This window comes from Onychostoma macrolepis, chromosome 04 (genome assembly GCF_012432095.1).
Source record: "Onychostoma macrolepis isolate SWU-2019 chromosome 04, ASM1243209v1, whole genome shotgun sequence".
Classification (NCBI taxonomy): domain Eukaryota; kingdom Metazoa; phylum Chordata; class Actinopteri; order Cypriniformes; family Cyprinidae; genus Onychostoma; species Onychostoma macrolepis.
In genome coordinates, this window is record NC_081158.1 from 3949157 (window position 1) to 4008948 (window position 59792).

Here is a 59792-nt window from a genome sequence, read left to right on the forward strand (position 1 = left end):
TCAAACGGCTACAATATATTCTGAACTCAGCAGCACGTGTTCTCACTCACACAGCCTCACGACAGCACATCAGCGGTGACCTCTGTAATTTGCACTGGCTTCCAGTTCAATCGCGTATTGAGTTTAAAACGCTTGTTCTAACTTGTAAAGCTGTGCATGAATTGGCTCCTTCTTATTTTTGTGATTTAGTTACCCCTTACATGCCTTCTTGTCCTCTCCGCTCTGCTGATTTTCTTCTTCTTTATCAGCCCCACTCCAGATTAAAAACTATGGGACTGAGAGTCTTCTCTCGTGCCGCTCCGAGGTTATGGAATGCGCTTCCTTTGAATGTTCGAAGTGCTCCTACACTAAGTACTTTTAAGAAACTGTTGAAAACCCACCTCTTTAAAATTGCTTATCATGATTAAGCTGTTGATTAGGGTTTTAATTTGATTCATTTTGCTGTTTTATATTGTATCATTGTATTTTGTATTTTAATAGTTTTTTTTACATTGTTGTAGCGCTTTGGGTGTGACAAAAGAGCATTATAAATAAAATGTATTATTATTATTATTATTATTATTATTATAAATAGATTTATTAAGTTTGATTTATTTATTAATGATTTAAAAAAAAAAGGTTATTATGCATTCAACATTTATTTAAAGAATTAATTTTGAGTAATTTGGCCTTCTATAATGCAGGGGCATCCCATACACTAAAGTAATGTAGCTATAATTTATAGAGCCCCGCATGAAAAAAAAAAAAAAAGTATTACCACAAAATAAATAAAAAAATTAATTCAATTTAATTCAAGTTAATTAATTCCCTCTTTTTAGTAAATGGTGGCCACAGTGTAATTTGTTCCCTTGTTTTAGTTAAATTGTGGCCATGATATGGGTAAAATGAGGAAACAATTTAGTACAACAGGATTTAACTAAAATGAGGGAATGAATCAATAAAACGTGGCTACAGATTAATTAATTGTAAACTGTAATTCATGGCCACAATAGCTTTTTTTTTTCATGTCAAGTGCAGCACATAATCCAATAATCCAAAAAAAAAAAAAAATTCTTTATCTCAAAAATATTCAGGAACACTTAGAGAAATGTCCTTCACAACACCTTATCATTCAAAACACAGAACAAAGAACTGAATGAAGACAGGACTTACATACATGGAGGAGCAAAAGATTTAATGAGTTCATCAATAAGACAACAGGTGAACAGGATCATTAATCAAACACACTGAGAAACTATGTCAAACATGCAGCCAGGCACAGAGAAAACAGAACCAAAGGGGATATCAGATGCTAAATTCACTTTTATATGGTGTTTGCATATAAACGCATATACATTTTTAGCAGTGTGTGGACACAATTACCCTACAATGATAACAATCCATTCACTACTTTGTTTTAATCCCCAAAAAACCTAAACCGTCTCAATTATCAAGCTGTTTTGATTTTCTTAGCAGTATGACATCATACTGCTCAAGCTCCGCCCACGACCATTGACGGACTGTCCCATATTAGCATATTTCCACCCTCAACCAGTTGTACGCTGTCCGCCATTTTCTCTGCACTTGAGCAGCTGTAGTGAGGCAATGCAAAGCAATGCAGGTGGTTTGCAGTTGGAAGTAAAAGTGAACATAAGAGTCTTAATTTTCTTAAGTTTTGTTTTTGATGGTAATGCGCCACCGAATACACCTAAATTTGTTTGTCTGCACAAATAATATTACTCCAGACTGCTTTCTGAACGAGGGACAATTGCCCATATGCACCGAGCATTCTTTAGAACTTCCGCATAAAGATTAGCAGCTCGTAAACTTCCCGTGAAGCTCATTTGATGCCGTGTTATATAGTTAGAGACTCTCGAGACCCTCACAGAAACCTCTCCTGCCTCGTTCTTGTCAGAAACCGAGAAACAAAATAATTGCAAGACCGTAAATAATGATAGTGGCGTTAACATACAGTTTCATGTTATTTAACAACATTTAACAACATATAATTTACTAATATGCAGAGCCTGGTAACCCCAGGAGAGGACCTAGACACGTAATTGTGCATTTAAATGCTGACAACTAAACACTATCATATCTGGGCCCGGATTAAAGACAGTGACAGACAGCACTCAGTCAGTGTACTCATTTTAATTGCATATCAGAGTGATTGACAGAGATTGAAACATTGTGTGTGTGTGTTTTGTATTAATTAAAAAAAATAATTTTTATTGTTTGAATTGAATTTATGTAGAACGTTTCTACAATTTTTTGTACAAATTTTCAATCAATTTTTTTGTAAATATTTATTTATTTTTTATTATTATACCCTCATTGGGGGCTGAGCCCCCCTAACATGACAATCCTAGAATCGTCCCTGATAGAAACCCAAAATTACTATACCTGAGACCCAAACTACATAAATGCATTAAAAGTGCATTTTTACATTACTAAACAACTCGTCACATAACAATGATGTAAGTGAGATGAATAGGATTTTACAATATATAACAGTAATTACAGTAAAATGCTGAATTTCAGTAATGAATTCAATTCATTTTATTATATAAGCACTTTTAAAATCAACCTTAGTTGGCTGAAGTGCTGGTCATAAAATTAAGAGAAGAAAAATTAATGAGGGCTTGTTCTGCTCCTTTTGACTGTGAAGCCATGTCACAGAATACAGCTGTCATTTAAACTTGATAAACAGTACAACTGCTGTAAAAAATACTGTGAAATTTCTAGTGGCCCAGGAATATGCTGTTAGTTCATGCCAAATTATTTCTCCATGTAAAACTAAATGAGCTGTTAGACAGAAGAAAAGAAAGAACAGAAGAAAATCAGTCATACGGCCTTGAGTCGAGGATGAGTGATTGATGACTTAATTGTAATATTTGGATTGAGCTATGGAATGGAGAATATCTACACAGAAAATTAAACAGCAGTAAAACTATATTAATTTTTTTATTTTGATATTCATATTTTATTTTTCATATTTTATTATTTTTTTACAATGCAAAAAGTGGTGTCAATTAAAACGATTGTTCCTATAAAACAGTGTATAACTAGTATCTGTGATGGTTTTGACCTGCTCTCCTGATTGCTGTCGGCACTGCTGCTATCAGTGCTGTTAACACTATTATTCCCCCGAGCAGAGATAAATCCAGAGCAGGAACCGCAGCGCCCACCACTGCTGCTCCCAACACTTTTACCACACCTAATGCAGCTTTCTTCATCTTATTAGATCTCTCAATCCTCTGAAACTCCTCCAGAGTGGGGTGATGTCTTCCGTTGTTCTGGACCATTTGCTCTATCTTCACGATCAGCTCTGTGACCTGATCTCTGTTTCGACTGTCCTCGTTGTTGAATGAGTGATATCTGCCACCACAGCTGTGAATCAGGGTCTGGAGTTCAAGGCTTCCTCGGATGTGGTCTTCCAAAGGTTCGCCGTTCAGGTGGTCAGCATGAGTGAAGAGGATGAAGGTGTAGGGCACAGCATCTTCCCCAAAGTGGTTCTGGATCCACGTCACAATCTTCCTCTCCTCGTCTGTGAGTCTCACATCCAGCCTGATCACCAGCAGAAAGACATGAAGGCCAGGAAACGACAGACGAGCACAGTTCCTCATTTCAGCCCTCAGCTCTGATGTATTGCTGAACAGTCCTGGAGTGTCAATCACGGAGATGTTCCATCCTTCCATCACTACTGTTTTCCTCTTGCATGGCCGAGGGCTGGCGTGAGGGAAGGAGTTGACTCCGAATGATTCTCTGCCCAGGATAGTGTTCCCTGATGCACTCTTTCCTGATCCAGTGCTTCCCAAAAGGGCAATGCTGAGATCTGCAAGAGCACATTTTTGGGGATCGTTATTAATCATTGCTGCTGCCAACAGACACGTCTGCTCTCATGTTTATATTTTTTTCTGCAAAGGTTTTCTTTTCTTTTTGTTGATTTGGATTAAATTGAATACTAAGCGGTCCATTTTTAAAAGAGTATTAATCTACAAATAAGGAATCAAAATGTTTCAGTGTATTTTCAGCACTTAGATTTTAAACTGCATTTTGGATTTCATGGCAGCTTGATTAAGTAATGTGATGTAAAATACTGTAACATTTTGGAAACTCTTTAGTATGGGGAACACATATTCACTGTTAACTACAACTTTTGCCTCAATAAAGTCCTGATTTACTGCTTATTGGTAGTTAGTAAGGTAGCTGTTGTAGTTAAGTTTAGGTGTGGTGTGGGATTAAGAGATGTAGAATATGGTCCTGCAGCATAAGGCTTTAAAATGTGCTTTATAAGAAACAGCCAATGTGAGAACTGATCTCCATACTAAAGTGTCGCCAACATTTTTAATCATTTATCATCTAATTCATATAAAGATTTTAACTCACCTTGATGTGCTCTTGCCATTTTTATGAACTTAGTCACTTTGAGTTTCTTTGTCTTCTGCGATGAGATTCTCTCTCTCTCTCTCTATCGTCTCTGTCTGAATGGAGTGAAAATGAAAGTGCTTTAAGTAGGAATAAACTTGAATGGGAAGTGACTGAAGGTTTTGGATTTTTCACTGCACCAAATTCTTTTTTTTTTGTACATTGGGTCCAAAGTGCAGTTTAATTAATTATTTAATTTCATCACTAATTTATGGGCATTAAACCGCTTTATGAGAATTATTAAGCTCATTTACAAGACAGTTGCAGAAGACAAGAAATGCCAGGATTCATATAGTACAAACATCAAATCTGTGCTAAAGAGGTTCCATGCACTCAAAAACACTGAATATTCTTCACTATGTAAATTACATACTGTATATTACAAAGGTGATTTAATCAAGAGCAGTGAGAGATTTTCTCTCTTTTGTTGTTTGATTAACATGAATGACCGCTGTCACTTTAAGAGCTGCCCTGATCCAATATACTGTTACACGTGTGTTTTCTTTCTCAGCTGTTTGCTTTCACTTAAGACCTAAATTACTGTGTTTATGAGGATACTTGCAAAGACGGGCATTTCGACACATACAAGTGTGTGTAATTAACTGTTCAAGGCCTAAGAAGTGGCAAAATAACTCTATGAGCACAGTCCAAAATCTCTACCGGTTGACAAATTTCTACCAGTTAATCGTGTCTACCGGTATACTGCCCACCCTACCAGAGGGTAAACAAAACAGAGGAAGAGCCAAGAACACTTGGCGTCGAACAGCGGAAGCAGAGCTACCCTCAACCACACTTGTGTTACCATCCAAAACAGACAAAAGTCACAAATCTTCATTGCTGCCATACATGCCAGTGGGCATAAAAGGGAATGAAGAAGAAGAAGAAGTTGTTCCTTTCAGAGACAGCACAGTATTTGGTACTAAAATATTGTATATGGTTCTGCACTGTAAATTTGTTAATAGGTATCGATACATAAATACTGATTAAGCACAACCTGATTCCACACATGTGGGTGACAGACTTGTTAGGTGATATCTATGTGGGATATTACATGTGTTTGTAAATGCTGTTTGAAAGTTAAAGATGTTCCAGCACTACACATTTACTATTACTCCAAGACCTGAATGCAGATCGGTAGCCTTCCAGGTAAATGGTGAGGAAACACTAAAAACATTGTAGAGTGCCCTCTACTGCTAGAAAATAGCAATGAAATAATTTCTCAGATTTGTGTAACTAACTGGTCACAGTTTGCGTGAATTAAATTTAACTAATTGAATTTAAATTATGGAAACACTTACAGCTTTTTACAATCGCTAGGACACATTTCTCGATACTTGGGTCACTTTTTCAAAACTCTTAGGAAGAAATTTACAAAATACCTTCATAGAACATGATCTTAAACATGATTTAATATCCTAACGATTTTTGGCATAAAAGAAAAATGTATAATTTTGACCCATACAATGTATTGTTGGCTATTGCTACAAATATAGCTGTGCTGCTTATGACTGCTTCTGTGCTGCAGGGTCACAAATTACATGAATTCTTTTATCACTTCAACACAAACACCACCAAAACTTTATGTACTATACAAGCCAATTTGCACGTTTACATACTTTTTTCAAAACTGTTAAACTTAAATTTAACCTAGCACGGTACAAAAATGAATAAGAAATTTGCAACATTTCTACAGCAGTGTCATATAGAAAAATATTCTGAATGTAAAAAATAAAATCCTATCAAAACAGTTGCATGTAGATGAACATCTTCAAGTGTTAGTCTTTCACACTTTCATTACCATCCATACAAAAGAGGAAAACTTAGGAATAATTTTCTACTGTAATGTAAACATGGAGCATGTAACATATACTGCAGTGAATTATAAACAGTAGAGAGTATCTTTCTTGTTTTGTAAAGAAATTTTACAAAAGAAAACATTGCATAATGCTACCCGTTGTCAGTTGTTGTGCAATGAGTGATGAAGTGTGTTTGTTTGGTGAACACCTTTGCTAGTGTTTTGGAAGAATGACTTGATTTGAGGCATTAATGAAGTGTTTTGGTAGTTTTAGTGCATTTTGAATGTGAAATGAACTGCTGTGTCAAGTTGAAAGATGGTTAGGAGAACTGTGTGAAGAGTTTTGAAAAAGTGACTTTAGGTGCTCTTTAGGTTGTCAAAAAAGTACTTACAGAGAACGTTCCTAGAATGTTGTTATTTGGTTCCCAAAAAATAACCAAATAGGAACCATATGGGAACATTAGGGGAACTAAATGTTGTCTAGTCACATTTTGCGCTTTATGCAATACATGTCATGTCAAATCTGCTTGAATGATAGACAGGCAAAATAGTAGAGTCTAGAGAGAGTTTAATTAATGTAAAACAAGTTCAATACAACATTAAGCAGATCCACAAAGACAGCAATGCCGTCTAGTCAGTTGATCCAGTTCAGATCAATATGAATGTCAATGTTGAAGGAGCTATTCAATTGTAAGACAGCTGTACCATTGTATTGTTGTATTGAACTTGTAGTTTCATTGATGAAACTACACTGTTACTACTAATTGAATAGAGGGAACCATCAGGGCCCTCTAGGTCCTCACAGAGAGTCTAAACCAGCGGTCTCAAACTCAATTCCTGGAGGGTCACAGCCCTGCAGAGTTTAGTTCCAACCCTGCTCCAATACACATACCATGTAGTTTATATCATCTTTGTGCTCATCAAAACAAGCTCAAGTTTCACATTGACAACACATGTGAGTACTTTCAATATAATATACTGTTTTATCAAGCCATTTGAAGCATTTCAATGCATCTTTGTGCAATTTGTGATAGTGGTGTGCCGAGGAATTTTTTTACTCATCAAAACTGTGCCGTAACAGAAAAAAGGTTGGGAAACACTGGATTAGGGCATAGGGATGAGCCCTTCTGAATGGAACGCAGGGCCAGTCAAAGCAGCCAGTCAGTCACACCTGCTTCAAATACCCTCAGATAGATAGATAGGTGTGTAGGTGTGTGTAGATATGTGTATCCAAGCCAATAGAGAGTGCTGTTGTGGGTATTTGAGGCAGGCGTGACTGACTGGCTGCTTTGATATATGTATATTTATAATTTCTTTTTGTAACTAGTGTTTCAAAGAGTGAACATATACAGAATAAATGAATAGCTGTTGGCTTTGAGCTCAAACTTTCCTCTTTGCTGATGTACAGTATTTGTGTGGTTTGTAACAGAGTGAAATATCTGTCACAGTTTTTCCATATCCTTGCAATTAAGAATTCGGTAACACTTTACAATAACAGTACATGAATTATCATGAACTAATACCTTAATTAATAATTACTTGACTATGAACTAATGAAGAGTTAAGACATGTATTAATCAAGAACTAATGAAGAACTAACTTAACTACTACATGAGTCATATGAATTACCGCATGAATAACACCACCTTAATTACATGTTAGTTCCTGCATGTTAGTTAATGTATTAATGAACACTTTGGGGTAAACTAAATCAAACATGCTCTAGAAGAAAGATTCATGAAAATGGCACACTGCAAAATTGTTTATAAATTCTCCACCTGCAGCTATGTCACAAACATCAGTGAATGACAGTGGATTTCTTGCAATATTTACGTTTAACCTAACTCATCCAACGCACAATGATGCATTCATAATTAAAAACAACTTCATCTCATCCTGTTTGGAGTGATTCCACTGCTGCCCTTCTACAATAATGTATTCATTAAGCAGATGCAATTTTCCAAATTAAAATCAGTGTTAGCATAGAGATGATGGTTATGTTATGGATTGGTTTACTGTCTTTATATCGTAATAATGCACTGAAATCAGACGTTTGTCTTGTGTTCTTGCTCTTCTTTTGGGCCACTATTGCCCCTTCAAAATGTTAACCTTCCTCCTACCGTTCAGTTCCTTCTCCATCCAAATGCAGCCACAGGACCTCTGCTCTTCCACTTTTTTACAAACCACCAAAAAACACCAAATATCTGATTTAGATGAGCTGAATATGTATAAAACATGTGTAATTGATAACTTTTTAAAGATGTGCCCCTCCAAGACAAGTCATGACATGATACATTGACAACTCATGAATTCATGTTAAGTTATAAGTAATTAATGATGAGTTAATAATATTGTGCCCCCCCCCCAAGTAAAGTCATGACATTATGATACATTAGCAAGTCATGAATTAATGTTAAGTTAATGATGAGTTAATAATATTGTGCCCCCCCAAGTAAAGTCATGACATAATGATACATTAACAAGGCATGAGTTCATGTTAGTTAGTCTATGAGTTGTTAATGATTTATTAATAATGTTTACAGTCAAGTAAAGTCCAGCGTGATCTCATGATAATTCATATGTATTTTACGTAAAATGTGGTTCTATAAAACGTACATTTATTTACGTTTTTACAGGCACTACAACGTACAATACTAACTTATATTCAGCATCTAAATGTACAAATACTTACGTATTGACAAAAATGAATCCTTATGAATATTGAAATCGTGGAATTAATTTTATTATTAGTTGTCATATCAATTACCTTGTTTTCAATTGCATCATTAAATTGTTTACTCATTTACTTAATATGAAATGATAACATTTCGTTTTATTGTGTGATTTCTGCTGCCAGCTCGTTTCCAATAATAGGACTACAAGTTAAACAAGACTTAACTTTAAACCTTAAAATAAATAACATTTGAAATCATTTAATCTTTACTTGTCATGAAATGTTTACTTTGTTTGCCATGGGCCACAAAAGGCGTTTTCTCCAACATGCTGTGACTGACAATAGAACTATAAAAAAAAAACACCAAAAAAAACACCAAAACCACAACATAATTACGAAATGAAACAATTTTATTCGTGCGCTGTAATCCAGATTTTCAGAATCCATACGACTGCAAGGAACAGACCCAAATCCAAGCCTTTATTCAACGATCTTCATCTCCATCCCGAGCAGCGAGTCCAGCGACTCTAAACAGCAAAGCGCGCGCTGACTGACGCGTTCGTTACAAATTCAAATGTTGCCGCTTCAAACGACAGGTTTTACGGCAGGATAATCGAAAGCTCATTGGCTCTCGCCTGCTTTCGTCACAGATTGCGACATGCCGTGTTTCTGGTGAGGTGTGTATTTGAATGATGCTAGCACGCGCGCGCCTTCACGAGTTCACTGAGAGGGAGAGGATCAGGAAAATAATCTGGATAATATTTTCAGCGATTAACAACATAAATTCTGCTCAAATGAAGATATCAATCGTTCATTTGAAAGCCATGTTTCTAGCATCTGTAAAACTGCGTTTTTCCATCTCAAAAACATATCTAAATTGCGACCTATGCTCTCAACGTCAAATGCAGAAATACTAATTCATGCGTTTATGACCTCAAGGTTAGTGTCACGAATCTGGTCTGCACTTCCATTCATTCACCACCAGAGGTCACTCGCTCACCACATGGACTTTCACACCACACATCACAATGGACTCCATTTCCCATCATTCACTGCACTGATTGCACACACAGCTGTAGGCACTGATCACACATCATCACTAATCACACACACTATTTAAACCCTGGATTTTGTTTCCCTCCTGGCCGATTATTGTTTGCATTTACCGCTCCCCTAGCCGTAGCAACTTACAGAGCCCCAGTTAGTTTTCCTAGTTTTCCCCTGCCTGTTTTGGATTGTGTTTTCCCGTGTATGTTCTAGCCTGTGTTCCCTGGATTAACCCTTGTCTTGCCATTTGGACACTGTTTGCACCCCTATTGGATTCTAGCCCGTGTTCCCTGGATTATCTCTCTGCCTTGCCCACTGGATACTGTTCGCCGATCGTCGACCTTTGCTTGCCATAGGATTTCTCTTTGTCTTGTCCCTGCCATACCTGTTTGCCATTGCTCGACCCTGCCTGTATTTATGACCATGCCTATAAATAAAAGCTTGCATTTGGATCTGCACGTCTCACGTCTTGTCAGCCCCATTACAGTTAGACTATTGTAAATAAATGATTGTAATTGCATTTATCTGTCTGTCATGTTTTTCTTCTACTGTACAGAAATAGCTATGTTTAGGTGTAGATGTAGGAGTGGGATTAGCGATTATAAAAACTTTTAATACTATATTGTTACTAAAATGGTTATTTTCTTGCATGTTTATAAAATGGGTAGGTTTAGGTTTGGAGGTAGGTTAAGAGGTCTAAAAGTCTAAATCACTTATTGATAAAATGATAAAAATGCATTGATAAGAATATCTTAATGATATAAAAGATACGTAAATATTTTAAGTTTTGTCATGACTTTACTTGGGGGGCACAATATTATTAACTCATCATTAACTTAACATTAATTCATGACTTGCTAATGTATCATAATGTCATGACTTTACTTGGGGGGCACAATATTATTAACTCATCATTAATTACTTATAACTTAACATTAATTCATGACTTGTTAATGTATCATAATGTCATGACTTTACTTGGGGGGGGGCACAATATTATTAACTCATCATTAATTACTTATAACTTAACATGAATTCATGAGTTGTCAATGTATCATGTCATGACTTGTCTTGGAGGGGCACATCTTTAAAAAGTTATCAATTACACATGTTTTATACATATTCAGCTCATCTAAATCAGATATTTGGTGTTTTTCGGTGGTTTGTAAAGAAGTGGAAGAGCTGCATTTGGATGGAGAAGGAACTGAACGGTAGGAGGAAGGTTAACATTTTGAAGGAGCAATAGTGGCCCAAAAGAAGAGCAAGAACACAAGACAAACGTCTGATTTCAGTGCATTATTATGATATAAAGACAGTAAACCAATCCATAACATAACCATCATCTCTATGCTAACACTGATTTTAATTTGGAAAATTGCATCTGCATAATGAATACATTATTGTAGGAGGGCAGCAGTGGAATCACTCAAAACAGGATGAGATGAAGTTGTTTTTAATTATGAATGCATCATTGTGCGTTGGATGAGCTGGTTAAACGTAAATATTGCAAGAAATCCACTGTCATTCACTGATGTTTGTGACATAGCTGCAAGTGGAAAATTTATAAACAATCTTTCTTCTAGAGCATGTTTGATTTAGTTTACCCCAAAGTGTTAATTAATACATTAACTAACATGCAGGAACTAACATGTAATTAAGGTGGTGTTATTCATGCGGTAATTCATATGACTCATGTCGTAGTTAAGTTAGTTCTTCATTAGTTCTTGATTAATACATGTCTTAACTCTTCATTAGTTCATAGTCAAGTAAATATTAATTAAGGTATTAGTACATGATAATTCATGTACTGTTATTGTAAAGTGTTACCAAGAATTCTATGTGTGGTAATACTATGAGGCACTAGAGGGCGCTCGTTAAACTTACCTGGATTGTATATCAGGTGAGCAGTTGCCTGAAGTAGTAGTTCAGTTTGTGTAGAGGGAACACATGTTTCTTTGTGGCTACTTTGAACTTTGGGTCTACAAAGTCCTAGTTGGGAAACCTTTCTATTTTTTCAGAAGGACTTTTTTTCTTTCTCCTCTTTCATTTCCTGATGTGTTTTGGATACATGTCTGATTGGGACTGTGTTCAGTTGAGTACTGTTTGGAGTGGAAATGTTTTTGATTTGGATTCTTTTGGGGAGGCTCATTCATCTAACATTACCAGTCGGAGTTGTCAACTATGAGTGCGTTGAAATACGTTGCTCCGCTTTAATGTTTTTCTTCAGAATGAATAACTAATTTTTTGCCACATGATGGATCATCGTTTCTCAGATAAGAACTTTAAGACGATTTCTTTGGTGTAAAATCAAGGACTAGGTTTCGAGATTTGTTGTTTTTTCTCTATCCTGTATAATTAAGAACATATTTTCATTGGGTGAATAAACATGACAAAAGAAATACTGTTTGCTGAAGTTCATATATTGCTTTATTTGATCTTAGTGAAAAACCCTCATTTGTGGCTAATCTGAAAAAAAGAAAGAAAGAGAAGTTACAGGTTTAATGTTATTGTATTTTCATTCTGATCTGTTTTCTCTCTCACACAGCTCAGGCTAAGAGCCGTATTGAGGATCCTGCCCCTGCTGGAGCCGAATCAAAACCGATTGGGGGTAAATATTGATCACTGTCAGCTTGTGCATACATACCCCAAATCACATGTGGCAATACACCAATAACATAAAACCTCATTTGGTTTTATGTTTGGTTGTTGTGTCATGATCTATATCTTCAAATTATAAATTATTGTGTTCAACAATAGACAAGAAAACCATACAAGACTGGAACGACATGAGGGTGAGTAAATGACAGAATTTCAAACTTTTGAATGAACAATCCCTTTAAAACTACCCAGTGTTTAATTTGTAAATTTCGAGGTCCCGGGAACAAAGCAGAGTGACGGATCCGGCATGTGAGGTAACGGAGCATTTAGCCGATCACATTGTTGGGCCAGTTTAAGTGATTAACAGCGTGCATCAGTTGCTTTTATTAGGGTTCGTAAATAAAAAAAACTAAAAAAAAAAATAATAAAACTGAAAAAGCCATGAAATTTTGAAACAGCAATTTCCAGGCCTGGGGAAAAAATAAATAAATTAAATAAATAAATAAATAAATAATAATAATTATTAAAAACTGTAATAGAGTTATAATTAATCATGTCCAGAATTTCGTGGGGAATTGTGTGTATATCACATAGTTTTACTCATCCCCACAGCTTTTGAATAGCCAGTAGTATCATATTGAGTTATTTTTCGTAGTTTGTTGTTGAGCCTAAGTGGCCAAATACATACAAAATTACGCAAAAATGGCCGTTCTGGCGAATATCCAGGTTTTTTCTTAAGAAAATGTGAACAGTTGAGAAAGAAATCGCATATAGGCTATTGGATCCCTGCATGTCTTGTGAGAGCAGATCAGTTCACATGTCGCGCCTGTTGTGCGCTCAGGTTCTTTATTTCAAATGTAGATGTGCCGCAAGCGCGGTCATTATAGAGAATCATATATGCACACTATAGGCCAGCACAAATGTCTTTCATATTGGTGTGTGAGGAGGGGGATCTACAAAATGATGTGCCGGATCGGATTTCGGAGGTGCCGGATCCGGATCCGGCTTGTTCCGGCACAAATTAAGCCCTGAAACTACCCCTTGATGAAATAATGCTTACACTTTATGTTCTTTCATAATCTAATTTCAGGAAACTAATTTGTGGATTGAACCTATAACTTTGTAACATTTCGAGCCTGACAAAGAAGTCCAAAATGGTGCTAGTAACAAAAGGTATATATTTTAACAAAACAAAACAAACTCAGGTAATTCACAGATGAGAACGTGGGTTAAACACAACAACACTAGACAATGAATTGAAAACCAAGAAGAACACAGTGATGAACTAGATGGCAAAGAGGTGTTAGATAATTAATGAATTGTCATTGTAACTAAGGATCAAACAGGAAAAGAGAACAAATGACACAGGAAACAAAGATAAGCAAATTAACAGTCCTTGAAAACAAAACCAACTAAACATAACCATGACAGAAATCCACCGCCCTCGGGAAGGCACGGCCTTGCACCGTAAAATGACTTAGGATGTGGCTCTGGAGGTAGACTGGTGAAGATCTGAAAACAGGCACAAAAGCTAGCAGGAGAACCCAAGGTGGAGTAGATGGTGGAAGGACCCATGGAGGAAAGGATGGTGGAACAGAACCTAGAGTGAACCATGAAACGGCCAGGAGGAAGGTGACCCACAACAGAACTGAGGCAGGGAGAAGCCATGGTGAGAAGCCATGAGCCGTGAGAAGCCATGGTTAGCAGCGTTATCCGGACTCTTTCATTATCATTCTCGGTGATTTTAATAAAGCTAATCTCACCCGTGAACTGCCTAAATATAGACAGCACATCACATGCCCCACCAGAGACAGAAATATACTGGACCACTGCTACACTGTCTTAAAGGATGCATATCACTCTGTTCCCCGTGCAGCGCTGGGACTCTCTGATCACTGTTTGGTTCATCTCCTACCAGCCTACAGGCAGAAACTCAAATCTGCTAAGCCTGTAGTAAAAACTGTAAAGAGATGGACTTCTGAAGCAGAGCAGGTTTTACAGGCCTGCTTCGAACTTACTGATTGGAGTGTTTTTGAGGCTGCAGCTACTGATCTGGACGAGCTTACTGACACCGTGACGTCCTACATCAGTTTCTGTGAGGACATGTGTACCCACCAGGACTTATTTAACATTTAACAATGACAAACCTTGGTTCAGTGCAAAACTCAAACAGCTTCGCCAGGCCAAAGAGGACGCCTACAGGAGTGGGGACAAAGCCTTGTACAAACAGGCAAAATACACACTGAATAGGGAGATAAGAGTGGCAAAATTAAACTACTCTGGAAAGCTAAAAAAACAGCTTTCAAGCAATGACTCTACATCAGTGTGGAAAGGCCTGAAAGCCATCACCCGCTACAAGAGCCCATCCCCCAGCACTGAGGCCAATCAACAACTGGCTGAAGACCTGAACGAGTTTTACTGCAGGTTTGAAAAGACTGGTCTGACACCCCACACCCGCTCCGACCGTCTCACAGCACAGCCATTCACACCCTCACCCTCCCTCCCCCCTACTGTTTCTCAGCCTGTACTCAAGATCTGTGAAGATGATGTATGCAAAGTCTTCAGAAAGCAGAAGATAAGGAAAGCCAAAGGCCCAGACGGTGTCTCTCCAGCCTGCCTCAAAGCCTGTGCTGTCCAGCTATCATCCATCTTCACATTGATCTTCAACAGATCACTAGAGCTGTGTGAAGTCCCTCCTGCTTCAAATGTTCCACCATCATCCCTGTACCCAAGAAACCAAAAATCACAGGACTTAATGACTACAGACCTGTTGCCTTAACGTCTGTGGTCATGAAGTCATTTGAGAGACTGGTGTTGGCCCACCTGAAGGACATTACTGGACCCTTGCTGGACCCCTGCAGTTTGCTTACCGAGCCAACAGATCTGTGGATGATGCAGTTAATATGGGACTGCACTACATCCTGCAACATCTGGACAAACCAGGGACTTATGCAAGGATCTTGTTTGTGGACTTCAGCTCCGCTTTCAACACCATCATCCCAGACACCCTTCAGAACAAACTGACTCAGCTCTCTGTACCCACCTCCATCTGTCAGTGGATTACCAGCTTCCTGACAGACAGGCAGCAGCTAGTGAGGCTGGGAAAACACACATCCAGCACCCGCACCATCAGCACTGGAGCTCCTCAGGGCTGCGTTCTCTCCCACTACTCTTCTCCTCTACACAAATGACTGCACCTCTAAAGACCCCTCTGTCAAACTCCTGAAGTTTGCAGACGACACCACAGTCATCGGCCTCATCCACGACGGCGACGAGTCTGCTTACAGACAAGAGGTTGAGCAGCTGGCTGTCTGGTGCAGTCACAACAACCTGGAGCTGAACACGCTCAAAACTGTGGAGATGATAGTGGACTTCAGGAGAAACCCCCCTCCTCTCCCCCCACTCACCATCATGAACAGCACTGTGGCTGCAGTGGAGTCATTCAGGTTCCTGGGCACCACCATCTCTCAGGACCTGAAGTGGGACAATCACATTGACTCCATCGTGAAAAAGGCCCAGCAGAGGTTGTACTTCCTTCGTCAGCTGAAAAGTTCAACCTGCCACAGGAGCTGCTGAAACAGTTTTATTCAGCTGTTATTGAGTCGGTTCTGTGCTCCTCCATAACTGTCTGGTTTGGGTCAGCCAGCAAATCAGATTTAAGAAGACTTCAACGGACTGTTAGGACAGCAGAAAAGATCACTGGTGTCCACCTGCCCAGCCTTCAGGACTTGTACAACTCCAGAGTGAAGAAACGGGCAGGTAACATCATCAAAGACCCTCTCACCCCGGACACAACTTGTTTGCACTTCTCCCTTCAGGCAGACGCTACAGATCTCTGTGCACTAGAACATCTAGGCATAAAACAGTTTTTTCCCCATGCCATCTCCAGCTTAAATAGCTAACACGTGGATCATTACCTGTGTTCTGTAATTCATTCTGTAATTCATTCTCCATCTTTAATTATTGCCTCCTCTCAAGTATTATGTAAATACACATACATATGTTTATCTATACAGCTGTATATAGAGTAAATAATGCACAAATCTGTACATAAATCTACTGTTCCAGATTCATACTTATTATTATTAGGATTATTATCCATTGTTAAGTCTTACTATTTAAATGTTTTTTTCTGTTCTCATGTCACATGTGTATTTATGTATGTATGTATGTATGTATGTACCAGGAGCACCTTAAAACCACAACAAATTCCTTGTGTGTTTGCGCACACCTGGCGAATAAAGCTAATTCTGATTCTGATTCTGATTCTGAATATCAGGCAAAACCAGGGAGACGACTGACCGAGGTGGAGACCCAGGTGGAGCTGAAGAGCTGCAGAGACCAAGCAACACTGAAGGTCCTGGAGATTGAGGTGAAGTAGTGGCGATGGGAGGCCGAAGTGAAGCTAGGGTGCCATAGCCGGAGCCAGAGAGCGCTCAAGGACTTAGGTGAAGGCAGAAGGAAAGAGGAGCCCGCTGGAGCCAAAAGGGTGGAGGGACGAAGTGCAGCAGAAGGGCTGGCAGTCTGTGGTGCAGGCAGAGCAACGACTGACCAAGGAGGAGCTGGAAGGATGAAGCCTGCGTGAGCCAGAAGGACGATGCGGAACCAGCGACAACAATGAAGACTCTGACCTGGGCAGGCCCAGTGACAATGATGAACTAACATCTGACAACTGAGAGTTATACTACAACGCAAATGGATCCTCTCCATGCTGTCCAGTGGGTTGTGCAGCTGTGCCACACATATTTTAGTAGTAGCTAAATAAAACAGGCGATGTGCCAAAGAAGTAGGTTAAGGGGTAATTTAGGTGCAGATGCAAGGTATACTGATACTTATGAATTAAACAAATTTCTCTGGCATACCTAGGTGGCCAAACCTATGCTTACACAGAAGAAAGCCCTGTCTGCATGGCACTTTCCAGTATGGTTTTTGTCAAGGCATTCCTTGATATTCTGTCTAATTGTTGTATGAGCTGATATAGCCTATAGTTGCAAAAATTAAGAAGGATTGCGTGCACTTGGATGGGTTAAATGCAGAGCACAAATTTCGAGTATGGGTCACCATACTTGGCCACACGTCACGTCACGTCCTTTCCTTTTCCTTTTTCAGAGATGGAGCTCTTTCAGTCCAACTGAAGTTGTGTGATTGTGATTCGTGTCTAACAGCACTCTGCAAAGACAGCAGTGGAGGACAGTGAGAAGATGTTTACTGAGCTCATCTGCACCATTGAGAGAAGCCGCTCTGAAGTGACACAGCGGTTAAGAGATCAGGAAAAGGCTGCAGTGAGTCGAGCTGAAGAAGGACTGGAGCAACTGGAGCAGGAGATCAATGATCTGAGGAGGAGAGACGCTGAGCTGGAGGAGCTTTCACACACAGAGGGTCACATCCAGTTCCTGAAGGTAACAGAGATCTAGCGGACTTAAGCAAGATCCTGCTATGACAGGAGACTAAGAAGCACTTACAAATGGACTTCAGCTCTGGAAACCTCCATTAGACTGCACATTTTGTATGTCTCCTTTGTCTGAAACACCTATGTCTGGTCTTAGTGCCTCAGTTTATGAACTCCCCTAACCTGAATCAGGTGTGTTTAATTAAGGACACATGCAAAATATTCATTGTTGAGGGACTTCAGGAACAGGGTTGAAATCCCTTGTCTTAGGAAAGAGTCTTTCTTCTGGAAGATAAATTTAGCATCCCCAACAATTCAACTTAAGATAAAACAGTGTTATAAGCATGAGTGTGCAATTGGTTCAGCACTTGCCTGTGGTTGTCACAGTTATGTATATAACAGAAATAAAAATTCAAAACATAAAACATGTAACATCACACAAAAATAGCACAGTTGATCTTCAGCCCAGACGCTTTGCGCATCGTAGAGGGCCACCCTTGGGCAGAGGTTAGGCTAGCACTTACACCCAGGGTATGGTTCATCTTTATACTTCTTCTTCTTCCTCAGTTGAGGAACTAGAGTCTCCATCATTTGTCAATGTTTGTGACTTCCAGCTGGGTGCATAAGCCCAGTCCAGGTAATGTACATTTTGGTTACTCTTCAAATTCAATTTTTCATCATCTTGACATCTTAGCATTTCCATTTGCCTAGCTGTGGCTTTGATAACTAGTGACCTCAGTATAGGAAGCACACAGCAAAACAGTAATCCTCCTATTAAATGAGGGTTTAGGGAGACAGGATCTTTTACTCCTTCCTAGTCAAGTGTGGGGGAGAGGTTTGGTCCTGCTGCTCCGCCAGAGTGCTGTTGCATAATCTAGTCATTGGTGATAAAGCTGTGTGACTTAATTTGGTCACTAGGTAGTAAAAACTGATGAGACTGAATTATAAAACTGCACTCTGGGAAAGACAAGTAAAGGTGAGACTTAGTAAGTCTCAAAGGGGGGAATGTAGAAGAGTTTTATTAATCAAAATATAAATTAATCAAGTGTAACCAATGTAAATATAGCCATTTATGTATCAAGTTATTCTATTATTATAAAATTGTATCTGCCTGCGTGTGTAGAGGCCTGCAGAAGAATGGAATGTGCAGACGTATGGTTTAACCCTCTGGGGTCGACAAACGCGTATACGCGTTTTGAGGCAGATTTTCCTGATAAGGCCGAAATGAGCTTGAATTACTCTGCCATTTTTGATCGTACAGATAAAAGCAATACACCATTCGAATCTGTAAGGGGTCTACTTTTATTTTTATACACTCATAATAACAACTAAACTTTGTGCTTCTGAAAAATAAAGAAAACAAACAGGGTGTGCTCTCTGTCTTCTCCGTCTCCGCAAACTGTTTTTAGAAACGTGTCACTAAAATGAACTGTAACTCAGCAAATACTCAACACAGAGACATGAGAAATATATCTATAGAAAGCTTGAAGTGTCTACTTTGAAATGCAAGCAAGTCTTATCGAAAACAAACATTCTGTGATGAAGTAATCCGTATGAAACCAACACGATGTTCAGTCTGTCCCGTCTGACTCATTATCGCTAATGTGACCCCGCCCTCGCGTGTCTCGCACTGTTCATATGTAAATAGCCACGTGGTAAGTGCGCGCGTGCAAACGCCCAACACAAACAAAGAGGAGGTCCTTCATCGCGGCTACTGTTCGTTTCTGGAAGACGCACTGAGTAAAAGCAGGATTTCCCTCGAAAGAAGAACACGATTTCATCCAGCAGAGGAGATGAGTAAGTAATGTTTCTTTTTTACATTAGTTACCGTGTTATTGTGACATAAACCTGAACAGATTTACTAACAGTTAGCTGGGTTTTCCCCCAAACGACAACATGATTAATGCTAGGCGTCTAAGAATGTTTAGACCATGTTTATTATTAATACTCTGTTCACAAATAGATTTTAATAGCGTGCTAAACAATAATAATTAGTTTCTCAGATATAAAATATCATTTTTTTATAGTACAAAGTACATCCTTTTATTGTACAAAGCATGCTTGAGTCTGTGGCTACAGAATCATATCATAGGCTACTATAAAATCATACATACTAGACTATATGACTACAAAATCATAGTTGGGTTTTTCCCAAACTATAATTCCTGACTACAATGTTTGAAATCGTGTAAAACATTTTGAATATGATAGGCAGTTCATTGTATTTAAATTTCTTACAGCGCTATGATGTTTTCATGCTCTATATAAAACAATAAAAGTAATATGAGTGTACACTGTAACATGATGAATGCTACGAGTCTAAGTATGTTTAGTACATGTTTATTATTAATAGCCTACTCTGTTCAGAAATAGATTTTAATAACGTGCTAAACAATAATAATTAGTTTCTCAGATATAAGATTTCTTTCTCTTTTTTATGATAGTGATATATATGATATTTATGATATATATACAGATGTTCCTGATATTAACATGCTCACAAATGTTTTTTTTGTTTCAATTTTATTGAATCAGATACCAGCACCAGATGTATCCTGATGTCTCTTCAAACTGTTTTCCTCTGAGAGCGCTGCACCAACATCAGATGTTCAACTACACTGATATTCTATGTCAAAACAAGCTCCTTCTCTACTGATTATGTTTTTTTCTTCTTGAATCCATGGAAAGAAGTAGAAACACTTAAATAACACACGTAAATATCAGGTATGATTTACTTGTTTCACTTGTTGAACAGAATCTGTTGCAGGAATGACTCAAAGTCTGTTCACATCTCTGTGGTTAGATCAGTGTGCACAATAATGTGTCTTTGACCTTCATTATGTATGTTTTGATTATACTGTGTTGTAAATAAAATACAAATAATTTAAAAAAAACTTTTTTTTAATCTCCTCACATTCTCTCTTACCTGCCTCACAGTCACAGTCACACTGATGGGCCATTAGGGGCCATTAGGGGAGGGCCCTTTGTCTCTCAGGTGAAAATCACTTAATATTCATGGCCATTGCCACTCCCTCGCATATAGACCCTCGATCACAAAACATGTCTTGAAAATTTTAAATCAATATATTGTTTTCTGTGAATGAGTAAGCAGAATGATTTTCACATAATTTTGAAGTAAATATTCTAGCCTACAAGACTGATTACTCAAAAGTCTTGTTCAGGACTATTTAGTGTGGGTTTTATGGCCTTATTTCAGCTACATTTTTCCCCCCAAAACTTACTAACCACGCATAATATTTTTTTTCTAAAAAATGCAAACATGTACATCCATCTTGGTCACATATTATTGTAGCACAGTTTGTGCTGAATACAAAAAAAATTACATGTTGGTCAATAGTATGTTTTAAGTAGCTGAAATAAGCACAAATATCAGGGCATGTCAAAACATCTCAAGGGCCCCAAAATGACCTCAGACCCCAGAGGGTTAAGGTAAAGCTGCACATCCTGTTTTGACATGATCGGGTCTCTTCCTTTAACGTAACATAAATTGGGGCCTATTGTCTGCTCCAGGAAACAGATGGAGACATAGCCAAAAAAGGTAAACAATGATTCACAAAATTTTGAAGCAAAAACTCTAGGCTACAAGGTCCAGTTCTTAAAAGTCTTGTGAACAAATGTTCTGTATGTGTTTTATGGCCTTATTTCAGTGACTTCAAAATTTTACACATAAATGTTGCTTTCTCAAAAACACAATCATGTACATAAATGCTGCTAACATATTATTGTAGCCCAGTTTGTGCTGAAAAAAGCACAAATGTCAGGGCATGTCAAAACTTCTCCAGGCCCCCAAAACATCCTCAGACCCCAGAGGGTTATCTGTGGTTTCAGAATTTGTAGGGGGTGTATAGGCTATATACAGAAAAAAAGGGGCCAAAATTGGGGTACAACAGTTTGTCACTGGAGCAGTACCCTTAAAAAGGACGTCTTTTTGCCTCTTTTTTACCCATAGGTAAATATTAGTACCTTATGTGTACAAATTACTGTAAGGTACTAATATGTACTGTACCTATTAGGGGTAAAAAAGGTACAAGGATGTTTTTTAAGGGTACTGCTCCAGTGACAAGCTGTTGTACCCCAAAATGTACCATTTTGGCCTCTTTATTCTGTGTGGCCTGGATGAGTGTGAGATTTCCCGGCCTGAAATTGCGTCCCAGTCCAGCCCTGATTATCAGTATATGATTTTCTGATTTACATTAGATACTATATAGTGTGACGAGTTGGTTGCCTCCCCCTTATTATCATCACCACCCCGTCCCTTATTCGCCGCCCTTCACCAGGCTCCCGACGGAAGTGGGTGTGTGAAAGAGGAGGGGCGCTGAAACAGCGAGGGCTGGCGGCGTGTGATGAGGCGCACCTGAACGGAATGGAGCCTCATCACCACCGCTGTTTAAATGCCGAGCGCGCCTGTCCTCGAGAGACCGGTCTCTTCCCCGTGCATGCACGCTGGTGTCCTTGTGGGTCCAGGAAGGGAGCGTGGAGGGATTTCCGTGCCGCCAGAGATGTGAGCCGCCGGACCCGCGGTCCGGACGAGACCGCACCCGTGTTACGGCCGTAGGTCCAGGATGCCATGCCGACCAAGTCCCGGCGAACGCCGTGGATCAAGAGGAAGAGCCGCCGCTATGATGAAGCTGCCACCCCTCGCGCCCCGGACCCGAGTGGGAGTACGTGCGGCCGCCGGACTCCGCCCCTTACCTGGACCCTCCCTTCCAGAACACTGCCCTCCTTCACAAACCCCACAGCCTGACGAGGACACCAGACCCCCTGTTTATTTTGGACACTTTATCCCCTTTGGACACTTTACTCTATTGTTTTTTGTTTAATAAAAGCCTCTCCGAGGCCTGACGCCACACCCACTGTGTCTGTCGTTGGCTCCTCCCATCACAATAGCCAATTGCAGTTGATAACAAATAATCTTTCAGGTATTTGTTTGATGCATAATAAGGTTCTTCACCTTATTTCTTTCAGAGTAGTAACAGTTTATCTTTCCAGATAACGTAGCTTTGATATAGCAACACCCAATATAATCACTTGCATTTTATGCATCTTATGCACTTTATCCTTTTTTCATTCATGCTATTCATTTAGTAGTTGTTGATTACTCTTGTCTATCTTTTGGTAATAAAATCTATTTTATTACACTTGTGTCTTCCTTGTGTTGATGATACAGAAAGAGGTTCTACAAGTTAGAGATCCCACCAATCTTTCTTATGTGCTCATAACCACACCTTAAGTGACACGTGATCCAAGAATCATAACGTCACCTGTGACGTGAGTACCCATCACTACACTATTTCGCCTCCTTAGGTTGGTGAAAGAAAATTCACTACAACATTGTATTTTTAATCAGACACAATATTTCGGAAGTGACCTCTGGAAGGTGAATATGGATTATTGAATTTTTAATTGTGAAAATGTGTGTTAAATGTTCTGAATAGAAATATTCAAAGCTTAAATATACAACTATGCTGAATTTCAGCCCCTAAAAATGCAAGCCCTGAAAATACAAGGCATTAAAATGCAAACACTGTTAATACAATGCTTTGTTTTTTTCAAGTTTGCAATTCAACATGCTTTTTTTGTTTCAAAGACATTTGTCATCATTTTTCTTCCATAGATGTCCCCTTTAACATAAAAATAACTCATCGTTTCTAGGTTGTCACATACAGTTCAATGAGATTAACCTTATCAACAGTTGACTATAACATAAAACAAGACATAACACAAAACATGACTCTAGTCTTCAATCCTACATATGATTCATAAATCAGTACTCTCCGAGATTCAGTGAATGTTATAACAATTCTTCTGCACCTCCCTCTGATGCACATGATCCTTTTCAACTTTTTCAAACAACAACAACAACAATTTCACTAAGTTCATACAGCTTCAGATGAATTTCTTTATGGCTCATAATCTTCGTTTCACATCTCCCGCTGCACTCTCACACACATTCTGTGCATAGGAGGGGCCGAGCTTGAAATATTTAACCAATTGCAATTACTTGCTAGGCAGATTATCTAAATTCAGGTTTTATGCAGCATTTTGATTGGAGGAATAATATAAGCTGCAATAACATAATATCATACAATAATATAATATAATATAATATAATATAATAAATTATTAACATTAGAAATAAGAATTACATTCCTTTAAGAACTTCTTATGGGGGTCACACTATGAAGTGGTTATAATACAATCTTTGCTTCGTCTGCAGTAAATTACCATGTATTAAAAATGTTTTAGACTTAGGCTACTCTCCAATCCAATATTTTTTCATCCTCATTCATTCTTTTTTATTTTCAGGGGTCTGCTAAACATTATCTCTATGTGCTGTTTGAACTTGCACCGCTTCAGGCGGACTGGCTGCTTCTCAGTTCATCATAGGCATTGGAACTCCAGCAACATCCATCCTTGTTTATATAGTCCATTTACATTGACACCATGTCATGTTTGGGCTGTTATTACGTGGTGTATGAAGATTACCTGGATGCCAGTATACTTTATAGTTAAACATGTGAGATTATTAAACTTGTTAAACTACACATCTCTTCAGCAGCAGGCACATTACTGAACACCTGGATTATTTGCATAACACATATTGACAGTGTTATCGACCAATGAGAACAAAGCATATGCTGCCTCTGACGTCTGATTTAGCTTTTCCAGATGCAAGTACAGAACAAAAAACCTACAAACGTCGTAAATTTTCATGGTAAGTTAATAAATACACAATCGTAAGTTAGTAAATGTATCACAATAGTTTCCGTGCACATTAATAAAAGAAATATGATAACAAAGGTAATTGTTTAATCTTTTCAAAGTAATTATAGCTGTATAACAAAAATCAGATGACTTTCTGTATCCCCAACTGTTTTTCTGCTTGTCCTGCAGGAGTGAATCAGTGAAGGATGATGGCATTTGTTTCAGAACAGCTTCTAGCCGCTCTGGATGATCTAGTCACAGATGAACTGAAGAGGTTTAAATGGAGCTTAAAGAATTATTACAGTGTTTCAGCTGCTGCTCTGGAGAAGGCAGACGCTCCTGACACAGTGGATCTGATGAAGAAGCGTTTTGGACCAGAAGAAGCTGTGAAGATCACGGTGGACATCCTGAGGAAGATGAACCTAAACCATCTGGCTGAAGAGTTAGAGAAGAAACACAAGCAAGGTAACACGTTAAACTGAAAATGAAAGTGAAACTAAAGAGTCAATATTTTAAAAAATATATGTGAAATATGAAAAAGGTCCTATAATTCTATTTTTATATAACTGTGATGTTTCACAGAGTGAATGTTCACAGTGTGATGCTTGGCAGAATAAATGTACTGTTGGCTTTGAGCTGAAGTTTTGCTGATGTGATTGTGGTTTAATGTCACTGTATTTTCATTCTGATCTGTTTCTCTCGCAGATACAGCTCAGGCTGAGGGTAGCATTGAGGATCCTGCCCCTGTTGGAGCTGGATCAAAACAGATCAATGGTAAATACCAAACACTGTCTGTACAGAGAAGCTACAAAAAATTTGAGTTTATTCTCTGACATGTGGCCAGTAAAAGTACATATTTGTTTTTCACGTCGCATCATTTTAGAATTTAAGTAGGTTTGCTGTGCTTCACACAAAATCTACCAGGTGGTGCATGGCACAACATACTGTAATTCAACACACAGTAGTTATAAGTCAGATCAGAAGCTCTTCAACACTTCCAGGTGGCAATGATTAGTCTTGAATCAGTCTTTAAATGTGCTTATGGTATATAGATTATTAAATTATATAGACTAATTTAACATTGAATTAGCATTATCTGAATTACCGTTTTCTAATAGTGATGATTTAACTGTACATTAACATCATCAGAATATTTTGTGAAAACAAAATATATGAACAAGAAATAATCGACACCAGTGATAATATTAGTGTAGTAGTTGTAATACTAATAATTTAGTCAAAAGGACTTGAAAAATCAATTTCAATATTTGATGTGCTCTGTAAAATCATACTTCATTGTGCTTTCTGCAGATAAACACAAGGTAATGTATACATAAATATTGCTCACTTAAGCGCTGATTTTATATTACTCAGTTAAAATTTAACAACTTAAAAACAAAATTTAACAGCTTAAAAACTTATTATTATACAGTCTTGAATAGCAGACTACAGGTTTGTAATATTTTTAATTAAGGCATTTGAGAGATGCTTTTCTTCAGTACATAACTTACATTTTACCATACTATATTTTCTATAAATGTTATGAATTAAAAGTCAATATATCAAAAGAAAGAACAGAGCCTCTGTTTTTAAACAAAACAATACAGCGCTCTCTACCATAGCATTGAAAACATGATGGTGTGTGTTAATGATGACAGATTGCTTGTATTTGGGTGAGGCGTTCTTTTCAGACACAAACTTTGAACTATAAGAATTGTTTTTAAAATAACCATCTCTGCAGATGAATGGCTTGAACCAAGTGTAAACACGATTCCTGACTAGTCTTTATTATTTTCTATTTATTATTATTTATTATCTTTACTAGTCTCACTATATTCAAATGAAAATATTTAAGTAACAGGTTTCAGGATATTGGTTTACTTTAACATATGCCATGTCCTTGAATTTAACATAGTCAACAATAAAAAAATAAAAAATAATTGACAGGTATTTTTACAAAGTTTCTGCATCAAAAATCCAAAAAAACAACAACAAAAAAACCTCTGCTGCCTCTAGTTTTCAAAATTCAGTTTCAAACGCTTAAAAAAGTAGTTAATTTTTCAGCTTTTAAATATTTAAGTACAATTTAATGTGGATACTTTTTTGCTTTAACCCAAGTACTTTTTTGAGTCTGTACTTGGACTTTTGAGTACATGGTTTGACCCAGTATATTATTTTAACTTAAGTACAATTACTTTTGAAGCGATGCGATTTGTATAATAAACAGAGTAAAATTTAATTTGAAATTTGAGAATATTTCATATTCTCTCTAATACCAAATCAAATCTTTGATCAATTTATGCATACAGAAGCCAAAATCAAATATGGCGACATATAATGTCAAACCCTCAGTAATGGTTGTGTCATGATTTGGGCTATGTAAACAGCAGAGACATTTTTCAAAATATCCTTTATGTGTTGGAGAATTTTTGCAAAGGGGAGCTCAAAAAGATCTCTGCGATCATGTGCTTTCATAAACAAGTCCTCTATTATCACATATCATGTACAGCATCATATTAGAAATGTGTTAGGAATGGATGCAGGATCATGAGAATCACACTGTTCATGTCTGTTGATTTCCACAGAAACATTCATCAACATTGTTCCCAGGACCAGGAACCACTTCCTACAATGTAAGTCAGTAAGAAAACCAGCAGAAAAACTCACTGAGTGTGTTCATGTTCTTCTGTAGAAGCTGAAAGAATAGTTTTATAATTGATGATGTAAATGATGGTTAGCACAGGATATCTGGTCATCTGTACTGAGACACTGATGATACACTGAACATGAAGAGTTCAGATACATGAAAAGATCAAACAGATTCATAATTCCTGATTCTGATGTGTTTTATCTCCATCAGATTCCCATCAGTTCACTCTGGATCTGAACACAGCACATAAACTCCTCCGTCTGTCTGAGAGCAACAGAGTGGTTACTTACAGCAACACTGTCCAGCCGTATCCTGATCATCCAGACAGATTTGATGTTTGGGAGCAGGTGTTGTGTAGAGAGAGTGTGTGTGGACACTGTTACTGGGAGCTGGAGTGGAGTGGACGTGTGTATATATCAGTGTCATATAAGAGCATCAGCAGGAAGGAACAGGGTTATGAGTGTGTGTTTGGACGTAATGATCAGTCCTGGAGTTTGTTCTGCTCTCCCTCCAGTTACTCATTCAGACACAATAACATAGAGATTGAACTCCCTGTGGTGTCCAGATGCCATAGAATAGGAGTGTATGTGGATCACAGAGCAGGAACTCTGTCCTTCTACAGCGTCTCTCACACAATGAGCCTCATCCACACAGAACAGACCACATTCACTCAGCCGCTCTATCCTGGGTTCGCTGTTTATAAAGGATCAGTGAAACTGTGTTGATATATCACAGGGTTCCTCAAATCTTTCCCTGGAGGGCCAATCTGCTGCAGAGTTTAGCTCCGACCCTGATCAAACTCACTACCTGTGATTTTCTAATGGTCTTGAAGACACTGATTAGCATGCTCAGGTGTGTTTGATTAGGGTTAGAGCTAAACTCTGCAGGAAAGTGGATCTCGTGGGCCAGATTTGAGGATCCCTGATGTATCATAATGGATTATAGAGCCTCCTCTTTTCTCTTCATGATTTTAATACAAAAAATGAACTTCAGTCACTGAATTAACATGTCAGAATTAATGTGTGTAATAAATCCTCATATAAATAAACGTCCTTCTCATTATAAGAAGAGTATCTATTGAAACCAATCTGCAAGAAGCAAGAAATTGTACAAACACCTTCAGGAAGCCAATAATGAGCAGTTACTCAAATTTTTTAAACTTTTACATGCAAGGGGAAACACACTTAAACAAAATAAATAAATAAAATCAAAGACCCATTGTCTGAGTTATGTTTCTGGTAATTTTTCTATGTTCGTGGAGTTTCCTTTTGACCTTAATTACTCCCTGTTATTGCTTCCTTAGTTATTGATTATTGTCACCTGTGTCTCGTGTAGTTCAGCAAAGTAGGTGAGTCCTGGGGACCGGACAGAGCCAGTGGTGGAGGAGACAACAGAGTAAGTAGGTGACAGGGTGGGACTGAGTCATCTAAAGGATTCCTTAGGTTGGGTTAAGGGGTGGGAATGACGGTGGGAGCTGAGAGGCATCAGCACAGCCTTTGTTCCTGTTGATGCATTGCTGAGTTTGTGGATTACACCCTATGGTTGTCGGGATTTTCCCTTACCATGGTAGTTGTCAAGGACGACAACATTATCTCTGACTCCCCGGCACATTTTCCATTGCCAGCAGCCATCTCTTCCCACTCCAGACAGGGCTCATCATCCCGGCCCAGACTTTCCAAGATGGCAAGAGAGATATTCCAATTGTGAAACTGACTTCAACACCTGAGCCAGCGGCTGCCATGGATCACATGCAAGAGCCGCCTCTAACCATGAGGCCAGAGCCCACCACCAGGTCCATCCTGAAGTCTGCACCATGAGGGCAGTCCTCTTCTTAGCAGGTTGAGAAGCCCTGACTCATCCATCTCACTACGAAGTTAGCTCCTACCCTTGTTTCTACCTGTGAACTCACTGTAAGGCCTTTATCACCGCTGATTCCATCTAATCCCCTGTATTCACCAGCTCAGCTGATGCCTCACCACTGGCTCCATCCAGTCCCCAGGACTCACCTGCTTTGCTGGTGCATCACAGTTTCTAGGTTCTGCCCTCGCCGCTGACTCCCTCCAGCTCCTTTCTGGTGGTCTGGTGGAGGTCTCCTTTCCACAAGCTTAGCACGGCGAAATGGATCCCCTGGCTTCACCTCAGCCCTCCAGGACCATGACTCCTTCTCATCCTGACACTCCCCCATCCATCCAGCTCCACCTTCGTCTCCCATTATCCTGGTTCCGCAGTGGACTGTCAGGCCTCTGGTTGCACCTTAGCCCTCCACCCCTTCAGTTCCACTAGGTTCCTCCTTCCTCTGTTGCCCTCACTCTCACCAATGTTGCCTCGTTCTGCCAGGCCCCCATATTCGCCTCAGTCCCTTAAGCCGGTTACATCGCCTTGGACTTCCAGGCCTGCAATATCACCCCGGTCCGGCATCACTTCGGTTGCACTAGGCTCTCCACCTGATCAAGTTCCGCTTCCGTTGGTCAAACCCTAGACCCCTTCCACAAGATCCATCAGTCCTCCAACTTAGCTCCTCCATCTGTTAGCTCTGCCGTGGTGCTCCACTGGACAAAATTGCTAAATTGCACAGCACAGGCATTGTGGGAGGGGGAAGTTCTATCAGGGTTATGTTTAGTTTTGTTGTGTTTCTGTTCATATGTCTTGTTCCTTGAGTTTCCTTTTGACCTTAAACACTCCCTGATTCTTTCCTTAGTGCTCTTGATGGTCGTACACTTAAACATTTACTTTACACAGAATTGTAAAATGATCACTTCCTAGATTTTCTGTACTTACTTTCCATTGAGTTAAACTCGCAAGGTATGATGAAACCAATGTAAGTGTCAGGTAGACTGTGGTAGTGTTGTGTTTTTATACCGGTTTAAAGGTCCAAAAATTCATAATTTACTTCATCATCCATAAGCACCTTGTAAATAGCAAATGCATAATTACCTCTTATCTGGATGGATGTCGTTAGAAGTTCTGGATGCTTTCCAGCCGGTGACCATCCTGGCTCAGTCAAGTTCGGACCACTTGAGGCTCGACAAGGTTTTGTTCAGGTTCAGATAACTAGTTATTATTAATTAATCACTCAGAGACTTGTTTAAAAAGTTTTAACGAATCACCAATAAATTGGTTTTGTTTTATTAAAAAACAAATAACTCATAAGCAAATAACAAAAATAACAGCGAGTAGTCTTCACCACGAAATGTTGGCGTCGACAAATAGTCTAACAAGCATTTATATACCTCTTGCATATCATTTGCATTAATCTCATCAAAAACCTCCCACAGCTCTTCCACCTCTGTCACTGCTTGTGACTGCCTCCTCCCATTCAGGCAGGAAGCATGACCTTTAATTCAGAGTCTGCACAAGTCAATGTCAAAAGTTCAGAAGGAAAGATTACAACATCTCTAGATAGCAAGCGTGTCTGCATCTATTTTAAACTATAGGAAAAAATTGTGACACCTTCCAAAACATAAGCGATATATAAGCCTATATGTCTAAACCACAATATAACACCTCTAGCAGGTGTCAAGAGCATCTTATGCCACGGTTAGTAAGAAGTTCCACCTTGCATCAAAGTGCAACATGCATCCCCTTGCTCTTAACCGTTATGTTACAAAATAAGCAAAGCAACCATATAACAGTTAGACCTAAAAAGTTATCACTGTCTGTGACCTCAACATAGGATACACTTTTACACAGCTTTCAATACTTATATTTTTATAACAGGAGTCTGGAGTTTCACTGTCTCAAAATCATTTGTTAATTTTTGTAATTCATCTGAAAAATCACATAATTCAATCATCTCTCTTATCAATTTCATTATTCTCTTATTCGTTGATTCTTGTTTTCTCATCAACCTCAAAATTGCCTTCATCTTGAAGATGATCTTCTGATCCTCCCACTCTCTCGTGTCCGTCTGCGACATTCCTTCTTCTCCTGTTTCTTGACCTCCCCTACTCCAGTTTCGTTGTATCCCTTGAACTAAAAAATCGTCAAAATCAATTTCTATTTTGTCTGACCTTTTCTTAACGTTCCTGTTAGAGGGTTGGTCGGGAAATCGCATATCAGATAAGTCGGGAATTACGACAGTAGTCAAGAGATGCATAACGCAGATAAATTCTTTTAATAATAACAGAGAATGCACGAAGAATATATAACACTAACCAGACTTAAATCACAGCACGAACCAACAAAGAACTGAGCAAAACCAGGGTTATAAATACACAAGAGCAAACAAGGGAACTAAACAACACACTGGTAACAGTAATCAGTAATAGTGTTTACAGATGGTGTGTTGCTATTGCAAAAATGGAAAGAATTTAAAGAACAATGTAAAAGGGTTGCCCTTTATATGTAAATGAATGGTCATGTGCAAATAAAGCCCATACAAGCACAGAAATACAGCGCGCCAAATACAGAGAGCAAGATAATCTCCCAAGATGATTTATTTTGGACATAAACACTTTGAGATCGACCGTATTCATAAAAGGAGATTTACTGTATTCACAATTTACAAAGCCAGGAGGTTGCCACTTCAAAAAGGAAAGGTATGTTAGTTGAACATCTAGAGAGAAAATAATGTAGAAAACATAATTTAATAAACAAACTTAACTTAAGTCTAAGACACTAAAACTAAAGTATTATAAATTATTAATCGCATGTTTTGTCATCAAACTTGTAGGGTCAAAAATGATCAAAGACTTCTGCTTTCCTGTCCCAAATCTATGTTCCGTAACAAAAGGGCCATTTGGCATTCCTGAGGGTGAGGGTAGGGACATGAGACTTGTTTGAGTCTTGAACATGTGTGACTTACCCCCACCTCTGAGGTATACTTAATAGTTATTAAAGAGGTTTTTATAAAGGAAGGTCGACAACAGATGCAATGATTCAATTATGCAAAGAAATAGAAAAGGCAACTCAGATAGCAAGCAATAATTGAAACAATGTTAAAGGGGTGGTTGGCTGTTCTTTTTTCTAGGCTTGATTGTGTTTATGGAGGGGGGTAGTCTAACATGTGTTTATGCTTCGTTTAAAAAAAAAAAAAAAAAAACGCATTATTTTTCACATAATATACCTTTATTCTAAACTGCTCTGTCCCTTCTTCAGATGAACACTCTGGTAATTTCCTGGTTTTATGAAGCCTCTCCCTCAGAAATACGCAATGGGCTCAGATTGGTTAGCTGGCCCAGTGTGTTGTGATTCGCTAAACCGCCTAAACATCCCACCCCTCACCTCAGTGGCATGCGCTCCGGTGTTGTATTGTAAACAATATTGCTTATCAATTTGAGCCCGATTGAGACCCAGAGAATATTAGTGAAGAGGATCCGCAGAAGCTGTGCAAACACGGCCCTTACAGGACCAATACCTATACACAGTTCTAGTTGTAGAATATTTCATGATGAATGGTTTAAGAAATGTCCAGGACTATCCAATGCAATGGGGTTGGATGTAGTGAGATTGTGAGGTAAATGCTTTATAGAAAGAGGCAGAGAGATAAAGGTCTTTAGAAACTGTACCCTAAAAATGGCATTTTGTCCATGTTGGTGCAAGTTCCTCTGATCTACAACAAACTACAGAGAAGCAACTGAATTACAGTGCATACGTACACGTAAATGGCCAATAGTACGGAAAAGAAAAATACATAAGCCACAAGGAAAAATACAATTAATGGCAGATCAGGAATTTGAATGTTACGAGAAGAAGGGAAATACTGACGTAGGAAGATTTAAAGGGAAATGCAGCAAAATATGGAAAATACCACGATGTAAAGATGACTATTTAGTAATAAAAGAAGGCCCACCACCTATATTTGATGGCATCGATATTTCATTGGCAGACATATGGTGAATGTGTGGATTAGAATATGGCCTCTTGACAACATCACCAGAAAAATGGTCAGGATTATGTACTAGGGTTATGTTGACACATAAAATGAGTCACATCTCTCTAGAAGAGGAAGCAACAAATGAAGAAAAATTCAGATTTAAAAGAGCCTATGAAAGAGACCCTGCAGTTTATATAGATTAAATTGGTCAACCAAGAGGTATACCTTATGAGTTTAAAGCAAGAGATGAAGTCAAATCAGGGTTTGAATCAATATTTATTTGGATTATGCAAAATAAAAATACAGAATGGATCAATTACATATATTACAATCAGCAAAGATTTATTAATTACACTGATGAAGCCTTATCACTTTTAGGAGAGCAATTAGATGCAACAAGCCGAATGACATGGCAAAACAGAATAGCTTTGGACTATTTGTTAGCTGAAAAAGGGGGAGTGTGTGTTATGTTTGGGGATCAATGCTGTACTTTTATACCAAATTATACTGTTCCAGAAGGAGCATTCACTGAAGTAATGACCAAATTGAAAAACTTAAGGGTTGAACTTAAAACTAATGCTGGGACAGATAATAAAATGTGGGATTGGTTTGATCTAAAGCTAGGAGCATGGGGAGCATGGTTAGCTAAATTAGGAATATTTTTAGGAGTTGCAGTATTAATAGAAGGATTACTGTTTTGCTGTGTGCTTCCTATACTGAGGTCACTAGTTATCAAAGCCACAGCTAGGCAAATGGAAATGCTAAGATGTCAAGATGATGAAAAATTGAATTTGAAGAGTAACCAAAATGTACATTACCTGGACTGGGCTTATGCACCCAGCTGGAAGTCATAAACATTGACAAGTGATGGAGATTCTAGTACCTCAACTGAGGACGAAGAAGAAGTATAAAGATGAACCATACCCTGGGTGTAAGTGCTAGCCTAACCTCTGCCCAAGCGTGGCCCTCTACGATGCGCAAAGCGTCTGGGCTGAAGATCAACTGTGCTATTTTTGTGTGATGTTACATGTTTTATGGTTTGAATTTTTATTTCTGTAGTATAACTGTGACAACCACAGGCAAGTGCTGAACCAATTGCACACTCATGCTTATAACATTGTTTTATCTTAAATAAAGGTTTAGGGAGATAGGATCTTTTACTCCTTCCTAGTCAAGTGTGGGGGAGAGGTTTGGTCCTGCTGCTCCACCAGAGTGCTGTTGCATAATCTAGTCATTGGTGATAAAGCTGTGTGACTTAATTTGGTCACTAGGTAGTGAAAACTGATGAGACTGAATTATAAAACTGCACTCTGGGAAAGACCAGTAAAGGTGAGACTTAGTAAGTCTCAAAGGGGGGAATGTAGAAGAGTTTTATTAATCAAAATATAAATTAATCAAGTGTAACCAATGTAAATATAGCCATTTATGTATCAAGTTATTCTACTATTATAAAATTGTATCTGCCTGCGTGTGTAGAGGCCTGCAGAAGAATGGAATGTGCAGACGTATGGTTTAAGGTAAAGCTGCACATCCTGTTTTGACGTGATCGGGTCTCTTCCTTTAACGTAACATAAATTGGGGCCTATTGTCTGCTCCAGGAAACAGATGGAGACATAGCCAAAAAAGGTAAACAATGACATGATGTAGGAAATGTATGGAACATGCCTTAAAGTAAAAACTATATAAGAGTGTGCAGACACAGACTCGGGAGATTCTCTGCAGAGACTCTCGACTGCATTATCGCTGATAATAAAGTCTATACTCTGGCATCAAAACCCTGAGACTTCAGGAGTGATTCTTCACAGAAAAGGCAGGAGCCACCACAATCCCTGCACACACCTGACTGAATGGCTCATTATGGAGCTCATTATGCGGGTCTTTGTCTTCTCAGGTGAGAATCACTAGCCTGGTAATACCAAACTCTGCTACTTCGCTTTGCTTCGTAGACAGAGTCTGGAAGGGCATAATTGACAAGCGTTTTCTTTCTCGTGGGCGGGCGCTTGTCTGAAGTTTAAAATCATTGGTGTACCCGTAAGTCAATCACATAACGGTTGGTTATGACGTTACGTGCCGCCTCGAACTTCCGCTGTAAACATAGGTATGCGGCGAAAACAAAACCATCGAGCGAAATACCGGAGTGAAGATGGCTGTGAATGACTTTTGCAGATTATGTGAAGTAATAACATCACACACACACAATCACAATTATTGCCTTGCCGGACTTTGGCCTCCCCAGTTTCTCGCTGACGATCGGTCAACATCACCTCCATTCAAAATGTGAACCAAACACTCTTCTTGTTCAGGCTTCAGTTGGCAAATGCCGGGAATATTCTCCACAACAGAGCGAATAGCATCCCGTGTCTCCATGTCCGCTGTCGTGTTAGATTTCCCTAAACTAAACCTAAACTACGATCTTAAATTCGGCGCTTAGCGTCTACGTCACGGCTCTCAGCCCGCCCTCTGTTCGTTGATTGGCCCGGCTGCTGCGGAGCCGGAGATAAACTGAGAGATGGTCTGCTATATCAGACTGAGTACAGAAGTGAAATGAAATTGAGCGGAAGTACGAAGTCTGACGTAGTCAGGCTAGAGAATCACAGCATTATCCAGGAAAGTTCACGCCCTCTCGCATAGACCCTTTCTACTCAAAAAGTGACTTAGAAACTTTAAATCAATACATTGTTTTCAGTGAGCGAGTAAACAAGATGATTTTCATACAATTTTGAAGCAAAAACTCTAGGCTACAAGATCCAGTTCTCAAAAGTCTTGTGAACAAATGTTCTGTATGTGTTTTATGGCCTTATTTCAGTGACTTCAAAGTTTTAGTTTTTCACTAACCACACATAAACATTGTTTTCTCAAAAACACAATCATGTACATAAATGCTGCTAACATATTATTGTAGCCCAGTTTGTGCTGTTTACAGTGTTATTAGACTTTAGCCATTTATATTTTTATAAGCAACTGAAAAAGGCACAAATGTCAGAGCATGTCAAAACTTCTCCGGGCCCCCAGAACACCCTCAGACCCCAGAGGGTTAAGATACAGACCATTGCAATCAATATATGTCTTTGGAAAACAATCAATATCTTTGTAATCAACAGCTTTTATTGTGCTTTACAGCTATTGCCAGCAGGTGGCACTTATTGAAACCTCTTTTTGTTCAGAGATTATGCACTCATCAAACAAACAGTAATTAGGTACACAGGTGATTGGCAAGAGCCATTAGGCTTGTTCGAGATGAACTGTACTAGCCTGCCACCGGCTGGAGAGAGTCGCCACTTGCAGTCGGGGCGGAATTAAAAGCGGAGACGTCAAGTCGGACACTTTCTGCTCCCGGTAGTGACGCTCACATGGTGTTAGCATACTTGTATCATAAATAAAGTGAATTAAATGCAATATTTGTCAAATACACAAACGTTTTTATGAGCAACAGAAACACTTTTTATATACTGCTTAATAATACAGCACCATCTGTTTAAGAATAAAGTTCAGCATAAACATATAGGCTACTAAATACCAAAGTGGGTGTTGTAGCACCTTAGTGAACAGACACAAGATTAATTTCAGGGCAGCACATTCCTTTAGCAGAATCTAAGGAGCTTCATCTCTGTAACTGTGGTCGTAAAATTGATAAAGGAGGACCGCGACATCTGGACAGATTTAAAACGGACTTTCAGTGTTGGTAATGACTAACTTCAGCATAAATAACAAATCTAAACAACAGAGAACTGCTTATTTGGAGAGGTTCCAGCAACAGATGGCTTGTGATACCCGCAAACTTTTTACACATAAACTACCAATCGGATAAACACAAACAATTGACTTATAGCTCCGTCTGAGCTAAGAAAATCACTAGAGCCACACAACGTGACATTCTCATGACCCCCTCGGACATCTCCCCTTTCTTTACAGCATTCCACAGGAAACGTGTCTTTTTCTCTTCTTGTGCAAAGAACACCCAAACTCTTATGGACTTTGCCAAAAGGACAATCAGTAATGACTGCTGCTATTAAAGCAATATACTCAAGAGACAATATATATTAATGTTGTATTTTATGCCTAATAAGCTTGCTGTGGTTATTAGGATTTAGGATATTTTAATCTATGCCTTAAAAATTTGTATATGTATTCGGTATGACAAATACGTTATGTTTGATATTGAATTAACGCTTGTTTTTATAGCGATAATGTGATAAGGATGAATGTTGACTTTTAGCATCATAAGGCATGATTATAACACTTTATAGAAATCTGCTAGGATATTTCCTCCATGTGACATATTTATTAGCAGATAATAGGCTTGTTTGAGATGAACAAAATCTGCGCAGAACTGATCACCAGTGATCACCGCGAGATGCATGCTGGTTAGAAAAATGTCCGAGTTACGTCCGCCTTGCTCTGATGTCATGCTGACGTGTGCCAAAAAACTCTCGCGACGGCGAGGCGGCTGTGTCGGATTGAGTTGCTCTCCACCGAATGCACTGATCAAAAGCATGATCAGATTGACTGACGACACAGCTTGATGCTCATTGGTTCAGACAACCGTGATACTGCGTTCTCTTCTAAAAAATTTTATTTTTTAAATCTGATTTCATGCTATTTATGTATTTAAATTGTGCATGAATATTCCCAAACACTATGACAGTGTGATCTCTGTGTGAGATGTGATTATTGTCATATTTTCTATAAAAATCTAAAATACATGTTTGAATTAAAATAAAAATGGAGGACAAATATGCCTTTCGTATGGAATTAAATAGCAAGCACTTTGAGTGTCTTGTTCATCATATTTATATTCAAAAGCAACAGAACTGAAATTATATCATGTTTATCAGCAGCACAGCATGTGTGTAACGTGGCTGACGAGACGTGAGACCTGCGGATCCAAGTGCCAGCTTTTATTTAAAGGCATGGTCATATATACAGACAGGGTCGAAACAATGGCAAACAGGTATGGCAGGGACAACACAAAGAGTGATTCTAGGGCAAGCAAAGGTCGACGATGGGCGAACAGTATCCAAAGGGCAAGGCAGAGAGATAATCCAGGTACACGGGCTATAATCCAGGCAAGGGAATAAACAGAGTCCGAACAGTGAGACAGGGGTAAATACAGGGAACACAGACTAGAAAACAACAAACGTTCCGTAAAGCAGCTGACACTCGGGGAGTGAAAAACGCAGGACAATACAGGAACTGAACAGAAACACGGAATGGCACGGAAAGGGTTAATCCTGGAAACACGGGCTAGAATAAAACACAGGAAAACAGGCAAGGCAAGACTAAGAAAACTACATGGGCTCCGTAGAGTCGCTATCGCTAGGAGAGGGATAAGTGCATACAATACTCGGCAGTGAGGGAGAGAAAGTCCATGGATTAAGTAGAGTGTGTGATTGGTGATAGCTGTGTGATCAGTGCCTTCAGCTGTGTATGTGCAATCAGTGCAATGGATGATGGGTAATGTAGTCCGTGGGTGCCATGCAACAGTAGTGTATTGCAACAGTCAATGTGGTGAGCGAGTGACCTCTGGTGGTGGGTGAACGGAAGTTCATAGGCCGGATTCGTGACAATATGAGTGAGAATAACGCGATATCTGCCTTTGATCTCGTAGGTATCTGTTCTACTTCGAGAGGTCAGAACTGTCTGTCTTGACTGCGCTTATTTCACTCCTCCACTCACTGCAGCCGCCTACTCTGGCCTACATTTCAGGCGAGGCGAGGCGCATCTCAAACAAGCCTAATATGTGCACAGAAAGAAGCCATGCAGGGCGGGGCTCCGCCCTACAGAGACAATGTGATTGGATCAAACAGTGAATGGGATGGACTCAAATCAGTCCGATAAAACAGACACCCAGCTTTGTGTGCTCGCTGCTTGAAAACTTTGGCTTTGCTTCCACTGATCGCGCTGTGAAGCGCCTACAGACTTAACATCAGGTCAATCATCCAAGAAGTTCTGACCAAAGAAACTGTTAACACCTGATGCCGTAACAACTTGAAACAAACTTCCTAAGAGCGTCATCACGTCACGACAGAAGCCAACCAACCACGACTGGGGTTCCCCAGTGACATCACGTCAGACGACGGCATCAGCGGCCTCGGAGATTCCCTTCGATCACGTGGAGACCCGCGACAACCGATCAGCCTTCAACTCAACTGAAAGCAAGTAACAAACTCACTCCATGATTTTGCTGGAAACTGGTGGCAGTAATCTTTAAAAGTAAAGTCAAAGCCTCTGTTTGTGACTTCCTCAGGTCGGAAGTGCAAATGTGCAAAGTGCGTACGCTACTCTCTATCATCAGTAACACATGGATACGCTGTTTCCGTTCAAATAAAAGCATAAATAAACGTACAATACGTATCCATGCGTTACTGATGACAGAGAATAGCGTACGCACTTTGCGTCCATTGGATGCTTTTAAAAATGGCACTACGTTGAGACAGAGAGGAGACGAATTACTGAATTCATTATTTTTCTTTTCTTTGTGTACAAAAAGTATTCTCATCGCTTCATTAAATTCAGGTTAAACCACTGATGGCAGATGGACTATTTTGACTATGTTTTTTTTTTTTTCTGCCTTGACAGTGTAATTTACTTGGCAGTCAATGGGACAGTCACAAGCTTCCTGGTTTTCATCTACGAACGAAGCTTTTATGGGTTTGGAACGACATGGGGGTGAGTGATTAATGACACAATTTTCATTTTGGGGTGGAGTAACCCTTTAAGTCAGTCTAAAAGTGGGAGCTTGAATGATGCCCTCACACATGTACTTGCTGAACATCTCGCAGGTGTTATGGATGGGAAGCTTTAGTTTTACGAGCAAGTATTGGCCTCAGGGTACTTCCGTCCCATCTCAGGAATAAAATTCAGCGTTGGCTGCGGAGAAAAACCAAGTGCTGGAATTCTATCAGCTCCAAAGACGAACACCAGCAGCTGATCTAGTGTTATCTCAAACACACCATCTATAAAATACTAAAGTAATACAATCAATAACATTTGTGATATGCAGGACTGTGGGTATCTCAGATGAAATCAAAATACTGTTATTCAGCGAATCATTAATTTACCTTCAATATCTAAAAGGATGTCTCTCCAGAATCCTTCCACCGATTGCTTCCAGGAGGGGACGGTTCCGCTTGGAACGAGCAGATCAAGTCTGTAGCTTTTAGAGGCTTCTCTGATGAACAGAATGCTGTCTTGAAGATGCTGTGATGAATTTTCATCATGTCCAGAAGGCCAAGTGTGATTAGCCCTTCAGCAAATCTGTAAAAGAAAAAAAATAATAAACTGTATACAAAGAACCATGTGTATATTTAGAAAACATGTTCACAGAAAATCATGTTGCCCCAGCACACCCAAGTGATGAGAACCAAACAACTTCCATAGGTTAAGAGAATGAGAAAACCATTCTCAACTGGCCATCATTATACAGAGAAGCAATACTGAGTCAGTTAACCCCTGGACACACAATTTTTCAAACAGGAGCAAGTGCACCATTTTACACAACAGTGTGTAGCACTCGCAGAGGTGGGTAGAGTACCCAAAAACTGTACTCAAGTAAAAGTAAAAGTACTTGAAGAAATATTTACTCAAGTAAAAGTAAAAGTAATAGTCTGAATAGTTACTTGAGTAAGAGTAAAAAAGTATCAGATAAAAAAACTACTCAAGTAGTTAGTTACTAGTTACTTTGGATCATATACTGAATATAGTCTATTTTTATTTAGATATATAGATATTTAGATACATTTTTATACACACACACACACACTGCCGTTCAAAATACCTTTAATTTTTTTTAATGTAGTTTATTTCAGTGATGCATATCAGAATTTTTATCAGCCTGATTTATTATCAATGCTGTTCTTTTTTAGCTTTCTATTCATAAAAGAATCCTGAACAAACTGTCACAGGTTCCAAAAAATATTAAGCAGCAAAACTGTTCCCTGTTGAAAAAAACAGCATATGCTGGTAAGGTATGTTTTGAAGCATGGGATGCTGGTTTGAGCTGATTTAAGCTGGTTCTTTGCTTGTCCTAAAATGGTCCGACCAGCTCAAGACCAGCACATGACCAGCACAAACCAGCATCCCAGCTTCAAAACATACCTAACCAGCATATGCTGTTTTTTTCAACAACACTGGTAATAAATCAATATATTTGAATGATTTCTGAAGGATCGTATTACACCGAAAACTGGAGTAACAGCTGATACAAATTCTGATTTGCATCACTGAGTTAAATTAAATTATATTTTAAAGTTGAATTATGTATTATAAATGTATATAACCTCTGACACGGAGAAGAGTGAAAACTCTACAGAACATCTGAACATATCGAAACAAATGCACTTCTTCCGTCTGTTCTGCAAAATGTAAACAAATGTAGCCTTTATTTCTGCAAGCGTAAATATTGTGACAATATCCATATTAATTGTGTCTAGGCAAGGCATTCCTCCTGGAACTAGCGCAGGTTTGGCGGGTGTTTATTTCATACTCTGTGACAGCTTATTAATGAAATTATTCATTTTATTTAATGTGTAAGGTACATGTACAACAAACTGTAATGTCATAGTGGTATCGTGTACTGTAATCGAATCTATACCTGTGGAACCGACAGCACACGCGGTGTTTGTCTAATAAAGATCTTCATAGCAAACCATAGCCTTTGCTTTCAACTGACTGTAGATCCAAAGCCATGTCTTCAGCGCTCCTGATGTTACAACTCTGAGCACAGTTGCCAACTCCCGCGAGACAAATAAGCAACCGCAGCTTCAAAAACAAGCCCAATATTTTTTTGATGATTTATTATCATCAATATTTATTATCAATTATTTATTACCAATAAATGAGCCTGCAACATATTAAACTGAAACCACTCTTTTATCTGAAAAGCAAAAACAAAGCTATTTTACAAAAATTAACAAACTGCAACAAAAGTGGGAACAAAACTCGTCTCCAGTCACCTGTGAGCAGAATAGGATTGGAGAGATGGAAAAGGAGAAAAGCACAAGAGCTTCAAAGGGGAGCTGTAACATAGCCACATATTTATAGCATAAAATATATATAGTGGTCATTCTATGGAAATGTCAATTTTTCTGTCCCTAGCTTTTACAGAAATATTACACTTGAAAAGCACTTGGTTACAATTTTTTTTTAAATATATTTTAAAATGAAACAATGTGTTATTTGAACAATTACACCTACTTGAGGCATCAATGTGGCAATATTTGTTTTTAATTAATTATAAAGAATTCCAAGCACCACAAAACTGCTCGTCCCCAGAGCCATATACAGCGGGAAAGTGCTGTATTTTGAGGTCAAAAACAGGTTTTTCTTCCATTTAAAATAAAATAATGTATACATAACTATCAAATAAATGACATAAAAAAACAAAATGCCACATAAATAGATAGAATAGAATAATAAATATTATAGAAAAATATAAAATATTATATTCAATTATATATTCAATTATAATATATATTATATTAAAAAAGAAGATATTATATAATAATATTTAAAAATATTATAAAAAAGATAAAAAAGCATTAAGCTGTCATTTATGTGTATTCGTGAAGTCAAAAGGTAATCTAATAATGTGGTTTAAATGTTAAAAAAAAAAAGAAATACATTTTAAGACATCTTGCTATACCAGGCTATTCGAACCAAATGTATTTACTCAGTATTAGGATATGACTACTTGTTTTTTATTACAGCCCGTGATAATTAATACATTACAAAACATTGTAAAACTTAGGCTAAAAGAAAGTCATCCCACTCCTCTACGTCTACATCACAGCGTCACGCGCTTCTTTTTGAATGTGATTTTTCTCCAATGAGGGACGGAACATATGGCAAATTACGCTACAGCACTTATATTATTGCACTTATATTATTACGCTACAGCACTTATATTATTGTTGGCTATTAACTGTGAGCAGACAGAGTGTCAATCAATGCATTGGAGAATACAGGCGAACATAAAGAAAGAAAACGAAGTTGCTTGTCAGATTTCCCTAACAAGCGACCATATTTTTTAAAATAAGCCCAAAAAACCGCAACCCGCGACCAGGGATTTTTTCCCGCAACTTTACAAAAAAAGAAGCCCAAAGTCGCGTATAATACGCGGACTTGGCAACTGTGACTCTGAGTGAGAACCGCTTCAGACGACTCAGCGCGCGCGTCAGGGAACTGAACGAATCATTCAAACTGATTCACGAACCGATTCACTGGTCTGCCAACTGGTTTGATCAAGCCTTCAAACAGAATTGACTTAGAAGAGTGAATCATTCGCGAACGGGCATCGCTCATTGCCCAGAAAAAAAAGTAGACGGCGCGCTTGGAATAAATTGAAGGATTTTTAACTTGTACTGCATTAAGATAAAGTAAGCCCACAGTAACGAAGTAAAAGTACCGTTTTTTCAAAAAAGGGAGAGAAAAAAATCTGCTCCAACCACTTTGGTACTGTCATGAACAAAAGGAAGGCTTTGAAAACAAGATAAAATGCAAATTACAATTTGTATAAACCATTACAGATGAACTGTGGAAATTAAAATGACAAGCAATATATACGAATATAGCTGCAAGCAGCAGTTACCAGAGTTCAAGCGCTTAAGGCATTTAAGAAAAAAGACATGTTACGCCTCTTTAGTGTTTCTGCGTTCTGGTGTTGTTTGTTGTCTCTGTTGATTTTCTTTTCTTCGTTTCTCTCTCGTTATCTGTGCAGATCGCGGACACCTGCTGCCGGTTTCAGGGCTGATATAAGACTGACGAAGAGGAGATGACTCGTCTCGTTTGAAGTTTTCCTTTGTCTTCATTCCCAGACCCTGATGCTGTGTATCTGGTGCGACAGTCAGACAAACATACTTGTGAAGGGTTGTTTTTTATTTAAACCTCTTCTCTGTTTTGGAGGACAGACGGGGATAAAGAGTAGTGGAGTGTTTTTTCTTTTATTAGGCAAGTTAGTTTCTTCTTAAATGAGTTAACACACTGTTTTGTTTGTTATTTTTGGGCTCCCGTTTTCTGAGGTAACTTGGATTACACTTTCACTACTTACAATTTATTTGTTTCTTTTTGTCTGTTAAATAAAAGATCACTTTATGGCTATCATTTTTGAACAACAAAATGTATTGATTCTGGGTCTGGAGACGGATACATCATCTCCCCTCCTTACATTTTATTGTTTGTTTTTATATTATCCCCTAGACTAATTTAGAAACGCATTACATATTATTTTGCAAAGGCAGTACCCACCTAAATCAATGATTAAAAAAGCATTTTTGGCAAATCCAGGTAATTTACCATAGAAATATGATGTTTTTTAAGGTTTATGACTATTATAGCGCCAGTTGTGTTCCGATCCCCTTAAAACCTTGCATGCTTTTTTATATTCACCTCTCTCATGAGTTTTGAAATCGGTGACCTAGAGAAACCTGTGAAACCCTAGAGGTGGCCGTTCCGCTAGATCTAGTTCGAGAGCGCGCCTGGTGCCCGTGCACATGCACTGCGCCTGGAAGATGCGCTGATTGAACATGCAAGAAGATTCAATAAAGAAACAAATGTTATTAGACACGTTCTCCATTTTCTGTGTTTTTCCCAGGTTTCATTTATTTTTCTCAATGTTACATCATTAGCCCAGTAAAACGAGGCTACTTGGATGCTTTTGAATGTTGTATATAATTCGTTTAGCAGAAGCTTTTATCCAAAGTGAGTTACAGTTGAGGAATACAGCAAGTGATTCATCGGAAAGAGGCATATAAACACAGGAAAGGCTTGGAATACAAAGATGTTGTAAGATTGTGTGTTTGTATATTTTCTGTATGTATCCATGTGTATATTCACACTAATAATGTGTTTTCTGTTTCATAACTTTCATTTTGGTCAGAAGTGAACAGCAACAGACATACAGTGAGGAAAATAAGTATTTGAACACCCTGCTATTTTGCAAGTTCTCCCACTTAGAAATCATGGAGGGGTCTGAAATTGTCATCGTAGGTGCATGTCCACTGTGAGAGACATAATCTAAAAAAAATCCAGAAATCACAATGTATGATTTTTAACTATTTATTTGTATGATACAGCTGCAAATAAGTATTTGAACACCTGAGAAAATCAATGTTAATATTTGGTACAGTAGCCTTTGTTTGCAATTACAGCGGTCAAACGTTTCCTGTAGTTTTTCACCAGGTTTGCACACACTGCAGGAGGGATTTTGGCCCACTCCTCCACACAGATCTTCTCTAGATCAGTCAGGTTTCTGGCCTGTCGCTGAGAAACACGGAGTTTGAGCTCCCTCAAAGATTCTCTATTGGGTTTAGGTCTGGAGACTGGCTAGGCCACGCCAGAACCTTGATATGCTTCTTACAGAGCCACTCCTTGGTTATCCTGGCTGTGTGCTTGGTCATTGTCATGTTGGAAGACCCAGCCTCGACCCATCTTCAATGCTCTAACTGAGGGAAGGAGGTTGTTCCCCAAAATCTCGCAATACATGGCCCCGGTCATCCTCTCCTTAATACAGTGCAGTCGCCCTGTCCCATGTGCAGAAAAACACCCCAAAGCATGATGCTACCACCCCATGCTTCACAGTAGGGATGGTGTTCTTGGGATGGTACTCATCATTCTTCTTCCTCCAAACACGTTTAGTGGAATTATCACCAAAAGTTCTATTTTGGTCTCATCTGACCACATAACTTTCTCCCATGACTCCTCTGGATCATCCAAATGGTCATTGGCAAACTTAAGTCGGGCCTGGACATGTGCTGGTTTAAGCAGGGGAACCTTCCGTGCCATGCATGATTTCAAACCATGACGTCTTAGTGTATTACCAACAGTAACCTTGGAAGCGGTGGTCCCAGCTCTTTTCAGGTCATTGACCAGCTCCTCCCGTGTAGTTCTGGGCTGATTTCTCACCTTTCTTAGGATCATTGAGACCCCACGAGGTGAGATCTTGCATGGAGCCCCAGTCCGAGGGAGATTGACAGTCATGTTTAGCTTCTTCCATTTTCTAATGATTGCTCCAACAGTGGACCTTTTTCACCAAGCTGCTTGGCAATTTCCCGTAGCCCTTTCCAGCCTTGTGGAGGTGTACAATTTTGTCTCTAGTGTCTTTGGACAGCTCTTTGGTCTTGGCCATGTTAGTAGTTGGATTCTTACTGATTGTATGGGGTGGACAGGTGTCTTTATGCAGCTAACGACCTCAAACAGGTGCATCTAATTTAGGATAATAAATGGAGTGGAGGTGGACATTTTAAAGGCAGACTAACAGGTCTTTGAGGGTCAGAATTCTAGCTGATAGACAGGTGTTCAAATACTTATTTGCAGCTGTATCATACAAATAAATAGGTAAAAAATCATACATTGTGATTTCTGGATTTTCTTTTTTAGATTATGTCTCTCACAGTGGACATGCACCTACGATGACAATTTCAGACCCCTCCATGATTTCTAAGTGGGAGAACTTGCAAAATAGCAGGGTGTTCAAATACTTATTTTCCTCACTGTAGCTACATCACGGCCCCCAAATTCATCCAAAATTTGAAAACATACTGTATTCATTATTTGTAAAAAAAAAAAAAAAAAAAACATTTTAGTGTGACGATTCATTGCAATAACTTTAACAAAAACCACAGTAACATTTTATTTATTTTTACTTTATTTATTTTATTTTGTTTTTGTTATTTTTATGTATTTACTTATTTTTTTGCAGAAAATGGACAGCAAGTTGAGATGACACTGTATGCTGTTTTAAAGCTTTTATTTATTCACTTTATTCAGAAAGAAAAAAAATGCACATTTAGTATATGCACATACGAATATTTATTATCGATTTCAAACAAATTCATTTTTAAATTAAATTAGGACAAGTTAATTTTAAATTGTTGAAATATACCATGGGAAATCTAGTTTCAAATTTCAGTGTACTCAAAAATTTGAGAGTGGTTTTAAAAACTATTTTAACTTAAATTTGTTTTGCTTGTCACTGTCTGTTGAGTTACTGCTAAAGATGCTCTTACCCATGACGGTCAGGCGTGGGATCTTCTGAGGCTCGTCATCACAGTTCAGACAGATCATCTGGAAGAAACATGGATTTAGCATTTCACAACTTGCATCTAACAATTATGTATAACAACTTCAGTAGTTCAAAGGTGTATATGACAGTTGATGTTAATATAGTGAATGTACTTGGTAGTCATTAAATAGCAGAAATTGTAAAAGAGAGAAAAATGAATAAATAAAGAATAATACTCTTCAAGGAGAGTGAGTGCAATGTCCCTTCTGTAATTGCGCAGGTCATTGGTGGTGGATGGAAACGTAATACCGTAGCTGCCTTGCCATTCAGTATGCATTCAGCAAACTAATTGAAAAGACAAAACCACTAAGTTAAAAAGTTAACTATATAACAGTCCATAAAAGACATTGATAACTTAATTATAAGGAACATAATATTGATCTTAAATCCACCCACTGAGCCCTGATGTGTTAATGTCATCAAATGTTCACTTCAGCGTGTCAGCTGACATACAGAAGAATTGTGCAGACTTTCAGAGCAAATACACCACACACCATCTGTTTGTACTGGTGCGGGAGAGTCTCAGAAGTCCCGTTTCCATCTTCACAACCTCTGCTTTGCATAAATGCTCTTTAAAAAACATTTAATTGTTACAAGTTATTAGTGTCAACCCAGTCACTGCCAGTAAAATATAATGCATGAAATATAAAGATAGTACAAAGTACTTTGTGGACTCCAGGCATTTGGTGTTGCTTTCAGGGGTAGATTATCTAAAACTTCCAATACCCACAAAACTGTCTTGGATATACCATTAAACAAGGTTGTTTTTATAAAGAAAATATTGTTATATAATAATATAGCCTATATAACAATATTGTATTAAGTCTCACCGTTAGCATCCAGTGATGACTGTCATTAACAACACACATAATCAGTTGAAACTTTTTAAGATCATTCTGAAATGCAGTATAATACAGTAAACAATAATTAATTTGCATTGTTAGCATAACATTGCAAAATTAGATGTTATAGTTACTTTTTTTTTAGTTCACATACCTTTAATTTGGACTGTCCACTATTCCAGATCCTAGTCATTTCAAACAGGGCCTCTTCCTGATGGAGCTTGTTGTATTTCCCCATCACTGAATATAAATAGGCATTGACAAGCTTGCAATAACAACAGAATAAAAATGAAAAATCCTTGAATAATGCCAAAGATAACTTGTACAGACTGTGCTGAAGTGTTTTTTACCTCACTCTGCCTGTCCAGTGTCCCAGTAAAAGAGTTTATAGGGACCTGTTCTAGAAAGCATCACGTGAGCACGCTTCCCAGCCCAAGCATCATTTATGTCGGCACAGAATAATAACAGACAAAAGATTCTTTTTTTTTCTGTATTAGACAATTTATGAATTTCTCCGAGGACTGTGTAACTCACAAGTTTCCTGTAATGATGGAGGCTTTCTTCACAGTGTTTGCTTTTTTCACTGTGATGTGCTGCAAAGCTCTGGGGCTGTCCTGTCTGGAGAAAGTATCTTCAGTTTGGGGGCTGATTGTTGCTCACGTATGTTTTTCCTCCAAACAAGATCCCCAATGCTATATATTTACTGAAGGGCTTTATTATTATTATTATTATTATTATTATAATACAGTGCACCTAATCCTCATGGACTGCAGCAAATTTGCCAGTTTGTACTGTAAGATGTTACACTACTGGTCCAAAGCATGTGAAAGTTCTCCAACATGGTCCTCCTGCAGAAGGACTGTGGAATGTTCACACGAACATCAGAGACCCTGAGCATCTTTCTCCTGGTGTTTTTACAGTCAGTAGAAAGCTCTTCTTCAGTGTCCTATTCTTTTCCGTTTGACATAAGATTATTTTTCTTACCCCATTGGCAGATTATTTAGCTTGTTCTAAGCTAAAACTCACTTAATTTTGACTTGTTTTTTCTGAAAACAAGACAATAATTTTTACTTGTCTAGAAAATCCTTCTGGATTCTGGATCCTTCTGGAAATAGAAAAAATCTATTTCTGAATATTTTGGCTGAAAACAAGACAAAAAAATCTAAATAAGAAAAGCATTTTTAGCAGTGAAATCATTCATCATTTTTAGCAAAGCTGTTTCAGTGCTATGATCGGTTGCAAAACCTGATTGAAATGGTTCAAATACCAGAGTCGAATTTAAAAACGGAAGTAACTGTGATTGGACAACTTTTTCCATAACTTTTGAAAAAATAGCTGAACAAGTTCAAGAGAGAAATAAAATTTTCTGGGCTTGACGATTGCTCAGCAGCAGCTAAAATAGCAGTTGAAACATCATTTGTTTCATACATATCAGAAAAATGATTTGCAGTGAGAGAAGTATTTTTAGCAGCATGTGTAGGACTTGATAATATGACATTGAAAACAATAGGCTTATGATTTGAGAAAGAAGCATCTTCAATATTAATATTATCAATGGGAAACACATATGACATAACCAAGTCAGGAGTATACCCAAGTACATGTGTAGCCTTATCAGAGGCGAATGACCCTCCAGAACCAATGCAAACGGACTCTACTCGTCTATCCTTACAAGAACGCCAAAGAAGAATCAACCAGGAATTATGCCTGTACTGCGGTGACAATGGTCATCGGATCCTGGAGTGTCCCCTTCGCCCTCGTCGAGCCTTGGTGAGTTCCGTACTTCCTCCATTCAATAAGCTCAAGCCTCTGTCCACCCGTGCTCTGCTTACTGCTCGCTCCTGTGTCCTTTCAGTTACCGTCCTCCTCGACTCTGGTTCCGCGGGGAACTTCATCTCAGGGGACCTCCTCCAGCAGCTCCGACTCCCTACCTCGACCACGCCGACCGCATATGAGGTCCAATCCATAACTGGTACTCCTCTAACACGATGTTCCGTCCGCCTCTGTACTGGACCCTTACAACTACAAATTGGGCAACTACATCAAGAGGAGCTTCACTTGTTGGTTCTGGAGGGTTCGACTGTGGACATCATCTTAGGTCGCCCGTGGCTGGTGCAGCACGATCCCCATCTGTCCTGGAGGACGGGAGAGGTCCTAAAGTGGGGTGAGAATTGCTTCCCTCACTGCTTCCCCAACTTACCACAACCATCCCATCGCATACCTGTGCAGATACCTGTCCACACAACCTCCATTGAAAGTCCCCAGGAGAAATTATCCATCGACATCCCTTCCTACATCAAGAGGCCGTTTGATAATACCTAGAATATCAAAATCGACTGCGGGCGGCAGATCCTATTCCTATTTAGCTCCCAAACTCTGGAACAATCTACCTAACACTGTTCGGGAGGCAGACACACTCTGTCAGTTTAAATCTAGATTAAAGACCCATCTCTTTAGCCTGGCTTACACATAACACACTAATATGCTTCTATTATTCAAATCCGTTAAAGGACTGTTAGGCTGCATTAATTAGATCAACCGGAACCGGGAACACTCCCCATAACACACGATGTACTCGTTACATCGTAAGTAGAATGGCATCTACGCTAATATTTGTCTGTTTCTTTCCTAGTCTGTTTCTCAGTCCGTATCCGATCAGATGGTGGATCAGCACCAAGAGATGATGTCTACAGCCCTGATCGTCAGCGGAGACCAGGACACCCAGATGACCCCCAGAGATATATCCCCAGATATATCAACCAAAAATAACAAAATAACTAAAATATAATAAAATACCTAACTACATAATACTACTATTGTTAGAAATTGCAACAAAATTAAAATAGAAATATCAACTTTTGAACTGCGGGTTTCGTCTGGTCAGAGGAGAACTGGCCCCCGACTGAGCCTGGTTTCTCTCAAGGTTTTTCCTCCATTCTGTCTCGGAGGGAGTTTTGGTTCCTTGCCGCTGTCGCCTCTGGCTTGCTCAGTTGGGGACACTTCATTTCTAGCGATTATCGCCGATTTGATTGCACAGATACTATTTAAACTAAACTGAGCTAGACAATGACATCTCTGAATTCAATAATGAAATGCCTTTAACTGAAAATTGAGTGTTTAATCTTATCATTATACATTACTGACACTCTATCCTCTAATTTGATACTGTTAAGTGCTTTGACACAATCTGTATTGTAAAAGCGCTATATAAATAAAGGTGACTTGAATTGACTTCCTGTTATTCCCACTTTAGTGACGTCTTCTGTCCTAAAAGGGCCGCCCAGCTACCACCACATCGGCCATGGGACTGTGCAATCGACCTCATTCCGGGTGAGCCAGTACCACGAGGAAGAATATATCCACTATCACCACCGGAGCAAAAGGCCATGGAGGAGTATATTGAGGAGGCTTTGCAACAAGGATACATCGTCCCATCTACCTCCCCTGCTGCTTCCAGCTTCTTCTTCGTCGCGAAAAAGGACGGCGGCCTACGACCCTGCATCACAGTAAAGTACCGGTATCCTCTTCCCCTTGTCCCAGCAGCATTGGAACAACTTCGCGGCGCCACCATATTCACCAAACTGGACCTCCGCAGCGCCTACAACCTCATCCGAATCCGAGAAGGAGACGAGTGGAAAACCGCCTTCGTGACCCCTACCGGCCATTATGAATACCGGGTGATGCCGTATGGGCTAGTCAACGCTCCCGCGGTATTCCAAGGATTTATGCATGAGGTGCTCCGGGAGTTCTTGCATCGTTTTGTAATCGTGTATATAGATGACATTCTCATCTACTCCCGGAGCCTGGCCGACCATCGCCAACACGTTGCGGAGGTCCTCCAACGACTCCGACAATACCAGCTATACCTTAAGGCCGAAAAATGCACATTCCACCAACCCTCAGTTCACTTCCTCGGATACATCATCGACCAACGTGGCGTCCGCATGGACAAGGGGAAGGTGGAAGCAATCACCTCCTGGCCCACTCCCTCTAACATCAACGAACTTCAAAGATTTTGGGGATTTTCCAATTTTTATCGGCGATTCCAACTACAACTACAGCACCGTCACCAGCCCACTCACTGACCTGCTCAAAGGCCGATCCTAGACCCTCACCTGGAACCCAAGGGCCCTCGAAGCATTTCAAAGTCTCAAGCATGCCTTCACTAGCGCCCCACTCCTCGCACACCCCGATCCCAGCTTACCATTCATTGTGGAAGTAGACGCATCCACCACGGGAGTGGGGGCCGTCCTATCGCAGCAGCAGGGGAAGCCTCCCAAATTCCATCCATGTGCCTATTTCTCCCGGAAACTCAGCCCGGCGGAAAGAAACTACGACATAGGCAATCGTGAACTTCTGGCCATCAAACTCGCCCTAGAGGAATGGAGACACTGGTTGGAGGGGTCAAAACATCCATTTTTAGTCCTGACAGATCACAAAAATTTACAATATCTCCGCGACGCAAAACGACTCAACCCCAGACAAGCAAGATGGGCTCTATTCTTCACAAGATTCCAGTTTAAGATTTCCTACCGGCCCGGTACTAAGAACGTCAAGGCGGACGCCCTATCCCGTATTCACAACCCAGATGACAGCAACGATGAACCCGAGACCATTCTACCTTCCAAAATCATAGCCAGCCCCATCCAATGGACCTCTCCACCAGTTGCCTCAACCACTCCACCTGCTAATCCGCCGGGCTGCCCTCAGAATCTTCAATACGTTCCCAGAACCCAACGTACTCCGTTAATTCAAACCACCCATACTTCCCTTGGTACTGGCCACCCAGGGGCCAATGCAACTCTCTCGCTGCTACGAGATCGCTTCTGGTGGCCCAATATGGCCAGGGACGTGAGAAGGTTTGTGTGAGGCTGCCCCGACTGTGCCATCTCCAAAAACTCCCGTCATCTTCCAGCCGGCAAACTCCATCCACTACCCATACCTCAACGCCCATGGTCACACCTAGGAGTCGACTTCATCACAGACCTACCTGCATCGGATGGAAATACCTGTATCCTTGTCATCATTGATCGATTTTCCAAGTTTTGCTGACTCAATCCCCTCATTGGCCTTCCCACGGCACTCCAAACCGCCGAGTTATTATTCAACCACGGCCCTGAAGAACGCTCTTGGGTACCCAGAGACGACATCTTAAATCCAACACTGCTCGAAGAGTTCCATTCAACACACCCCGATCGCCCAGCACCCCGTGGCCGGGGCAGACCACCACCACGCCAAGGGCGGCCCTCAGGAGCGGGCCGTGGAGAGGGGGGGTACTGTCACGGATCAGTCAGGCCCTACACTTCACCAATCACAGCGTTCCATGTCACCAGAATACTAATCACGCGTACCTGCACCCGATCACAGCCATCATCAACACAAGTACTTAAACCCTCACAGCAAACACTACCACTTCCGATCTCGTTAATTGCAACGTGGACTCCTGCCTCAAGAACCAAACTCCTAGAGATATCCTTCTATTGCAAATACTTACCTTGTGTACCTTACCTGCTGTCTCTACCATCTTGTGTTATACTCTCCTTCCAGATCGTCCGTCGTCAGAGTGTGTCTGTCGTGGTGGATCCCCTCGTCTCGTCACCCCGACAACACTGTAAAGAGAACTCAATTACTATCATCCTCATACGCCTGGAAACAATCTCAAGATTGCCTACTCACCTCAGGATCTCCTGCTCACCTCTCACTTGCACCAACCTGTTCAATAAAATCACTTATATTTATCACTTACCCTTGTGTCCGGCCCTGAATGTAACAGCAGTAGTAGCATAAATTATTTTTCAAGATTTCACAGATTCTTAAACATGAGAATCAGATTAAATGTTGCAATGAATGATCCACGCTGTAAATAGAGAAGATATAGTTTGTTTATGAATTTAATAAACTCAAGTTTATTACCAATTATCCTGGTAGCCTTCAGTAAAATCAAGTGTCTAAAATTATTAAACATAAATATAATTTTTTTATATTTTTAATTCACACTAACAGAAATGAATCTTTTCCAATAATTTTAAACTGATTTTTACATTTTATGGGCATTTTTACCTTTATAAAGCCATTTTTTTCTAAAAGTGTCCATTATCTTTTGAGTCAAATACTTACATTTCATCAGTGAAGAATAATAAGACATTTGGGCTGTTACCAAGCAAATGAATCAACACAGAAGCTGCATCTGAAGGGGCATTTTAGATATATTTACACACTGTTTAATGCAAGACATGAATGCATTTAACTGCAATTACAAATGCATAAATAATGTTTTGATATATTAAACATAAAACGTTAAATACTATTATTTTAAATGATTTAAAACATGAAAAAATCGGGGGAAAAATCAAAATGTGAAATTAAAACCACCAGTAGGTGGCAGCAAATCACTGTCAATAAGTGAGTCATTGCGATTGAACCGAATCATTTAAACAGTTGATTCATTCAGGAACGAAACACCATCATGTTGCTCAGAGACTCAAAGTGCTGTGGCTGTGTTTGAAATGATTTTTGCTGGCGAAATAGAGCAAAAACAGTCAATATGGTGTCTAAAACGTAAGTCTCTTGATATTAGCCTATTACTTAGTTAGTCTAGCCAGACTTCATCATGTAGTCACGCATGCGTGCACTCTGTAGATGTGTTTTATTTGGTTTTTGCCATATACTCGATAATGTCATGTCTCTCATTCCCATTCATGTTCACAATTTTGAGCACTCCAGGGTGATTATGAACATGAAAGAACTGCAGAAAATAGTTGAGTCTCCGGGGCAGAAAACCTTAAAAAAAAAAAAAATTTGGTCAAACAGCAGCTACATCAGCACATGTTGTTTGGGAGGGTTTCAAGAAAAATTCTCCTCGCTCATCCAAAAACAAACTCCAGCATATTCAGTTATCAGACACGACTGGAGCTTCAGATGGGACTGGCTTCTATGCTCAGATGAAACTAAAACATGAGCTTTTTAGCAGCAAACACTCAAGATGGGTTTGGTGAACACAGGGATAAAAAGTACCCCATGTGTACAAGAGGTACTGGATATCTTGTTTAGACACATGGCATCATGGATTCTATCAAATACCAACAGATATAAAAAATTATAGGAGAAAATTTAGAGCTGTTAAACTGGCAAATGGAGGTTTCAAAAAGTATTGAATCAATAAAAAATGATGATCCCGCACACTATCAGTCCATGCTAAATATAAAAATTTATTACAAAAAAGCGACGTTTGGTTGAAAAAGTATTGAATAAAAGTCAGTGGTGTAGTGGAGGGTATACCTGCGTATACCCACTTCTTTATCAGTCGGCGTTCCGTATATCCACTTCTAAATCCCATCAGTAGTGTCCTGCACTAGCCAAATCATGACAGTCCAGCATATGAGAGTAACTAATCTAATCGCATGTGAGTAAATGCAAATATTCTCTAAAAACATCCAGTAAAGTGATGCGGTCAGGAACGAGACGTAAACACCATGTATGTTTCATTTATATTCGATGCCGAATGGCGCAGAAAGTCCGTAACGGCCTAACAGAAGTAACTTATGAGTCACGACGTGCAAGAATACAGAAGCCAAAAGCTATCTCTACTGTAACTAAGCTGAATAAAAAGAAACATAAAAACAGTAAACACATGATTGTGACAATATATCCCGATATATTCCGGATTGGGATAGATGCCCAAAGATGGTGGCGCGCATGGCAGCTACAGTGCTTAGCTCTCCAGTGTTTGTACTGTTTTTGTTTGTTTTTCCTGTTTTTTGTTTCTCAAACACGATCAGTTTTACCAGGGATGAACTGCTGAACATTCGACAGAACACACCACAAAACCTTTTACCGGATTTCTGTCGGCGCTGATCAGACGCTTCAGGACGCACAGACGGGGGAAGCAAGCCGGTGCACTCGTGAAGCTCAGACAGCATGGATTTAGAACGGTATTGCCTAGCATCCATCGGGCGATTCTCCGCTCTCTACCCAACAAAACGGATGAACTCCTTCTGCTCTCCCGGATAAACGAGGATTTCTCAAACTCTGCTGCTCTGTGTTTCACAGAAACCTGGCTGAACGACGCCATTCCAGACAGCGCGCTACATCTGCTGGGCTTTCAGCTGTTTAGAGCGGATCGCGACGCAGAATCTACGGGGAAATCGCACAGTAGTGGGACATGCTTCAACATCAATGAGAGGTGGTGAACAGATGTAACTGTGTTAAAGAAGATGTGCTGTTCTGATCTAGAAGCGCTCTTCATTAACTGTAAGCTTTTCTACTCGCCGCGGGAGATTTGCTTGTTCATTCTCGTGAGTGTTTACATTCCACCGCAGAAACTCGTTGATCAAATCACAACTAAACAACAACACCCAGACTCTGTTTTAATCATTCTCGGGGACTTTAATAAAGCAAATCTCTCCCATGAACTGCCAAAATACAGACAGCACATCACATGTCCCACCAGAGACAGTAATATATTGGATCACTGTTACACAGCAATAAAAGATGCAAATAACTCTGTCCCACGAGCAGCTTTAGGACTCTCTGACCACTGTTTATAACTAAAACTAAATAACTAAAAATATAATAAAATACCTAACTACATAATACTATTATTGTTAGAAATTGCAACAATATAAAAATAGAAATATTATACATTTATACATTTGACATTTTAATTAAAACATAATAATATACAAATATGAAAAAATGAATAAATACATTCTAAAATAATAAATAGTATATAAAAAATATACAACAGAAATATATTAAATGAATTAAACTATAAATTTAAATTATAATAAACAAACAAATATATATTATAAAAATAGATCGAGAAACAATAAATGCATTACATACATTTATTAATACATCTATACATTACAATTACAGCAAATGAATAAATCATATAAATGAAAAACTTCAAATAATTAATAAAACACAAATAAACAAATATATTAAATTATAAATTAAAATGCTCCATCGGGACAAGACCACGGGAATCAGATAAGCCCTTTATACAATCTGACGGGTACTATTTAAACTAAACTGAGCTAGACAATGACATCTCTGAATTCAATAATGAAATGCCTTTAACTGAAAATTGAGTGTTTAATCTTATCATTATACATTACTGACACTCTATCCTCCAATTTGATACTGTTAAGTGCTTTGACACAATCTGTATTGTTAAAAGCGCTATATAAATAAAGGTGACTTGACTGTTTAGTTCATCTCATTCCAACCTACAGGCAAAAACTGAAATCAGCTAAACCTGTATTAAGAACTGTTAAAAGATGGACTAATGAAGCAGAGCGGGTTTCTCTCTGTTTCTCTCTCACTGATTGGAGTGTTTTTGAAGCTGCTGCCACTGATCTGGACGAGCTAACAGAGACTGTAACATCATATATCGGTTTCTGTGAAGATATATGCTTTCCCACCAGGACTTATGTAACTTAAAACAATGACAAACCATGGTTCACTGCAAAACAGCTCCGTCAGGCCAAAGAAGATGCTTACAGGAATGGGAGTCTTGTACAATCAGGCCAAATGCACACTGGAAAAGGAGATCAGAGTGGAAAAGAGGAATTATTCTGGAAAGCTATGGATTCAGTTCTCTTCTAGTGACACGGCTTCAGTGTGGAAAGGTCTGAATGACCCCCCCACGGTGTGACACCAGCCTGCCTGAAATCCTGCGCTGACCAGCTGGCCCCCATCTTCACACAGGTCTTCAACAAATCACTAGAGCTGTGTGAAGTCCCCTCATGCTTCAAATGCTCCACCATCATCCCCGTCCCAAAGAAACCCAAAATTACTGGACTTAATGACTACTGTTACATGTGCTTGCTAAATAAAGCGCACAACAGAAGGAATGTCCACAAAAACAGAGTCTTTTAATAAAAATCCAAACAAGAAACAGAGATAATCCAGGAGCAAGGGGTAGCAAACACATAGGTCAAATAATAGCAGACAAAGAAACAAGGATGAACACAGGCTTTAAATACAAAACGTAATCAAGGGGAAACAGAAACAGGTGAGGAGCTAATTAACTAATGAGGAGAACTAAGGAAACTAGGTCAACATGTGACAACTACAGACCTGTGGCTCTAACGTCTGTGGTCATGAAATCATTTGAAAGACTGGTTTTGGCTTATCTGAAGGCCTCCACTGGACCCTTACTGGACCCCCTGCAGTTTGCCTACAGAGTAAACAGGTCTGTGGACGATGCAATCAATATGGGACTGCATTATGTTCTGCAGCATCTGGACAGACCAGGGACTTATGTGAGGATCCTGTTTGTAGACTTCAGCTCCGCTTTTAACACCATCATCCCAAACCTCCTCCAGACTAAACTAACTCAGCTCTCCGTCCCCACCTCCGTCTGTCAGTGGATCACCAGCTTCCTGACAGACAGGCAGCAGCTAGTGAGGCTGGGAGAATACACATCCAGCACTCGTATGATCAGCACTGGTGCCCCTCAGGGCTGTGTCCTCTCCCCACTGCTCTTCTCCCTCTACACCAACAACTGCACATCTAAAGACCCCTCTGTCAAGCTCCTGAAGTTTGCAGACGACACCACACTCATCGGCCTCATCCAGGACGGTGACGAGTCTGCTTACAGACAGGAGGTTAAAGAGCTGGCTGTCTGGTGCAGTCTTAACAACCTGGAGCTCAACACGCTCAAAACTGTGGAGATGATCGTGGACTTCAGTAGAAACCCCCTGCTCTCCCCCCACTCACCATCATGAACAGCACTGTGACTGCAGTGGAGACATTCAGATTCCTGGGCACCACCATCTCTCAGGACCTGAAGTGGGACAATCACATTGAGTCCATTGTGAAAAAGGCCCAGCAGAGGCTGTACTTCTCCAGCTGAGGAAGTTCAACCTGCCACAGGAGCTGCTGAAACAGTTCTACTCCGCCATCATTGACTCCATCCTCTGCACTTCAATAACTGTCTGGTTCAGCTCAGCTACCAAATCTGACCTCAGAAGACTACAGAGGGTAGTCCGGACTGCTGAGCGAATCATTGGATGTAGTAGCCTATTTAAACAAATCATAAAATTGTCATTAGGAAAATACTGGAAAAATATGATATATTATTGGTTATTGTCCAGCAGTGTATTTGATTCCTCAGCCAATTAAAAGCAAGAGATATTAATTAATAAATAATAATAATAATAGTAGTAGTAATAAAACCTGTCAATTAGACAAAATAATTATTATATTTGACATTTCTGTCCCCCTCACATGTTTGAGAATCACAATATTTTTGTTTGTTTCAAACAGAGATCACGATTCTCCCACAGTACTGAACAGACAACTAAACAAAACAGCATGCAGTTTACTAGAGGTTCTGACAAAATAGCAGTTGCTGCAGTCTATTTATATATTTATTTTAATTATTTATTGCAGAATCTGCACCTCTTCTGTGGATAATATTATTTTCATAATGATCCTTACTCAAGCAGCAGAAGTTAAGTGACAGTGTGCAGATATTACTGGCCCATTTTGGAGTGAACTAAATATGCAAGACTAGTTGTACATGTCTCTGTTTATGACGCAGGTCGTTCATTCTTTGCCCGGCCGTTTAAGAAACAAGTGGGGGCATCAATTAAGAGTACTCCCACTTCTCCAGGCACCACTACACCACTGATAAAAGGGTGCCGTTAATTGTGGCCAATGTGTATTAGAGAAAAACTTTTATTTCATGATATTTCCCCCCATTTTAAATTCTTATTATCCAATGAAAGGTTAAATTTATGTAATTAAAAAATAAATAAATAAAAGATTAACAATGCAGAT

At 39.2% G+C, this 59792-nt stretch overlaps 2 protein-coding genes across 2 annotated transcripts; one reads left to right on the forward strand and one right to left on the reverse strand.

Moving 5' to 3' along the window:
* Positions 1 to 1140: 1140 nt before the first annotated feature.
* LOC131538401 (GTPase IMAP family member 9-like) lies at positions 1141 to 4434 on the reverse strand. Its single transcript, XM_058772268.1, has 2 exons — positions 4369 to 4434; positions 1141 to 3814 (listed from the first exon to the last, which is right to left on the reverse strand). The coding sequence occupies exons 1-2, from the start codon at positions 4385 to 4387 to the stop codon at positions 3045 to 3047; spliced, it is 789 nt and encodes a 262-aa protein (XP_058628251.1). The 5' UTR covers positions 4388 to 4434; the 3' UTR covers positions 1141 to 3044.
* A 20050-nt stretch (positions 4435 to 24484) lies between these two features.
* Positions 24485 to 28489, forward strand: LOC131538395 (tripartite motif-containing protein 16-like). Its single transcript, XM_058772263.1, has 5 exons — positions 24485 to 24646; positions 24826 to 25101; positions 25342 to 25410; positions 27222 to 27269; positions 27497 to 28489. Exons 2-5 carry the CDS (start codon positions 24843 to 24845, stop codon positions 28009 to 28011), a joined length of 891 nt encoding a protein of 296 aa, XP_058628246.1. The 5' UTR covers positions 24485 to 24646; positions 24826 to 24842; the 3' UTR covers positions 28012 to 28489.
* Positions 28490 to 59792: the final 31303 nt, after the last annotated feature.

Bases quoted from the DNA above. Each gene is read 5' to 3' on its own strand.
- LOC131538395 (XM_058772263.1), top strand. From the start codon at position 24,843: ATGATGGCATTTGTTTCAGAACAGCTTCTAGCCGCTCTGGATGATCTA. The intron at 25,411-27,221 runs GTAAATACCAAA...TGATTTCCACAG, and splicing joins TGGATCAAAACAGATCAATG to AAACATTCATCAACATTGTT. The intron at 27,270-27,496 runs GTAAGTCAGTAA...TATCTCCATCAG, and splicing joins CAGGAACCACTTCCTACAAT to ATTCCCATCAGTTCACTCTG.